Source organism: Phodopus roborovskii, unplaced genomic scaffold (assembly GCF_943737965.1).
Source record: "Phodopus roborovskii unplaced genomic scaffold, PHOROB, whole genome shotgun sequence".
NCBI lineage: Eukaryota > Metazoa > Chordata > Mammalia > Rodentia > Cricetidae > Phodopus > Phodopus roborovskii.
Window position 1 is genome coordinate 800,840 of NW_026126625.1, and position 72,089 is coordinate 872,928.

Below are 72,089 nucleotides of genomic sequence, written 5' to 3' on the forward strand. Positions count from 1 at the left end.
AGTGGGTGTGTTTGTTTTTGTTTTAAACTGGGCATAATGTAAAGTAGGTACTGTGTGAAGAGCTGGATGTTCAGGCAAAGTAACTTGCTCAAAATCCTACAGATAGAGACAGAGAAGGAGGTGCACTCAGTCTTCAGCCTGGCTTAAGATTTATAGCCTGGGAGGCTAAGGAAGACTAGGTTTCAACCTACTGATGCACATGGAGGTGCCCTCACCAGTAAAAGACAAACCCTGCCTAGTCCCTTTGCTCAGAGTGTTGAGATAAGCTTTGTAAGCTCCAGATTGCCCTGGATCTTTTTTAATTCCTGATACCTTCTGCCTAGTGCCCCTTTCCATCTGCTGTCACTACAACCTCTCTTAAGAAATGTCTTCCCTAAGTCCCTTTCTCTGGCTTCCAGAGTAAAACACCACTCCCTACTCATAACATTTTCTTAGAAGGTTTTCTGGGATGCCTGCTGTACTAGTTTTATGTCACAGTGACCACAATACCACACAGAAAGTCTTAAGAAAGATTTTGCTCACAGTTTCAGGGATTTCAGTCATTCATGTGCATTGGCACCACCCATGATGGTAGGAATAGGAGATAGAGGCTATTCCCATGCAAAGGACCAGGAAGCAAAGAGTGCCAGAACCAGTGGCACTCCCAGGCCCACCTCCCAGAGACTCTGCTGCTCCATGTTCATGCCATCCATTTGATGAACAAGCACACAAGACATAATCCTGAAGACTGGAGGGAACCCTAAGTTCCAGGAATTCCATTGCCTTTCTCTGGCCCCCAAGGGCACCAGACATGCATGTGGTATATACACATACAAAGAGACAAAAGCACTCACACTCATAAAAAGTTAAAAAATAAAATAAAATATGACCCTGTAGGGGACATTATATATTTAAGCAAGGAACCTGACATGGCTACCTTGTACATCTGCAGAAATGCAAGACATTCTCTGGGTGATTCTGCCTTTTTCATGGTTTCCATGGTAGCAAACATATTGCTAACCAGGAGTATGTATCTGGACCATTCCTGTTGGGTGGGTGGATACAGGATCTATGATACAGGATCCACTTTGCCAAGGGCTTCGTTGTTGATTTTCTTAAACTGCTGACTTAAAGTTTTTACTTTTTGGGCCAATACCTTGTTTTCCTCAAACAGGAAATTAATTGCTCCAAGTGATTCTCCCCATGGAGACTTTGAGAGATAAAGGTGTGAAATATATTGCAAGCAGATATGCATCTAGAATAGCAAGGGGCCATAGCGAATGCAGTAGGGGAGCCACTGGAAATGTTTCATCATTTCTCTAGCTGTCCTCCTTTAGGACACATTGCCCACTTATTTGAATGATGAAGAGGTGGTTAGGTTATTGTTAAGCATGTACTGATGAATATTTAATTAGTAAAACCACCTTCAGGTCTCTAATCCTCTATGTACTAAATAGTTCTAAAATAATAGACTACTCTTAAATGCACCCTGGGTTACCCAAACAAAGAAAGCATAACTTCTGTGCAAAACCTACAAAGCTATTTTCTACATTAGGCAACTTGGTTCTCCCATCTTATGTTGAGTAAATCTTTAAGTACTGTATGTTTTTCTAATTACTTTTAAGTGCACTTTGTTTTTCCTTGTTGAAAATGTAATGACTGCTCATTGTGGGAAGGGTAGAGAAATATGAATCGGGGCAGGGGGAGGAAACATGCCTGTGGGACCATTTTCTTCTGTAGAATTCTCACATGCTTTAACCAAGGTCTCTGAGTGCATTGATAGAGAATTGCTAATTTCCTTCTCCCAGTATGTCTCTGTGTGTGCCCCTACTGAGACCTTAAAATGCTATTTTAGAACAATTGGAGAGGAAAACTATCACTTCGCCCACCCATAGAAAAAGTCTTACCAATCTGTTAATGAAAATGATTTAGATGAAACTAGCAGACTCGAGAAGTAGGTGTACATATGTCAAGGAAGAAAAATCTAAGCCCCGTGGGCCAGAGCTGCAGGCGACCTGATTTGCATACAGACTGTAGCTACATTTCAATTTCCAAGAGCAGATTATTCTCTAAAAACATCTATTGTTAGAACAGCTTCTGAAAATTTTGTTATCATTGTTAATTTCTTCCAATCAGAGTGGCTTGTATAAGACTCCTGAATTTCTGGAGTACAATATGAAAAAAAAAAAAAAGTTGTTGCACCAGAAACAGGTGTGAGAAGGCCAGATGTGGTGGTGACCCTTGACCTGATAGGTAGTTGTTGGTGAGGTCGATGGTGGAGTTGGGATTTGGAAGCTAGGGGGAACATTTACCACTGACTAGTTGTTTGGTCTTGGAAATCTGACATTTAACAACCCTGTGTGGTTGTCATCCAAAATCTAGACTAACCCTTGCCAGCATCAGCCTGGATTGTAACCATATTCTTCCAATTTACTGTGACTTGTCTCCTACTAACATACCACCCATATCCTAAAAGCTCAGTCCATATTAGTCATTAGAAACTTTGTGAAAAACTGTTTATTTAGTTATTTAAAACTACTTTGTTGAGAAATGATTGGCAAGTGATAAGCTATGCATGGTTAATGCATACATCTTAATGACTTTGGGGAAAGTATGCAGCTATGGAATATTGCACCTCAGGATTACATAAAAACACCATCTCTAATAGTTCACCTTCACACATTCCCTTTACTACTATTACTATTGTTATTTTTTGTGAATTTTATCCACAACACAGTTTTAATAACTATAGGTATTTCAAGAATTTAAATATTTATATACATGTATATGCATATGTATATAGCCCTCAAAACTTATTTATCTTGCATAAAAATATATATATAAGGTATAATATCATTATGTATACAAACACACACACATATATATATACATATATATCATACATACATATATCTAACAGAGTATATTATACATAATCAGAGTTGGGATTCAGACTCCCATGATTGCAAGGCAAATATTTTACCAATTGAACAACTACTCCACCCCTAAAAATTTATTTTTGTAACCATTACCTCCCCATTTTTTTCAGGACCAAGTAACACTATTCAACTCCCTCTTCTGTGAATTTGGCTCTTCTAGATTTCATATATACATGAAAAGACATGCCTTTCTGAGTCTGTCTTATTTTACTCAGTATAAAGCCCTCCAGGGTATGTATAGATCCATCCATGCAGGCTCAACACATGTAGGTCATTTTAGGAACTCCGTCATTTACCTTCTATTGCAACATATAAAAGAAGTGTTTTGATCTTCAGTGTTCCAGGCAGGGCAACATGGAGTAGATTAAAAGCTGAGACTAAATAAACTGCTAACAGCCATGTCACCCAAAAACACAGTTTTGTGCTTCTCATTGGCATTGTTCCTAGGTTAACATTTTGAGCCTGTTTTTTGAATAAAGGTATGAACAAATCAACCTTCTGATCCTTATATTACCTTATAGTTATTATCAGTGTTGTTCACTAAATATTATCCCACTCGCTGAGAAGGCATAATCCTTTTGAACCTCTTGAGCCTCTAGTGTTTGACTGAGCCATGAACTGTGAATTAAGGTGAAGCTGAGAGATGTGTAAAGATGCTTAACATACAAGTGTTTGGGGGGGGGAGTAGAAGGAAGAGAGGACAGTGATATATAGCACTTTGCAGTTTCTACATTGTGACCATTCCCACCATGGCTGATTTCTAACTACCACCACACCATCAAAAGATGTGGAGTTGCACACATTTAACTGTTTTCAGCCGGTATAAGCTATCTCCAGAACAGTACTGTGTGAGTCACTGTGGCGCCAAAGTACTTAGCTGCAGCCCTGCTCCACCAGAGCTTTCTTTCCCTATGCCATGGCAAATGTTAAAATGTAAGATAGTCTCACTTCCACCAGGCTGGATATCAGTTCAAAGAGCAAGAGTTGCCAGGTTTCCAGTAGTGAGCAGGTCATATGAGTGAGGGATAAATAGTTGTTCAACTTTTTAAAGTCATGAGTATAACACAGGCCAAGCTGACTGACATGTCCAAACTAACATGATTGGAGGCACTGGCAAACTGACTTCTATGATCATGTCTTCTTCATGACTAATGCTAACAAAAATATTTAATTATTCACTCTGCCGCTTACTCTGTGACCAAAATATGGTCTCAACTTTTTAGCACAGCACTTTTTCTTATTGCTGGATTTTTTTTTGTACCACCTCACTATCTCACAACAATCCTTTTTGCTTTTCCACATCTCACCATGCCTCTACCAGAAGCTTGCATAGTAACTAGAATATGGGAAGTTGTGGTGAGACCTTTTGGGTTGTCTCTACTTACCTCAATCAAACAACTCTCATTTCAAATGTAATACTAAACACAAATACACGAATGGGAATCCGGGCAGAAGATGTTCTGGTTACCTCCAGATAAAGATGTGGGATCTACTAATAAGAGAATATGGCTTTTGTCTTTTGAGGTCTGGGTTACCACACTCAGTGTATTTCTCAGTTCCATCCATTTACCTGAGATTATCAATATTTCATTTTTCTTCACAACAGAATAGAATTTCACCATACCTGTACATGTTGATGCATGCCTTTAACTCCGGCACTCAGGAGGCAGAAGCAGGTGAATCTCTCTGGGTTTGAGACCAGACTTGTCTACATACTGAGTTCTGAGATAACCAGGGCTACAGAGAGAAATCTGATCTTCAAACAAACAAAAGTCAGCAACAAAAATTCCATTGTGTATTATATCATGTTTTCATTATTCACTCATATGTTGAAAGGCTCTTAGGTTGTTTACATTTCTGAGCTATTATGAATAGAGCCATGATGAACCTGACCAAATAAGTGTCTGTGGGGTGGATATTGAGTCCTTTGGGCATATAGCAAGGAGTGGTATGCCTGGACAGAAGGGTAGATTTACTTTAGCTTTTTGGAGTGCTACATACTGATTTCCAGAGTGGCTACAACAGTTTGCAATACTAACAACAGTGAATAAATATTCCATTTTCCACACATCCTCACCCACACTTGTTGGCAGTTATTATTATTTGATTTTAATCTGTCTTGATCATTCTTACTGGAGTAAGAAGAAATCACAAAATATTTTTAACTAGTTGTTCCCTGAGTACTAAGACTGTTGAACACTTTAACATATATTTATTAGCTATATATAATTCCTCTTTGGTGAAGTCTCTGTTCAATCAATGACCCAATAATTGGGTCATTTGTCTTCTTAACTATTTGTTTTTGAGATCTTTGTATATTCTGGATATAAATCCTCTACTGAATGTACAACTTACAAAGATTCTCTTCTATTATGTGGGCTTCCTTTTCACTAAGTTGGTTGTTACCTTTCCCTTTTTAACTTTCATGAGGCCCCATTTGTTAATTGCTGTCCTCAATTCATAAGGGAATGGGATCCTATTCAGAAAGCTTTTCCTTGCATGCAACCTCACAGTGTACTGCATATATACATACATACATACATACATACATACATACATACATACATATATATATATATTTGCAGTTTCAATGTTTCATCCTTCACATTGAAGTAATTGACTAATTTCTAGTTTATTTTTGTTTAGGGTGATAGATATGGATCTAAATACCTTCTCCTATATGTGGACATCCAATGTTTTCTCCAGTGTATATTTTTGCCATCTATGTCAACTATGAGATGGTTGTCATTATGTGCACTCATATTGGAGTCTTCTATTTGGTCCCACCAATGTTTGGTTTTGTGCTGGTACCATGCCATTTTGTTACTATTGTTCTTATACAGGAAAGAAGACTGGGATATTGGTGAATGGCAGGGAGAAGGAGCCCTAGAGAGGTGGATTCTATGAAGGAATGAGGAAAACCTGGGGGGAACGATGCTAACTAGAATGGAAGGAGGAGAGAAGAGAAGGCAATGCAGAAGGAGAAGAAGGAAACATGAGTAACATTAAAGATGTTTTATAAAGTGATAGGAAAAATTTTTAAGGTTACTTACACACACACACATATATATATATATATAATTAAATGGAGCTCATCCCAAGAGCCATACACTAACAAAACCCCCAAATGCCAGAGATGCGGGGAGTCTCCCTTGAGTTGTTTGTCAGGGGAATCCAAAAGAATTTCAAAATAGTATAGGGTATTGCTATTTCCCTTGGTTGCCTCTCAGAAATTGAAGGTAAGACCCTACTACACATTTAGGACACAGAACGTGGAGAAATCAAACTGGAACTGACCTTGATGTCTCCTCTCTGAGAAATAGCTTTCACAGTATCTGAAGGTGCCATGCAAGCTGCCAAGGGAGAACAATTGTGTTTCATTAGAGTTTGTATTTCTGTGATAAAATGCCAAGACCAAAGGCAGCTGGAGAGGAGAGGGGTTGTTTCAACTTACACTTCTACATTACAGTCCATCAAGCAGGTAGGAATTCAAGGCAGAAACTTGTACATGTCATGGGGTATTTCTGTGAAAGACCTGACCACATGTTTTGGGGAGAATTATGGTGGCGTTTGAACCATGTGGTATGTGTTATACATGTGTGTTATCTATTTGTGTGTTATACATATATGTATGTGCAATACACATGCATGTGTCCGTGTGTGTGTGTGTGTGGTATGCATGTCTGGTAGGTACGTGTGTGTATTTTAAAGTGTGTGTTATTCAATGTGTGTGGTACCTCTGTGTGTGTGCTATGCATGAGTGTGCAAATACATTTCTCCATGCATGTATGTGTGTAGGCCAGAATTTGACATTAAGTGTATTACTCTGTCTCTCTTCACATTATTGCTTTGAGGCAAGGTTTCTTACTGTACCTGGAGTTCACCAATTGGCTACACTGGTTGGCCAGCAAGTCCACAGGATACACTTTTCTCTGTCCTATGGTATTGGGTTACAAATGAGTAATGTTGCACCCTGGCTTTTATGTGTTCATACGGATACAAACTTGACTCCTTATGCTAATGCAGCAAGCATTTCATCCACTGATTCATCTCTCCACAGTTCAATATGAAACAGTAATCTTGTCTAGGGCTCTTAAATTGTAGACTTTATGTAAAATGTAAACCCCTAAATTATCCTAAATGATAAAGCACAAATTAAATCTGTACACTCTGGCTCCAATGTTCATTCTCTTTAAAAGTCTACATATCTTGACTAATGTGAACACCTACCTGATGTTCATGAAAATTACTCTATCTTATAATGGCCAAGGTACATTTTCTCATATGACATTCCATTTTCCTAGGCAAAGAAATATGTCAGATATTTTAAAATGGATTTTTTTAAAAGGGAAAGCTTCTCATAACTTAAAAATGTTGCCTTGATTTTCTTATGCTTCCATAAGAAACCAATTCTTCACTCTTTAAGATCCTCATTCACTATTGAATACGTCCAACTCAAAAGTGAGCACTCTTTGAAGCCTTTACCATGGCCTCTATATACTGGGTGCTGGAAAATTGTTATGTACCCAGAACACTCTGTAAGGTGTGTGGGCTCCATGAAAGACAAATGTGATGTGAGGTCAGAGTGATATCATACATCAAATTGAACAACCTATTACAATGGTTATAATTTATTATTTTCAATGCCTCATCTATGAAAATAAATCAGGTGGCAAATGTACAGTGTAGCTTGCATAATATACACTATCAAGTGCTTCATTTGATATGTGTCAAAGTGCTTAATAGCTTCCCAAGTGTCTCACACCTGTAATTCCAGCTCTGGGATGCTGCTGCAAGAGGATTGCTATGAGGTTAGGGAAAGGCTGGACTACAGAGTGAAACCCTGTATCACAAAACAGGCAGTAAGGGCCATTCAGGGTTATATAGTAAGACTTTGTGTCAAAAAACAAAACAAAACAAAAACCAGAAATCTAAAAACCACAAAGGAGAAGAGGGAGGGGGAGGAAACATGCAAGGTCTCTCTCTCTCTCTCTCTCTCTCTCTCTCTCTCTCTCTCTCTCTCTCACACACACACACACACACACACACACACACACACGGGGGGGGGGGGGACAAAGGGGCAGAGAGAGAGTTTGAGAGTTTATAGGTATGAGCAAAATAATGAATATAGTAATAATATGAATTTATAATTGTGTCAGAGCTCTAAATTATAAATGTAACATAAAAAGGATACAAAAGGAAAAACCATAGAATCCACATTTAAAAGGAGCCAGTCTCTTTAGACAACTTTGTCTCTATTCTTACTTTTGAACTCTGGAGATTCACTTGGTGAAAAATGTGACCATACTATAGGGAATAAGCAGTAATAACAAGTACAAATTTATTTCTTAAAATAAATATACAACTAAAGACATTGATGATACACACAGAATAGGACTGGGACCATAAAAGACCATGAAATTGAGTGATGCTTTGGCAGCATTACAAATGAGTTCCGATGGCAGATGGGTCTGCTGGTCCATCATAACTCGTGACTTGTACAGATGGCTTTCTAGAAGCAACAAGGTTACTGAAGTGATCTCAGAAGTAACTCACATGGACTCATAAGAGAAGGGAGGGAGAACACATTTTCAGGTAGGTTAGCACAGTAAGAAAAGATGACGATCATACGTATTGATAAGGTTTCGTGAAGCTGCTACTGGAGACAATATTCCAGGACAAACGGAAGAAAGAGGCTGGTGAGATATTGATGAGATATAGTGAAATGTCCTGGGGGGGTTGGGGTTGTAGGAATAAGACTTTCAAAGTAAAATGTCATACAAACTTTTACCTAGAAGAAAGGTAAAACGGGAGAAATCTCTGGAATTAGGATCTGGAGACATAAGGTTGACATTTAGAGCTATTGTATCTTCTGCTGAAAGCTTACATTTATATAATTCTGACAGGGATACCATTTACCTTATCTTGCTGCTAGGCAAGTTAAGTGGGTGGCAATACATAGAAATACCAAGTACTTGCTTGGCAGAGAGAGGCCTCTGTGAGTGTTTCCTCTTGCAGGCCCTCCAAAATTAAAGCACAAGTCCACAGTAATTACTTCAGACTTGTTTCTTGTTGGGATGGTATAAAGGTCAAAAATTCATTAGAAAATCAGTGTGTCAGTATAGACTTATTGAGTAGCTAGAAACACTGTCCCACATCCTGGTGAATGCTTTCCCTCTTAAGCAAGTTACTTGTATCAGATAAGTAAATTTCAAGCATCCTAGAGTGAGGAAATCCTGCAATGACCTGGCCCATGTCAACACCAGGTTAATCACAGGTCCTCCCTTCAATCTTGTTTTGCTGTGTCCCTGAACATTGCCTTTTCTAGATGATCTAGAAAAGGATTTTCTGTGGCAAGGCCCTTTATCCCCAAAGTTTGGACTGAACACTATCCAGCACTGTAATGACCCTGCCAGCAAAATTTCTCTCCCGCCCAACCACTGTAACTCCTCTCCCTGTCCACACAGTGCTGTGGCCCAATTTCTTTCAAAGATCTCAGGAAATGCTTTGTGAGCAAATTAAAAGGAAGTCAAGAATTACAGATCATTATCTATGTACCAAACAGCATATTGCTAATTTCTACTCTGCCTGCAAAGAAAAAGCCCTGGAAAATGATAGCCCAACACTACAGCAGTTGCCAGAGGCATGTGACAATGTGGAGCAAGGAATATGACACAGGTATCAAATGATGGCAATGTGCTAGCAGCCTGGAAAGAAGCTCCTGCCCTGCTGCTGTGACAAACACCATGATCAAAAGCAGCTTATGGGAGGAAAGGTTTCTTTGTCCAGCACTTCCTTGTCTTTATCCATTACTGAGGGAATTCAAAGTGTCTGAAGTGAAGCCATGAAGGAATGTTGCTTGCTTTTTTTGCTAGAAGTTCATGATCAGCTAGCTTCATTATATAAACCTGGACCACCTATCAGGGAGTGGTGTTGGTGTTTTATCTTCCTCACAGTGGCTGTACTTTAAGATACTAGCAGCCCAGGCAGCTACTAGGAGTAGCTTTGGGGGAGAGGGGGATGGCTGGAGAGGGGGGAGCGTTCTATTCCCCCAGACAATGGTTCTGTTGCAGCACCTAGAGGTAACTTTAACTAAATCTCTATTGTTCCAATAAAAATCAAAATTCAAAGGCTAGAGTGAAAACCTGAGAGCTCATAGAGTTAGAGTAGCAACTGGCTAACCTTCTCTCTTAGAAGCCCTTTTCCTTCCCATTGCCCCAAGGCTGTGCTCCTCCTGGCTACTTCCTGTGAACTAGGTGCTAACCCAGCCTCCCTGAGCCCAGGTTAATTTTATTTAATTAATACAAATGTAAAACATCTTTACACAGTTAAACCTATGGAGCATAAGCAAATGTAACACATCTTTGCCTAATTAAACAAATATTCCACAACATGGTGTCACCAGCAGAGGGGTGGAGCCACCAATGTCAATTGTCAACCATGATATCCCACCATAGGCATGTCTAAGGGTCAATATGATCTGTGCAATCCCTCAAATAAGACCTTTCTCAAGTAACACTGGACTATGTCAAGGCTACAGTAAACTAACTAGGACAGCTATCTATCCTCAATTTTTTCATCCATGGAAGGAACACAATTGCCTATCTTACATTTCTAAAAATAAATTAATAAATAATTAAAGGGCACCTTTTAAAGTTTAGAGCAACACTATATAGAATTTTCTGTCACATTGAAATGTTTCCTGTATCTAAATATCCATCATAGTAGCCATTGGTTACACGTGGCTATTGAACATATGGAATGTAGCTGAGACCTTAATTTTAAATGAGATCAGCTAGTATGTTACTAGTGAGCATGGAGAGTGACTTAATCCAATTCCACCTCTTGGTCACAGACTTCCTAAGAGTATCCAGTCTTGTGACCCAGTGTCTGCCTGTCTACCTCTCAGGGATCAAAACACGATAAGCTCCCAAGACTCTATTCCTAGGATAAAGGACTTCTCATTGTCTCAAAATCAGCATTTTCCATTGGAATCCCCTGGTCCCAGTCCTTTCTTCTCAAGTACCCCATAGATTCCACTCCTCAGTTTAATGGGGAGCTTTTCAGAACTTGAAACATTCACTGTCATTGACTGGTCTCCACTCCTGAAAACACATTTTGAAAAAGACATATAGTGGTAAGTCACTGTTTGACATCCAACTTCCAGGTTTTAAATCTCAGTTTTAGCATTCACTAAATACTCAAGGGAGGACAAGCTATTAATCAAAACCTTCCATTATGGTTAGCATCAACTGTGAGACATAAGGGGAGTTGAAGGAATTATATCCACTGGTAGAGCACACAGTCCACTGTAAGCAGCCCAGATATGGATGTACCACTTCTCATGGGTTTCCTCTGGATGCTCTCCCATTTATCAGTGTCCTCTTAAATTACAAGATCTGGAACTGTGAGCAGGTACACACAAGTGCTTCGTAAACTAAAGGGATATAAACCTTTCGCTGTAGAGTTTGGCCCTGTTGCAATGGCCACAGGGCTGCCCCAATGACATCTTTCCTTCTTTATTTTAGACAACTTGGTATTTTGAACTTTTTTGATACCTTGAAAATATTTTGTTTAAGCCTAACATGAAAAGAAGTTTTTACAACCATTTTTAAAGTCAAACTATGGCCATATTTCTCTATCTCTGTTTATGGTCGTTTGTTCCTATTCATTGGGAAAGATAAAGGGAAGGAGACTGCCACAAGACTACATCTTTTGTGTGGAAGAATCTATGCTCGTCCACCAGCCAGGAAGCATTTTACTTACATTTTACATATTAGCATAACTGGGTAAAAATCATCATAGACAATCAAAAATTAAACAATGCAACAAAACCAATAACTTTATGTAGTAAGTAATGATCAAAACCAAGTGCTATATATCATGAGACTTGCTCCTGGGATCTCAAATGATTACTCACTGGACTCACTGTGCAAGCAGCACCCTATAAAACCCATAAAACATTAAAGCATTAAGTTTTCCTTTGGTAAGTTTACCCTACTCCCAGGATTGAGAGACTTAATCATTTCATGATCATCATTATCAAAAGGAGAGTTCACTTAGTGCTTGCAGAGATGTTTACCTTACACTGGATGCTTTCCTTAGTGTTGGCTTTTGCTTCTTCACTATTGATAAGAAATTAGACTCAGGATTACCAAGGTGTCTGAAGGACCAGAAAGACATCAGAGAGATAATTTAGATCAAGGAAAAAAAGTTAGAGGATCTAGAGTTCCTACTTCTAGTTGGTAGGTAAGTTGATTTAAGCCAAGAGTCACTGAAGTACTTTAGCATTTTTAAAAGATTTATTTATTTATTATATATACAGCATTCTGTCTGCATGTATCCCTGCAGGGTAGAAGACGGAACCAGATCTCATTATGGATGGTTGTGAGCCACCATGTGGTTGCTGGGAATTGAACTCAGGACCTCTGGAAGAGTATCCAGTGCTCTTAAACTCTGAGCCATCTCTCCAGCTTCACTTTAACATTTTTGTAAGCAAGTTAAAATACATTTTTACGTTGAATGCTTGACTGTGTGGATCATGAATAAAACTGTATTTGATAACACTTAGCAAGTGCTGTACTTGCTATGGGAACTTTGAAAGCCAGTAATTTCATAGTAACTGTGGTATTATGTAGGATAAGATGTCTGTCAGTGCAACTTTTTTTTTCCATTTAACATTGCCTTGTGTCTAAGGAGGACAGCTGTGTGGTGTATGTTAAGCAGAGTCTGCTCTTCGTGTCTCAAAAATTCTGGTTTGCATTTCTGTGAACTGCTAGCACAAAGTATAATGTTTTCAAGCTCCCATTAATCAGTCCTTAATCTCTTCCAGGACCTCTCCTGGGTTATATGAACTCTACCTCCCCTTTCTGATGTTTGCAAAATGATGGCAATATTAATTTTTCAAAATAAAGATCACCCTAATATCTAAACACTAATACAACTTTTTCAGATTGGGATATACTTTCCTAGTGTATTCATCAATCCAGATTTATTATGGCAGCAAAATTTAGTTCAAAATTTAATATTTTTAAGCAGGTGTTGTCTCATACAAATGCCTATTTCTAATGTAGTGCTAGAATGTACATTTAATATTTTATTCTGTCTGAACACAAATGCTAATATCATCCATCTACCATTGAATAGTTTTTAGTTTCTCTATTACAATGAATGTAAAATGAAGACTTCTGTGGAAGGATATTTATTTAGATATCATCACAAGGTTAATAGGTAATAGGCACTAATAGTAGGTAATATTAAGAAGTTGATGTGTGAAAGGTTCTTTCAATCCCTTCTGGTGAGCTGCTTTTGTTGTTTTTGTTTTATGAAGCAGGGTCTCACTATGTATCCCTGGCTGGCTTAGAACTCACATGTGCCACTCTGTTGGAAGCTTTATTTACCCTGAAAACAACAGATGATTTTTTTATTTAAAAATTTATTTTTATTTTACATACCAACCTCCCCACCTCACACCCTTCCTACCCACCCCTGTCCACTCCTGAGAGGGGGTAAGGCCTTCCTTGGGAAGACAACAAAGTCTGACATATCAAGCTGAGGCAGGACCAAGCCCCTCCTCCTTGTATCAAGGCTGAACAAGATATCCAACCATAGGGAATGGGCTCCACAAAGCCAGTTCATGCACCTGGGATATATCCTGGTGCCACTGCCAGCCCTCCCCAACAGATCACATCACATAACTCACCCACATTCAGAGGACCTTATTCAGTCCTATGAAAGTTCTCCAGTCGCCAGTCCAGAGTCAGTGAGCTCCCACCAGCTCAGGTCAGCTATCTCTGGTTTTTCCCATCATGCTCTTGACCCCCATTCATATGATCCCTCCTCCTTCTTTCAAGTAAATTCCAGGAACTCTCGGTGCTTGGCTGTGGGTCACTGCATCTGCTTCCATCAGTTACTAGATGTAGGTTCTATGTTGGCAATTAGGGTAGTCACTAATCTGATTAAAGGGACAGGTCCTCTCTTCTAGGTGTCTTAGCTGGGGTCACCCTTGTAAATAAATGTGCTATATTTACACAATGGAGTATTACTCAGCTGTAAAAAAAAATTAAAACCAAATAACATAAAAAGAAACTTCTTGAAATTTGCAAGCAAATGGATGGATGGATGGAACAAGAAAAAAATAAAAAACATAAAAACAAAAACAAAAAACATCCTCAGTAAGGTAACCCAGACTCAGAAAGTCAAACACTGTATGTGTTCACTAATAAGTGGATATTAGATGTAAAGTAAAGTAAAACCAGACTACAATCTAGAGAAGCTAGGTGAAAAGGGGGACCATGAGAGGCATACACATGGAGGGCCCCAGGAAGGGAAAAGAATTAAGATCTCTTGGGTAAACTGGGAGGGGGTGGTAAAAGGAAGGGGATAATGGATGGGAACTGAGGGATGAAGAAGTCCCAGATGGGAGAAGAACAGAGGGGGAGAGCAATGGAAGAGATATCTTGATAGAGAGAGCCATTATGGGGTTAGGAAGAAACTTGTGCTAGAGAAATTCTCAGATGAATTTTGCAAGCGCTGAAATGCAGAGCCCAACAGCCCTGGAAAGCCCAGGTCATACTGCATTGATAGCACAGAGCTGGGATTCCTTGCTCATTTCTCTCTCTCTCTCTCTCTCTCTCTCTCTCTCTCTCTCTCTCTCTCTCTCTCTCTGTCTGTCTGTCTGTCTCTGTCTTACTTAAAAGTGTTTTTAAAAACCAATTACAGTTCCCCCTCGCTCTCCTTCTCCCCACCTTCCCCCAACCCAACCCCCCATCCATTCCTCAGTCTCAGCAAAGTGTATCTTCACACATGCACTTATGAAAAGTGGGAAAACACAAAAGTACCATTAGAGAACGAACATATTTATATAGAAAAGAAATTCATACCAAGGCACCTAGTATGAAAGCCACCAGGCTGCTCTTTCTTAGAAATGCTGCAGGAGAGTAATAGCCTGCAGGATTTACTTCCTAATGTATAATCAAATTTCCTCTCTACATGAGCATCTTATACAATTTATTTGTTATCAAAACTTGAATAAGAAAGGGAATTGAGTCAATGGAGATAATTTTTCTTTGTACTTTTGGGTTCCAGCCTGGAAATGCAACACAAATTCTTTCATAAATAGCAAGAGTAAAGGTATTTGCATACCTGTAACAGAACAGCTATACAATCCAGATATCACAAGCAATTGTGCTTGGATCTGGCAGAGCTTATGTATGGCAGAGTGACCTTTCTTTTTCTATCCTTAGCACTACAGTTTGTGCAGGGTTTGTCTCACTCTTCCTATCTTTATTACTGGATGAACAAAGCTCAAGGCACTTAAACTTATCACTCGCCAAACATGTTTCCACCAGCCTGAGCTACTGGTTCCAAATGCTGATTATCATGTTACCAGTCCAGCTGTCAAGAAGTTCAAATCAACAAAAACCCACAGGGAGAAGTAATGAATGCATTAAAATGTTTTCATGTCTTCCAATGGGATAATTATGAAGGAGAGAGGAGTGGAGAGGAAAGGGGAAGGAGGAGAGAGACAGAGAATGGGGAGAGGGAGTAAAGGGATAGAAGGAGAAGGGAGGGAAGAAGGGAGGAGGGAAGGAGACCAAGGGAAGGGAAAGGAAAACTGTTCATTTGCCTTGATTGCCTGAAGTAAACACTGCAGACAGATGGCTTAACCAAAATTAATGTATTCCCTCACATGTTTGGAGGCTGCAAGTTCAAGATCCTGGGGTCAACAGACCTGGTCCATCTGAGGCAGGCAAAGGTCTGATTTCTGGCATCTGTCCCTTGTCTGACTGTGGCTGTGCTGAGTTCCCTCTCTAGGTATCACAGATTTCTTTCCTGTGACCAGAACCCACTTTAAGGAACCATTTCCCCCTATTTAGAGGCTTGGCTCTATGCACATGTATATGATGAGGTCCTTGGGCTTAGGATCTGGGCACAGGAGTCTGAAGGAGATAAGCTCAATAAAGCCCTCCCTCCTGCTCTCATTAAATCACAGAGATGGTTAGGGAACTTTCAAATAATAAATAAAAATCATCAAATCCAATCCAGAGTGAATCACTGTCGATATTTTGACATGATTTTCTTCTCTTTCATTCTTCTGGTAATGTATAGTTTTGTTTCCCTTACATGATTGAAATCATACCATGTATATAATCTTGATCTGGCTTTTGGGACATATGTCAGCTTGGACTCTTTATTTCATGTGTGTTATATTCACATTTAATTTTTTAAAGAGCATAGAGTCATTTTTATTTTCTAATTTAATAGCATTCATTAATATAGCAGACACAATTATTTTATATTGAGTAATTACTCTTCCATAGCTTAAAATAGTTCATTTGTTCAAGTTTCACTATTATATTTTTCAACACAAATTTTGATAGTTTTCAAAGATGAAATTGTGATATTCACCATTTGTACTGTTTTACATTTTCCTAAATTTGTTTCTTTAGTTTTAATTAAATTCTTTTGATTTTCCTTGAAGTAATTATCAATTTGAAATTCTAACAATTTACAAAATAGTAATTTTCTTTCTTTTAAAACATTTTTTTAAAGATGTATGTGTTTGTCTGAGAATGTGTGTATTACATGTATACAGGAGCCCATGGAAGCCAGAAAAGTATGTTGAATACCCTGGAGCTGGAGTTACAAGTGGTTGTGAGCAGCCCTGTGGGTGCTGGGAATTGAGCCCTAAGCTGTTCGCAAGAGTAGCAAGTGCCCTTACCCACGGAACAATTATCTCCAGCCCACAAGTTATTATGCTCCTAAAGAAATTTATTTTTGGTTCTACATTGTCAACTACTGATACATTTTCTACTGAAATTCAGTTATATTTTATTAAAATGTTAGAGATATTGTTTCTCTGTTACTTGTGCTCCTTTCTACCTCATCCTCTTGAGATGCTGGGCTAGAGAGGGATGTCATTATGTCCTACTTTGAAGTGTTTCATTGTTACTAAATAGTTTGTCCATATGAGCTTAACAATAAAGTCCTGAAGCAATGGGATTGTCCCTTCTACCTTTGAGATCCTCTGAGCTAGATTTTAGAAAAGAATCCAGTGACAGACTCATGTATTAGGTGACCCTACACAGTTGTGCAAGTTGTAACCCACGACAGGAAACTCTATGTGGACGAGGTTTTATGGATAGAATCCCCCACTTGCCAGAAACTTTGGAAGCCTTAAAAAATAGGGTTCATGCTTCTTTGTTTTAGTAATCTCGGTCCCAGAATTTATCTGAAGAAAAATGGCTCAATTGAAAAAAGAAAATAATATATTTTAATGTTGGCAGTCATAGGCAGAAATTATGCTAAGTTTCATAAACTTAAATATTTTATACATTAGATAGATGAATTTTCTACCCTTGCTAATAACAATGCTTGTTTGTGTAGTGATCGTGTGTGTGTGTGTGCGTGTGTGTGTGTGTGTGAGAGAGAGAGAGAGACAGAGCCAGAGACAGAGACAGAGAGGGGGAAGGGGAAAGAGATCATGTTCTTGTAGGTACTAGTGCACATGTGTGTATGCATGGGTACATGCAGTCCTATGTGTGCACGTACCTGTAGAGGTGATGGGAGATGTCATTCTGTATATGTTTCTCATACTGGTTTAATGAATAAAGCACTTTTGGCCAATAGGAAAGCAAGATAGGCGGGACTAGGAGACAAGGAGGAAAGAAGAAGTAGGAAGGAGGAGTCAGCATGGAGAGACTGGAGAGAACAGAACGCCATTCCTCTGCTCTCGGTAAAACCACGTGGAAATACATGGAAATGGGTTAATACTTAAGACAGAGCTAGCCGATAAGAAACAAGTAACTGGCCAACAGCATAATATCAAACACAGAGTCTCTGTGCATTATTTGGGGCTGGCACAGTGGCCGGACAAGACTGGCAGCGGGAAGAAAAAACCATACTCCTTACATATGGTGCCCACGTGGCTAATAAGAACTTCCACTTAAAATTTAACAAAAGCTTAAAAAAGAGTTTAAAAACAAAAGAACAGAGACAAGCAAGGTTTCTTGGTAGCAGCATTTTTCTCGGTTGGACTCTGACTTGCAAGACAAGCAGATTGCTCTGCTCCTTTAAGGGAAGATTCCTGACTCAGCATAAGCTGCAAAAAACTGCAAGGCTTTTAAGAAGCACTGCTAACAATTTCTTGGTGTGTACGAGAGCTTGTAATGGCAGTAACCACATCTCCAAGCAGGCAGCATGCAGACCAAGGCAGTGACCACAGCTCTCAGTGCTGGCTGTACAATAGCCTCTGCCATCTTTGATAAACTGCGGCTGACACAGCTATGACTTTTATTTTAGAAATGTTGTTGTTTAACAGATAAAGACTCGTGGCCAGACAAAGATAAACATTTATAGTAAAGACAGATTCATATTAAGAAAACCTCTAAAGGTTTACAGTGTGTTCTAAAATATATGTAGGCTTGAGAGAGAAAAAGAAAATGGTTTAAAAAAGACAAAGAGGAACTGGGTGTGGTGGCACACGCCTTTAATCCCAGCACTCAGGAGACAGAGGCAAGCAGATCTCTGTGATTTCCAAGTAAACCTGGTATGCAGAGTGAATTCCAGAACAGATAAAAGTTACACAGTGAAACCCTGTCTCAAAAAAATAAAAAAAATACGAGTAAAAGAAACAGTAATAAAAAGGCCACATAAAGATGGAGAGAATCTGCATACTGTACGGCATTATATTGTCTTTGTATTGTTTGACTGCTGAGAAAATAACTGTTAAAACAAATGCTACTGGATTAATTATATATATATATATATAAAATTATATTATATATATAAAATTATATATATATATATACATATATATATATATATATATGTATATATATATATATAATGATTTGACTCCAAAAATTAAGTCTAAGGACAAGTTACTGGGGAAAAGGATTTCTATTTTTGTTTCCACAGAAAATAAAAAGCTGTGGATTCCTTCCAGACTAATGTGGTTTGATCAAGCCAGACTCCCTGAAACAGAGTCGCTGGTGATCCAACATTCAAAACATCTTGGACAAAGCAGCCTTGCAGACTACAGCCAGGATTTCTGCATCTTCTTAGAATCCCCCATGACAGCACCCCCTATCAGCAGGAAGTAGTTTAGAAAGAACTACGCCCAAATTCCCAAATATTGTTTATAAATGTTTGTTTTCATTTAAATTGACTTGGTTTTAAATGGTTAATGATCACAGCCAATTCTTTTTAAAGGTAAAAAGGAGATTATGGTATAGATATGAATATTTTGTTTTGGAATGGATTTTCATTTATTGATACAATTTAAGGTCAATCTTATGATGTGTATATTTCTCCTTTTGTTTAGGTATTGTGTTTATATAGCTCATTTAGAAATGTAATGTATAATTCAATACAGATTATAGATAGTACCTATGATAGTCATATATTATAGTTAAGTTAGTTAAGATTTCTATATATACAGACATGTATTTGAGATGGATAGGAATTCTTCAAACCTTTCAAAGACCTACAGAATATGGCATTTAAAATGGCTTAGGGTTTTTCTTGACAGTAAGACGTAATTGCTCCTAGCAACACCACCTGTGTCAGAAAGGAAGATGGACATTGAAGAAACTTGTTATGGAGTTTACTTCCAATATGGCAAGACTAGCCATTTGGACAAGATACTGCTCTTGTTTGGACTGTTTGACGTTATGCTGTATAAACTGGACATTCAGGACCCACAGAAAAGTGACTGCTGATTCAAGATGGACATTGCTACAGAGTTCCTGCTTCATGGAAGACTCTGCCAGACAGTCTGCAGGACATAGAGAAAAATGACTGATAAACTGCCAATACAAGAAGACAGTTTAAAGTTTCCTACTTTGCTGAAGAGTCTGCTAGACACTATGGCCTATGGGCTGAAAATGGAAGATTACAGAACTTCCACTGACTTGCCAGGCAGTGAGTTGTCTCTGTCATTTCTAGAGTTTATATATTATCCTTCTGTGGTCTTTGAGGGAGTTGAAGACAGATAGTTATGGTTATAGTTTTCCTTACTATTAAAGATAAGTTACTTAGACTTTAGACACAAAGATAGGATAGATGATGGAATATTTTCTTCAAATCTTGCTAAATGTTAATGGACTAAATAGTGTTAACTGCGATTCTTATTTGATAACTGTTATGTGATATATTTTGCTATGTTAAGGTTAAAACCCTTTTTTTTTTATTTAGACAGAAAAGAGGAGATTATGGGAGATGTCATTCTGTATATGTTTCTCATACTGGTTAATGAATAAAGCACTTTTGGCCAATAGGAAAGCAAGATAGGCGGGACTAGGAGACAAGAAGGAAAGAGAAAGTAGGAAGGAGGAGTCAAGATGGAGAGTCTGGAGAGAACAGAACCGCCATTCCTCTGCTCTCGGTAAGACCACATGAAAATACATAGAAATGGGTTAATACTTAAGACAGAGCTAGCCGATAAGAAACAAGTAACTGGCCAACAGCATAATATCAAACACAGAGTCTCTGTGCATTATTTGGGGTTGGTGCAGCAGGACAAGACTGGCAGCGGGAGGAAAAAACCTTACTCCTTACATAGAGGTTTGAGGAAAGTCAGGAGTCTTTCCTCAGATGACTTCTACTTTTTATTTCAGACAGTCTCTCATGTGTTTGGAAAGTCACCAAATGGATTAGGTTTGCTGGTAACTGAGCTCCAGGAATCTTATCTTTCTGTTACTGCTCCCAAACTCAACATTGCTGGGATCACAAGCATCTGGGATTTTTAGGTGAGTTATGGGATTCTCAGTTCAAAACTGGTGTTGTATGCTCTGGTAGCTCAGTCTGTAAATGACACCTGTTTTTGAAAAAAAAAAACAGAGCAATTGTATGTGGTATATTCTTAAACCAAGAAATACAAATCATTCTATCCACCTGATTCTAGCTTTGTGTATCAATATTTACTCACATGGGGAAAAAACTGGAAACAGAAATTACAACAAATTCTTTTGTAAAAATCATTCTCAAATTTTGTGGTTACATATGATATTTTTTTCTTGATACAACCAAAAGAAACGAATTAGGGCTCTAAGAAAATTGGCAGTTGGTGCTTTTAAAAGTCAGAACATTATTGTTTTTGAATGAAAGGTACTTCTTAAAAAGGGCACTGAAAGCCTTAAGTTCCCTACCCAGACTTGCTATGGAGTGATTGATTGTGTTCTTTTTCACACTTTGATGCAGTCGCTGCCTGTAACTCTGCACCCTTTCACCATTAGAATTTTCCACACCCACTCCCAGAGGGCTGCTGAACCATTTGACCATAATCAGCCAGCGCATGCCAAGCAGTTTCTTCCCTTGCAGACAATGGGGATTCTCCAGAAGGCTGATTTCCATACAGGGAGATGGAAATTGGTAGCAGGTGGTTTTCAGTCACTCAGACAGCCACCTCAATTGAGCTGACTCCACGTTCTAAAGCTCACAGGGCTGCGGGTGGGGGATGACTCAGTTTTCTTCCCTATATGAGGACTTGCCCTTTTGAAGAACTTCCCTCTAAAGCTCACCTAATGTGTGATAAAGCCATTGGCTGCCTCAGACAGCAGATAGAGCGTTAGAAAGTGTAATTGGATTATTCAGTCTCACCTGGAAGTTGTTTGCAGCTGTGCTTATCCCAGGAAGCCAGGTTATAGGGATGCTATGTGTGGATCTAATAAAATACAGGATTTTCCCGGTAATATCAGGGGAGATTGCCCCTTTCTGATCCCAAGACTGGCATTTATAAATGCCAGGCTCTTGAAAAGAAAAGAGAACATAGTATAAACAGAGAATGTAAAAAGGAAAACATGCAATTCCTTATTATGACGTTGACCTTGAACAACCGCTTCTAGTAGTGACAGGGAACAGGTGAGCCCTCCATCAAGGACTTGTCTGACTGAAGAAGCACAAGCATTTGATCCTAGGCTAACATCTCCAGAACATCAGCACGCAACACATGATAAAAGATAGACACGATTTCTCAGCTTCAGACAAATCTCAAAGCCTGTTATTTAGAACTGACTGGCTGCTCTATAGATATGGCTTTCAGAGTGAATTCAAAAAGCAAGCATTTGAAGGAATAATTAGGTTTTACAATAATTAGATTTACAAGTTTGAGATAGTCTGGTGCCTCACGTGACCTTTGAGTTCTCTTTTATGGTTTTCATTAATTTTATACTTTATTACCAAAATGGAGACATTTAACCAAATACAATCTAAAGGCTAGGGATTGCTTTTTATGGTTAAAAAGTTTCACTAAATCTATGTGAATACTATATTCAGAAATTTCTGGAAGCTTTGACTCCTGTGTCTTTCTTACATTTCACAGTCCTGCATCTAGTCTTACTCCTTTCCAGGGAAAGCCAGAGACACCTCAGAATGAGAGGGGACCGGTAATGACAGAGCTGCTCTTTGGACTATAATACCTGGATCTGAGGACCCATTGGGCAGAGGGGTAGGGGAGAGGCGGGGGAGGGGTGAGGAGGGGTGAGGAGGGGTGAGGGGGATGTTACAGTCAAGAGTTTAGACTCACAGAAATACACACACACACACACACCTTGAATGGTCGAAGAAAATGCAAGGTAGCTGTAGGAAAGATCTGAAGACCAAGTCTGGGGAGAAGATTCACAAGCAAAACTGCCATGCCCCGAGAAACTACACCATGGGTCCTATTGCAGCTTGCCTGTGCCAGAGAAAGTTCAAAGCGTGAACAGCAAGAAAAGACCTTTTGGGCGCATGCAGGAGGGGGCGGATGGGGAAGCCATGGCTGCAAGCTCCCAGAGGCAAGGCTCGTGAGCCTGCCCCCGCCAGGGCCCTGGCCCCAGCACCCACCCTGTCTGCCTGGCCCAGCCATGATCAAGGCCATCCTCATCTTCAACAACCACAGGAAGCCGCAGCTCTCCAAGTTCTACCAGCACTATAGTGAAGATACACAACAGGAAATCATTAGGGAGAATGTTTGTAATTTCCTAGAAGGAGGACTATTAATCAGAGGATCTGAAAACAAACTGATTTATAGACATTATGCAACACTATATTTTGTCTTCTGTGTGGATTCCTCAGAAAGTGAACTTGGCATTTTTAGATCTAATTCAAGTATTTGTGGAAACATTAGATAAATGTTTTGAAAACGACAAGTAGACAAGGTTCATAATATTCTTGCAGAAATGGTGATGGGGGAATGGTATTAGAGACCAACATGAATGAGATTGTTATACAAATTGATGCATAAAATAAACTGGAGATATCCGAGGCTAGCTTAGCAGGTGCTCCAGCCCATGCTGTATCAGCTGTAAAGAATATGAATCTTCTTGGATCCCAAGAAATATTAACATTGGTGACATCAGTATAAAAGTACCAAACCTGCCCTTTTAAGTAAAATGGTAAAAAGGCCACTCCCAGGTAAAATCCAGAGGGAAAGTCATCTAAGTTTACCATTCAGTGTTTACCAAAAAGAGAGGAGGAACGTCTTAACTTTGCTCTTGGATTTAAATCAAGGTACTGTATAGAAGCTGCATCAAATCAGTATGGAAGTTCAATGTTGCTTTTCTCAGTGATTTTAAAGATATTGAGTAGTTCCAGTGTATTTTTCTTTTCTTTTCTTTTTCTTTTTCTAAATTGCATTCCTATGCATGCCTATATATATTGGCTATCACAATATTTCCTTTTTAAATTTATTTTATTTTATTATTTTTTTATTTTACATGTCGATCCCACTTCCTTCTCCCTCCCTTCCTCCCTCTTACCTTCTTTCCCCCCTCACATGCACCCTGACCACCCTCCCCTCCCATCCCCCCACCCCAATTCCACATGTAGGGCAATGCCATCCAGGCTGGGTCATGTAAATCTGTCAAGTCACTTGAAGTAGGGACTAGGACTTCTCTCCTGTCTCTAGGTTAAGGGAATGTCCCTCCATGGGGGATATGTCTGCAAAGTCCTTTTGTGTACCAGGAATACATTCAGCTTCCCCTGTCTGAGGTTCCTTAGACTTCTCTGTCCTTCTAGTTGAGACCCATATACAGGGAGGCCTGAGTCAGTCCCATGCTGGATTCCCAGTTATCAGTTTGGTGAACCCATTAGCTCCTCCTTGTTCAGGTAAGCTGTCTCTATGTGTTTCTGAAACCTGGTCTTGTCCTCTCTCTCTCTGCATCTGGATTCTAGTTAGATTCAGTATTTAGGTATGGGTGTTTGCTTCTGTTTCCAACTAGATGAGGGCTCCATGATGGTGGATAAGTTAGTTGTTGATCTCACTATCAGGGAAGGGCATTTATGGTAGCCTTTCCACGGTTGCTCAAATTGTTCGTTGGCAGCAGTCTTGTAGGTCTCTAGACCTTTCTTTAGGTTCAGTTTTCTCTTCAAACCAATAATGACTCCCTCTTTTATGTCTCTCTCTCTCTCTCTCTCTCTCTCTCTCTCTCTCTCTCTCTCTCCTCTCTCTCTCTCCTGTCTTCTATTCCTACCCTGACTCAATCTTCCTAGTTGCACGTGCTTTCTTCTCTTCTTCTTCTCTTTCTCCTAGTTCTCTCTCCATTCACTGCCCCCCCACTTCCCCTGTGCTCTGTCCCTTCCCCCCCTTTTGTGAGGGACCTTATATGAATCTCTTAGAATACACTTTGTATCCTAGTTCCTCTGGTGGTGTGAATTATAGGCTGGTGATCCTTTGCTCTAGGTCTAAAATCTGTATATGAGTGAGTACTTACCATGTTCCTCTTTTTGTGACTGGGTTACATCATTCAGGATGGTTTCTTCAAGTTCCATCCACTTGCCTGTGAATTTCTAGATTCCATTATTTCTTTCTGCAGAGTAGTATTCCATTGTGTAGATTGCCACATCTTCTTTATCCACTCTTCAGTTGAGGGGCATCTAAGTTGCTTCCAGGTTCTTGCTATTACAAATAATGCTGCTATGAACATATTTGAGCACATGTCTTTGTTGCATGGATATGGATCATTTGGGTATATGCCTTAGAGGGAGATTGCCAGGTCCTGTGATAAACTAATTCCCATTTTCCTGAGGAACCGCCATACTGATCTCCAAAATGGTTGTATGAGTTTGCACTCCCACCAGCAGTGGAAGAGTGTTCTCCTTTCTCCATATCCTCTCCAGCATAAGTTGTCATTGGTGGTTCTAATTTTAGCCATTCGGGCAGGTGTAAGATGGTATCTCAAAGTTGTTTTGGTTTGCATTTCCCTGATAGCTAAGGATGTTGAGCACTTTAAGTGTTTTTCAGCCTTTTTGATTTCCTCTGAGAATTCTTTCTTCAGTTCTGTACCCCATTTTTTAATAGGGTAATTTGGTGTTTTGTTGGCTAGTTTCTTGAGTTCTTTGTATATTTTGGAGATCAGTCCTCTGTCAGATGTAGGATTGGTAAAAATCTTTTCCCAGTCTGTGGGCTGCCATTTGGTCTTGTCCACTGGGTCCTTTGCCTTACAGAAGCTTCTAAGTTTGAGGAGGTCCCATTTATTAATTGTTGATCTCAGTGTCTGTGCTTCTGGAGTTATGATCAGGAAGCAGTCTCCTATACCAATTTGTTCAAGGGTACCTCCTACTATCTCTTCTAAGAGGTTCAGTGAGGCTGGATCCATTTGGACTTGAGTTTTGTCACAATTGTTATTTAAAGAACCAACTATGTATTGATGAAAACATGACCTTTTACTTAGTTTAAAGAAACTCCAAGGTAACTGGACTTCTAAAGTACCTTTCTGTTTTGCTTGGTATCATATATATATTACAATCTTCTGACTCAACAAAGTAAATAAAAGTATATTTTATCACTGTTAAAAAAAAAGATCTTTTGGATTGTTGTAAAAAACTAATCTATGAATATGCAGATACTTATTCCCATAGCTTGTAAGTCATGGGTAACTAATGAAATACGGCAGAAATAATGACTCCTAAAGCCTGAGCAGAAGAAGACAGGGGACATAGCTCCTTCCCTGTTACTCAAGCATTAACCTGGTGTCTATGAATAGTCAATTTGACTTCTGGGAGCAGCCATAGTGTGAAGAAGCCAAGCAATGTCATGAATCCTGTATAAAAACTTGAGGCAACTGCCCCAGGCATCAGCCACCATACATGAGAGGAAATGTGTCTTAAAATAATTCTAGGGCCAGAATTTATGTTAGCACCTGCAAAAAAATGTCTTCAGCCAAGATTCCAGATTCCTAAACTCGAGATGATCTGTCCTCATTGGGTCCTGATTATAACAAAATAGTTCTCTTGCATCAGACAGTTTTGAAGTTCCATTTTAATTTATCAATAGTTACTTCCAAATAGAAGTTAATTTGGCTGTGATCTTACATACCTGCAATTCTAGGACTCAGGGCCTGAGGCAGGGAGATAATGAGTCTGAGGCTAGCATAGGCTGTGAAGTGAGTTCCAGGCCAGGCTAAGATGTCATATCAAAGATGCATATGGTCTAAAGATAATATTTTAAAAATAAGAAATATTGCAGTCAGCAACCTGCAGGTTCACTTTGCTTTTAAAACTTGGTTTTGGAACATCCCAAGTATGCCTACCTCTTTAAAGAGGGTGGCAAGCTTCCAGTGGAACCATTTAAGCTACAGGACAACATTCTGAATGGAAGAAATAGAGTAGGTTAATCTCACATTGTAAATTGAAATGCCAGTGAGAGTTTGGTGAAAAACATGAAAAAAAAAAAAAAAAGTCAAAGTGACTCCCCTATCTGTTAGGGTTTCGCTTGCATTTTAAGATTTATTTTTATTTTATGTGTGTTGGCATTTTGCCTGGTGAAGGACTATGCACCACTCACCATCCTGCAGAGGCAAGTAGAAAGCATCAGTTTTCCTGTTAGCCACCACGTGGGTGCTGGGATTGAGCATGGCTCCTCTGGAAGAACAGCTAGTACTCTTAGCCACCTAGCCATCTTTCCTGCCCCAGTGTTTGTTTTGTTTTTGTTCTGTCACTGGGACCCAATATATGAGACAACTGCTTCAGGGAGAAGGGGTTACTTGTGCTCAGACATTTCAGTCATGGTCCTGGGCTCCACTGACTCTGGGCCTGGCAGAGCAAAGCATCCTAGAAACAGGAGCACGAGGAGGCAGATGCTGTCATCTTGTGACAGATAGGATGCAGAGTGAGGAAGGGATTGGGGACCAGGTACAACCTTCAAAGCCTTGATCTCCAGTGACTACTTCTTCCAAAAAGCCCTACCTTCAAGAGTTTCACAAATGTCTCAAAAATAGCTGGGGAGGGAATAAGCATTTAACCCATGACTCTCCAGTGAATATTACTTACTCAAACCATAACAGTTTCCTCACACTATTCTATACTACTTTACTATAATATATATTATGTATATATTATGTATATATATATAATCATTATATAGTATATATATACATTATATATTAGACGGGCTAATTCTGTATCCCAGGATGGACTAGAACTCCTATGACTCAAGATGATATCAAGCTTGTAGCAATTGTCTTGCTTCAGTCTCCCTACCCTACAATACATCTTTAAAGTAGAAATGACAATGTGTGTTTGAATAGAACAGCATGGTGTGTGTGTGTGTGTGTGTGTGTGTGTCTGTCTGTCTGTCTGTCTGTCTGTGTCCATTAATTTTCCCACAAGCATGAATGCATGCCTCCCAGGAGCATCCACCTTGTTAGTGAATCCATGTTAAACTAAAACAAAGTAGAAGTTGAAGATAGAGCCAAGATAGAACCAAATGCATAAAATAGCATTACATGGTGGTTTCTGATATTTTACTTTTAGGAGCCACCCGCAATATGGTACCCTACTGAGTCAGCCAGACTTATGCTGGCATTCTGTAGTAACTTTCATTAGTATGTTCTTGCACTTCAGAGACAGTGAATTTAGCATGTAGTCAAAGGTGAATAGTCACACAAGTCATTGCACTGGAGATATAACTGACTATAATTTAAGTTACAGAGTTTGAAGTGATTAAAGACAGCTGCTCAGGATGCTTAACAATGAGTGAATTAGCTCTACTATAAAAGATGATAGCTATAAGCTGGTGAGATGGCTCTGCATATCAAAGTGCTTGCTGCCAAGCCTGTGTACCTGAGTTCAATTTTCAGGGCTTGCACAGTAGAAGCAAAGAACCAACTCCTGGAAGTTATCTTTTGATCTCCACATTCACACCATGGTGTTCTCCTCTTCTCTCAAAAATTAATTAAAAATGATAAAGAACAGAAGTTTCTGCCTCACCCTCACTACATGCAACACATACCAGGTTGTCTATGAACTAACTAGCAAAGGATGCTAAAGCAGGTGAGTTGAGACCATAGCATAGAATGATGAATGGCAGAAAAGGGTCCAGATGGAGTCCTCTCATTTTAGAATATACAACCAGAAATCTTCATGCTTGCCATTTAGGTTGTGAAGCTTTGTGCTTAGTATTTCATGATGAATTGTGCATCTCCTTTAACCCATATTTAGATCTTTGTTAAACCTCAGGGTAAAAGCTATAATAAATTTTAGGCATGTCTACAGAAAGGGCATCTAAGTCATTCAGATCACATGTGTCTAGATGGCAGTTTAATACAACAGGAACAGAGCTACTCATAGGAAGAGCAGGAAATAAGGTTTTAGAAAGTGAGCTAAAATTTACATTGGCAAGACCATAGCTCAAATGATGGGGTAGAACTGTTCCTGTTGGAACTGGACTGCTTATCTTGTACAATGGGTACCAGATACTACTTCAGTCATTGCTCAAACAAGCCCTGTCTTTACCCATTCTCCTCCCTCCCTCCCTATCTCTCTCCCCTCCCCCTCCCTCCCTCCCTTCCTTCCCTCCTTCTTTTCTCCCCTTCCTTCCTTCCTTTTTTTCCTTCCTTTCCATGACCTACTTCTGGCACACAGTCTCTGGCCAACTTCTGAGCAGATGCATCAGAAGTGTCATCATAGGGTAGCTACATCTGATTGGTTAAATGAGGGTGTTGTAGAGAAGTTTTCTTTGTAATTGAAACATTCTACCCTGCATGCAGGGAAACTCTCTGGGACAGAAAGTACACAACTCAAACTAGCTTCAGGAACTCCCTAAAACTAGATTTAGTGGGCCCCTCCCTCCCAAGAGTAAACACTAAAGGCCCTGAGAGTCACTCTAAGGGGAGCCAAGATGCAAAGAAGACTCTTAGAGGAGCCCAGATACCCAAAAGAAACAGAGGGTGGAAAAACTACCTCCAAGAGGTTTAGACCAACTGTTTGACCCAGAAAGGACACTCTCCAACCTGTTGAATGCCTGAAAGCTGTGCACTATGCTCCAGATTTTCAGTTTCTGTGAGCTGTCACTCATGCTAGGGAGGACTTTTGTGATGCGGCTGTCTTTAAGTCATTTTTGCTCATGTAAATAACCCTTCACTTATGTTATTGTCAATAACCCCAACGAAATCATTGCTTCACCAAGTTGGACTTCAGAGTATCTGTATTTTGGTCTGTCTTCCAGGGTGAGTAGATGTGTGTTTTATCTCCTCAGAAAATGATCTGTTACACAAACATGGATCAGGTAACTATGCCTAGCTTCAAGGGATGCTAAGGAAATGATAATTAGAATTTTCACTCTTTATCTCTGATCAAGATTCAACATTTAGGGAATTACTTACGGACAGGAATATAATATAATTGTAGTTTGGATGTGGTTTGAGTATGCCCCTCAATTGGCCATGTGCTGCAATCTCAATTCCCAGTGTGTCAGTGTTGGGATATATTGGAAATGTTCAGAGGTAGGACTTAGAAGGAGATAATCTGATCGTTGAGGCATCACTTGTATGAATGGACCAGTGTTGATTGATGGAATTGTAGCTCTTATGAGATCAGATTAATGGTAGAAGAGGAAGTTGTTACAAGGCCTGACTACCTGACCCACGTCTGCATGTGACCATTTTTATATTTTTATTCCCTCTTCTCTGTGATGTTGTAATGAAGCCCAGGGGACCCTCAACAGATGTGAACTTGGCCCCTGAAGGGGCTGGAATATGACTCTATCTTAGACATAGAGCAACTCTTTTATAGAAAATAACCTAAGCTTGGGTCCATGAAGTACCCCAGCCAAGTTTAGCCAATCAGCTAAACAGTTTAAAATCTAGCCTTATAGGGCTCGGGGGCCCTGAAGTTACAGGATATGGCTATTACTAACAATATATTGCTAAAAAGCCTGCAATGGGTAGAACTGTTACTGGCCCCCATCCAATCAACAAATGTCCCATGTAACTGCTCCTTGACTGACCAATTATAACAAAGATTAGTTCACTGTGCTTAGAATCCCCAAGTTTCTTGTTTAAAGGGTCTTCATGACTTTGTCTCTGGTCATCATCACCATTTTTGTGTAGATGATCGACCCCTGCATGCTGGCGATATCTGCAGAATAAGTTCTCTGTGTTTGCATACTATTTGAATCTGGGATCTCTCTTCAGTGATTCTTAAGACTCTCACACCTTCAAAACCATGAAAGCAAGACTTTTTACTGATGACCCATTGCCCAGTATTCTGTTACAGAAACATAAATTATATACCAAATGAGCAAAGGACAAAAATATAACTGAGTGCCAATGGTGACATAATTTTTAACTTATTACTTTATTTACTTATTAATGTGTGGCCTTGTGTGAGTGTGCACAGACATGTGTGAGTAGATGTGCATGTGTGGAGGACAGAAGGCAACTTCCAGGAGTCAGTTCTTTCCTCCAGCCACGTAAATCCTGGGGATTTAACTTAACAGAGTTGTCCACAATTTCCTTTGCCCATTGGGCATCTCACCAGCTATTGAATACACATTTTATCAAATATGTCATATTCATTTCCCTATTAATTCTTATAACAATATCTATAGAATTATTGATTTTTTTTTACCACCAACATATAGGTAAAAATTTGTTATTTAAAGAGCTTACATGATTTTTTTAAACTTATAGACCTAAAATGAAAACAAAAACCTAGGTATTTCAAGAACAAAGTATGATTAGAAATGAGGCATCTGCACAGCAAGGCTCCCTTTTCAGTGGGTGCAAGAGGCTGGCAAATTTATTCAAAGCCTAGTTAAGCCTAAAGTTTATGGGATTTAATTTTATGGATGGAGAATCATAGGAATGGATTTTTTAGTAGCAAATTTATTTTATCTCCAATATTTTTAATTGATGAATTATGTAAATTATGAGAATTATGGGTAGCACATGGTTCTGGAAACTGACTGAAGTGATTGATAACAGTTTAGATGTGCTGGAGAAACATGGTCAAGGAAACTAGGTCAGGCTTCTCAAATGATTGGAACCAAAACCACCTTCTTTTGGGGTAGTTCATTTATTACAGGATTTCAGTCTTGCTACCAAATAGTGGACAGGTCACATATGCTTTAAAGTACTATAAGCCTGGCTAACTATGTTAACAATTGTTGAGACTCAAAGTATTGCAGCCTGAGCCATGGCAGTAGGAGGACCTTCTATGCCCTTCTGGAGATCTAAGTATCGATAAGGTAACTTAAGAACTGGCTAATATAGAAGTTTAAAAACACTGTTATTCAAGTTTAAAAGAAAACTCCAAGAGTAGACAAGCTAAAGTCTTGGCAGCTACCTGGAGGAAGAAGACAGAAATAGAGAGGGTAGAAAACCATTCTGCTAAAGATAAGCCAGTAGGGAGATCTGCTACATGGTGGACTAGTATTGCGGTAAATAAGGCTAGATGTTTATCCTGATCCTTATTTACCGCAATAGACTAGGGCATAGGAGATGAGGGGACACTAGCACCCTTGAACGTGTGGCTCTGGCAGGCCTTGCCTTTCTAACCTCATTCCCTCTGCCTTGCTAAAAACCATTAGATCACACTTCTAAAGCCAACCACAAAGGTCTGTTCCTTTATTTGGCTACTTCCTCCTGAGGCTGACTAACAAAGTCCAGCAATCAGAAGCCCCTTTTGGCTCACCTAATTAACATGCCCAATTAAAATTAAACACCCCATCCTAACATGGGGTTTCCCCTTTATACTTTATAAACAATCATTTTCCTATGTGCCTCATCTGTCTCCTCTCTATCCAGAGACAGCCCTTTGTCCCTCCAGGAAAAATATCCCTGCCCACTATTCTTTGTCCCCTTCCCCTTTCCCTTGTGTCCTGACTCCTTTACTGCTGTATCCTAGCCCATTCTAACCCAGACCTCCCTTCTTCTCATCTTAATAATGACAACTGCAAGGTCATTTGCTGCTGTTTTTCTGCCCGAGTCAAAAAGCAGCCACTTTAACATTTCTTCCCCTCTTAATAAAGGATCTCTGTGAAAACAGGTGTTTGGGTGTGGTTTGTGCATAATCTGGGGTCTGGCAGGGAGCTCCCACCTTATGGAGTTTCCTTCAGGAAAGACCTTTAGAGAAGGAGTAAGGAGCCCCAAAGTAACATACTTAGGTGCTGACTAGCATATGAAAGAAAAGTACGAAGAGAAGAAAAATCAATAATTAACACCGTTTTTATTCAGGACTCAGAAAAGTGGGCAGATCCAGCCAAATCTTGTGCCAGCTCCTACAGGCTGTCAGGAACTGTGGGAAGAAAAGTACATGATATCACTAAATGATTAATTATTACTCCTGCTTCTTTCAGCATATCTTAAGGTAGAACCGCCTTCCTGAAGGGTAATCCCTTGGTTAAGCGATTGACCTGCCCAGATTGATTTAGGCTTATCAAAGGAAACAAGGGAATGATTCCACATGGAGATAGATTCTATTCTTTTCTATAATACTCCACTTGAGGAGTATTATATTATTTCATATTGCAACTGCCACCTTCATTCACCAGGCACCTATAAGCCTTGGAGTGTCTTCCTTCAAAAAATGCTATTACACCTTATATAAATGAACATAAAATTCCTGTATCTCTGAGCTTGAGAGGGCCTCAAGGACACTTGTCTCGCTGTCATACAATGCATTGTGACAATTATTGTGCACCCTGGGCTTGAGCTGAGTGGTTCTATGTCAAAAGAAGGTAGTTTTATGCAATTCTTTTGTACTAAAGGAGGGAGAATGGGGAAATAAAGAGATGTATCATTGTTTTCTGGTGAAAAGAATCTAAGAAACACCTGACATATCAGCACAGGAGCCCTATCAAGTGTCTCTTCTCCCCTAATACATTTCCATTTTCATAGGTTGCCTCCAGTGAAACCCCATAGGGGTCACAGTGTCTGTTGACCTTAGTGGTGCATTCTCTAGTTTATCCTCTCCAAAAGCAAAGCTGAGTGATGGATGCATTTTAGTATAGGTTGTTCATTTGGAGGTTACTCCGGGAAGGTGGCAGAAGTGGGCCAGGAAGCAGAGGAAAATGAACAAAGGGCCTACTACAGATCAGATTGTCTCTGTAGGAATGCTGGACACTCACAGGGTATTGATGTAGACAGTAGGCTGCCTTAATACATGCAGGCTGCTGTCACAGAACACCCAAGCCTGGGTATAAACAGCAGGAACGTATTTCCTAACATTCTCAAGGCTGGAGGTACATAATCAGGTGACTACAAACTCAGTTTGGATTAAGGGCCGGATTCCAAGTTATCTTCTGCCTTGTCCTCACATGGCCTCTTCTCAGTGCATGCTCATTGAAAGGCAGGACTCTCAAATGTCACTTCTTAGAACACTTATCCTATTAGTTCAGGGTCATTGCTTCATGACTGCAGTCAACTTTACTTGCTCCTTTAGGGGCTCCCTTTCATAACATAGCCACTCTGGAAATTAGTGTTTCAGCCTATGAATTTAGGGGGACCAAAGCATTTATCTTATTAACTATGGACACCTGGGAGATTTCCCCAGTAAATTCCAAGTCTTGAGGGTCGAAGAAACCTGAATGATGAGTGTATGCTGAATATACCAGGCCACCAAGGAACACTCTTGAGCACAGATATGAGAAGCCAGGTAGCTTTGGCAGATGAGGGCCACAGTAGGGCTGGGTGGTATGGCATAATCATGGCAGTGTCTGCTGGTGGCTGTGATAAAGCTGTCTGGCCATATGCTTGCTTCATGGTGCATTAACCTTAGTGATCAGTCTTGGATCCTGAGGCTCAGGCATAGTCCCCTCTAAGACTATGCATTTCCCTCTGGCCTTTCAGGAGTGGAGGGGCCTGCATTGCATAATGTATGGCTGTCTAGCAGCAGGTCACAGAGTGTGGATGAGGAGACTTTAAATGAACTGGAGCTTTATATATCCAAGTGAAATACCTTATAGGCTTGGCATTTTCAGGACCTTTTAAGAATTCATTAGTTGAGTTTACTGTGTGACTCACTATGTCACGCTATAGTTCCCATAATAAGATACCCACCACCCCCTTTTTTTTTTCTCTTACATTTTATTGGGGAGGGCTGCAAGGGCAGAGGGCTGATATGCAGGGATGGGAAGTGAATGGGATCAACATGCATGATGTGAAAGACATGAAGAACAAACAAAAGGGAAGGTTTTTTTTTTTTTTTTTTTTTTTTTAAGAATTCATTAGTTGGAAGAGTAGTACAGAAAACTCTTTGTCACACTTCTTGTCAATGGCCATTCACTCTCAGTGTTTCTCCAAACACCCAATACCATGGACTTCTCGGGTAAGATTCTTGACTAGCAATCAGACACTTCATTTCACAGTCTCAAGAACTCACATAAATGCATGCCCCAAATGCCCTCGTAACTGGCATAAATCATCTGGGTCTTCTACGTTAAAATGACTTATGGCTATTAATCAACAGTTGGGCTAGTGGACACACATAGAAATTTCAATTTACACAGGTCAGCCTTCTGTGAACAAGAGGGTAGCTTCATTTTACACATAAAATTTATAAAAGGAAGAAAATTAAAGGATGCATATATGTTTGGTGCTTTATTCTCCTCATTGTAGGTAATACTTTTATGGTACTCACCAAGACCCAGACACAGGCTAACAGTTTTGCATATATAAATTCATGAAGTCTGTGTAAGCACCATGTAATAGGTTTTATATTTTCCATCCTTACAGATAAAGAAGCTGAAGTACAGGGAGATTAAGTAGCTATTCTACAATTGCAGAGCCAAGAGAGAGCAGAATGAAGACAAGCAGCCTTGTTCCCTGAACCAGTCTTAAGCATGGCTAGCTCTCCTCCTCCACATGTAATTGCATCCTAAGACCAGTCAGAAACCTGTCAAAAAATAATAAATGGTGGTTTGCTTTCATCCCAGCCATTTCCATTGTGTACTTTGAAGTCAGAACTGGGCAACTCTTCATGTTGAACAAGCTTACTTCTGCCAGCCTTTTCTTGGTATTTTCCCTGACAGATTTTCATGAGAATCTTTTTGATGGAAAAATTCTACATATTCAATTTTTATTTATTTCTATATCCGGAATGTAGCTTACTTTATAGAGAATTTGACATGGCTAATTTTCAATCTATTTTATTTCTCAATCTGGATTTGAAGATTTGTTAAATTTAGTCTCAAAGAGAAGGGCTGGTAGATTAGTCAAAGTAGCTCATGAGAGATACATTTAGGACAAATAAATATAAGGACAATATGGAGCTTGCTGTCCCAAGATAGGAAAATATAAATAGGTTCAAAGACGGCTGAGATAAATTTGTAAATGACAGCCCATAAAGATGTTATTAAGAGAAATTGTACATACATGAAATATGTCCTGCCTATTTATGGAGTTTTGTGTAGCTTCATATTTTCTCCTGACATTTTTGGAATCATAACAGGTTTTCAATGAGAGGAGGCTTCTGGGGCCTCCTGGCTTACTCTGTTGCTATTAGGATTCTGAAAACCAGAGAACTAATCTTAGAGAAATTGCCTTACATTTTAGCAGAGTGGACCCTGTGTTGATTGTATGCTCTCTTCTTCTGGCCACACATCCCTGTTCTACAGTAAGCCCTTGGTGCTCACACAGCAATTCAAAAGTGAATTTATCACTACATGTTTAATGTTAACAGGAATGGTGACATCATACCACACAAATTTATCTATCAGTCTTTTAAGAAAGACTGAAGGGATTGTTATAAAGACCCTTGCAGGTGCAAGAAGGCTAATCCTTTTATTTGATAGGTGAGAATAGTGAGATCCAGTGCTCCAATAATGTATCATTGAGTAATAAACTATCTTCACATTTAGATGTTCAAACAGTAGCAAAGATTGGATTTCACAATTTTGGAGGTATGAATTTGGACAAGGCTCTTCTGGGTAAATTCTTTGCCCACCCCTTGTTCTGTGGCTGATGGAGGACTCTTACATTTCCCTAGATTTCAGATCAGGCCATTCAATTTCGTCATGGGTCATCTTCCCAAAGGTGGGGAGATCATTTAAAGAATTCTAAATTGCTTTATAAAGATATTTATTTTTCAGTGATCAAGGGCTAGGAGATTACATCATGTGTTTGTTATATCAAGGTGTTGAATAACATACTTCTTGTTTTCGGTTCTTTCATCAAACCATCTTTGTCCCCCTTCTCTTCCCCATTCACCTACTCCTCTCCCTCCTCCACACCCTCCAGAACCTCCTTCTAAGAGCTGATTTTTTCAGAGAGTTCTGCTGTGTAGCCCACGCTGATCTCCAACCCAAGGTCTTCTTCCTGAGTCTGTCTCCTGAGCACTGGGATTCTAAGCATGTGCCAGTCTGAGCCTTAAGTTCCTCTCTTTAAAAGGGGCCAGTATCTTTTAACTACTAGCTGCTCTCTTTCCTTATTTCCACCTTCCCACACCTCCTTTGGGCTCATACCTTCATACCTAATCTCCCTCTTGGCAATGAGCATTTGCCTCTTCCAGTAGGTGACTGTATCAGAAGGAAGCCAGGAGCTGAGCGAACCCAACGAGTGCCACTAAGCCAGTGGTTCTGACTTGCTAGTCTCATAGCTTCTATTTCTGCGACTTGGTGACAAATAGAAAGCAGGTGTTGAGGGAATGCAGCAGTCTATACTGTCATTATTTCTGGAGAAGCCAGCTGTTCTGAACAATGATACCTAAAATGAATCTGGGACCAGGTGCCTGGGGACCTTGGAATTTTCTCTCACTTCCTCTCAGTGATAAAATATGATAGCACATACACAAAGAAACCATGCTGATGAGTGATAGTTGATTTCTTAGATGCAGGTGACTGTGGGCACTGGGGGCTGAGACACAAGCTCCAAAGTGTCTTTATTGATGCAATTTGAATGCTAGAAAAAATACTAATACCAGTTAATCACAAATGTGTTTAAAATGCTAACAGCACCTACTGGAATTGTTTGTTTGGCATTATAATGGGCTTGGAGGGTGTACAGAGGCAAATTCTTTTATTTGACAAGTTGGAATATTAGAGATTAGTCTCTTCATTTTCTGTATCCCATGTCTTCCTTTGCCATGCTTCCTACCCTCAGATCTCTCAAGGACCACCAGGATGCATCTATGAGGACCATCTGTTGAGGTGATACTGATTCAATGGGGATGTTTATTCTACTTTTTGAAATAAAATAGTTGAGAGGAACAGAGGACTTCCAAGCTTGATAGAAATAGTCAGGCTTTGGCATTAGAAAGGTCTAATCAACCTTTGCATTGTCCTTTGCCATTATGTTTCAACCAGTTTATCACCTATGTGATTGCCAGTGTGCTCATCTATCAAGTGGGTATAGCTATCTATTCCCATATAGTGACACTAAAGTTTGAACAGGGTAGTAGTTTGGTAGTGTCTGCATTCAGTAAATGCTAATGTTCCTTTCTCATGGAAGTGCTGTGAGCAAACAAGGCATACAGGCATTAAGGGAGGTGTGCTTTTATATAGAGTAGCCCAGAATTATGAGATCAAGGTAAATTATTCTCAGCATTCAACACTTAGACACCATGCCAGGATCTTTGGATACAACATAAAACCACAGGATTGCAGTTCTCAAGTAGAGGAAATGGAGGTCTGTGAAGGAAACCCACATGAAAATTATAACTTTTAGAGGGCATCTAGACTTAGTGAGGGGGCTTTAGGCTATGTTTTAGTTCAATGGGATCCTTCTACAAGAACAGGCAAGTGGAACCATGGCATGGCATGTGGAGTTCATCTTAAACACTGTGCCATTTCATTTCTCTTTGATTTTGGGAATCTGTGGTTGTGATGATTTGCTTTTGTCAACTTGATACAGCCTACAATCTCCTGAGAAGAGTTTCAGTACAGTGTCCAGTTCAGTTTGGTCTGTGGAAGACTGTCTTTCCTACCTTTACTGATGGGAAGTCCGATTCTAAAAGTGAGTGGCAACATTCCCAGGTTTGGGGCCCTGAACTATGCAAGAATAGAGAAAGCTAACTAACCACTCAACATTGCATGTGTTAATTTCTGCTCTTGGCTATGGATGTGAAGTAACTAATTGCTTTAAGTTCTCTTTACCTTGACTCACCTGCTGTGATGTAATGATTTTATGAAAAAATTTTAGAATTTGTGCTATTAAGCTATTATTTAAAACTTGGATATTATAGGAATATATAATTGTACACATATTATATCAAAAGGTTACCCCATTTTAAAACTTTTATTGAAGATAAATTATACTCTCATACAAGATATCCTGACAACAGTTTCTCCTCCCTCCCAGAAACCCCCACTTCCCCTTTCTCCCTGTGACTCCTTTCAGGAAAGAGTGTGCCTCCAGGAGGCAACAACCAAACACAACAAAGCCAAATACAGTAAGACAAAGGCAAAAGCTTTCATACCTAGGCTGGACAAGGCAGCCCAACAGGAGGGAAAGAGTCCCAAGAGCAGGCAAAAGAGTCAGAGACATACCTGCTTCCACAGACAGGAGTCCCACGAAAACACCAAGAGAACTGACATAACGTAATCACAGGACCTAGTACAGACCCCTGTAGGCCCCATGCTTGACACTCCTGTCTCTGAGTCAATATGTGCCCTGCCTAGTTGAGTCAGTGGGCCATGTTCTCCTGATGTCCTACATCCATTCTGACTCCTACAATCTTTCTGCCTTCTCTTTCTCAGGATTCCTTTAGGAATCCCAATGGAAACCTCTAATTTATACTCTGTATCTGCATAGTGTCTAGTTGTGAGTCTCTATCTTCTGCCATGAGAAGCTTCTCTGATTACAACTGGACAATGAATGAATCTATGAATATAGAAGACTACATTAGGAATCATTTCATTGAATTTTTTTTAAGACTAGTTGTGTTTGGTTCTACCTTAGGTCTCTTGGTTATCCAGTCTGGTTACTGGCCAAGCCTGGCAGTGTCAGGCTTGGGCTTCCTCTCATAGAGTGGACCTCAAATATAATCAGACATCAATTGATCACTCCCACAAGTTCTGTGCCACCATTGCTCCAGCATTGATTGTAGGTCATAATTTTGTGAATGGGTTGATGTCCACATTTCTCTTTCAGTAACTACAGAGTACATCTACACACAAAAGAGACTGCAATGTGTGAGTGAAGGCTTTATGCATTCATCAACCCCACCTCTCTACCTTCCATGAGCTGTGTGGAATTGTCCTCAGCAATGCCCTCCCAAATTTAAGTTTGCTGAGAGTGACCCTTTGTCCTACCACCAGCCTGGGTTGTTTGGGGATCACCATGGGGCCCACTCAACCAATAATCCAACTGAATGCAACCCAGTTCCACCATTGGGAGCCTTGCCTGACTGCAGTAGATGTCCAATTCAGACTCCTTATCCCCCATTACTAGGAGTCCTCAATAGGGTTACCCTCATAGATTCCAGGAAGTTTCCACTGCATTAGGTTTTCACACCACTCTCCAAGTTCACCCAATTCCAGATGGTTCCCCTGTACTCTCTCTAAATTCAGATTTAGAGAAAAGTAGCAAAAATAGTATTTGAAATTGCTATGTAAATGTTACTGTCATACCTTAAAAGTTGATTTCAAGGCAACTAGTCTTTGCCTTATATTCTTATAATCTCTCTCTGTGTCTCATCAGTGTATTTACTTACTGATCATCTATCATCCATTTTTCCTCTATTTCTTTGAACTGTTTAAGTGAATAATATTCCTATAGCTCGATGTATTTGTATATGTTCCTTCAAATATGAATGCCATATAAGCATAGTGTGTTTATCAAAACCAGAAACTTAACTTTGATCCAGCAATGTTGAATATTGAATTCCATTCATTGTCACACTAAATGTGCTATATATCAAAGAAAACCTTTTATAGCTCAGGATCCTATTCTAAATCACACACTACAGTTATGTGCAATGTACCAATAGGATTATCTAATCTAAAACAGTCTTTTGTGATTGGCATTTTAGAATAACACACATGTCTTCTTCTGTGGAATCTTCCTCATTTTGGCTTTGCCTGAAGTTTCCTTGAATATAGAATCATGATCAGCCTGAGTGTTCACCCCAGCATGCCATATCATGATGATATCTCTCATTCTTGAGGGTATAGATTAAGTATCTGTGACTTTCAGTTCATGTGTTAAAATACTGACCATCACTGTGGTAGCATCAGGGGTTGGGGCCTTTGGAAATTGATGTGTCATGAAGATAGAGGATCTCAGTGCACTTAGTGCCTCATAGAGGAAGACTCATGAGAGCCCCATTACCCACCAAGAGAGGACACCATAAGGAGACAGACATTTGTAAATATGAAGTGGACAGAAACCCTGCTGTTCCTGAGACCATGGAAGGTTAGCTTTTAGACTCTAAGGTATAAATTCACTTGGTAAGACATCTGGTCTGTGATATACTGCTGTGGTAGCTCAGTGACAAGATCACACATAAAAAGTTCAACTAATAGGTTAAAGAGGCATCTGCAACATGTTTCCACTGTGACACTATGGTTTTCTTGTAATTTTCAGGTACACACACCAATTTTCATCATATTCTTCCCCACTAATTGTGGCCTCCTTGGTTCTTCCCCGGAATGATTATTGCTGTAGTGGTTGCCAATGCACAGTGGCAATTTATTTTCTGCCATTTCTTGTGTTTGTAGTTAGAAGAATCCCTCTGTGAGGATTTGTTTTCTTTCTGCAATGCCCCTCAGATTTTTACTTTGTTTTGGGGGTAAACTGTGTTTATAAACTTTGTTGCTCAAAATGTTCTGCTTGTTCCTTTAAGTTTAGTTTGTGTCCTTTTAATGGGATCCTCAATTTGTGTGAATTTTTACCCCTAACCTGGAATCAGCTTTTTGTTCTAGGATCTTTGATCCTTTTATTTATGAGTGCATATTATACTATTTCAAAGTGATGCTCATTCTTTCCCCCTTATTCTTTCCTCTGGGAATAATTGATCATTTGTTATATTGGAGGCCTGGAGGCTTGTGCTCTAGAGGCTAAAGAATGCAGTTATTTGCCCCAGAGTCTTGAGATCCATGCAGAACACACACATAGGTGAGCATACTGGAGTGAGGCAGTGCAGGGAGGCTGGACCTGGGATGCCATGGCTCAGAGCAGAGGGGGAGCAGCTCAATCTGTGAACACTGAAAAGGCATCAGCCGAGAGATGCGCTATGAGCTGTGAAGTAGGATCTGATTAGCTGAAAATGTGGAGAAATGGGAAAGGTGATCAAGCAAGGCAATAATCAAAGCAACAGCCACACACTTTCCAAATAAATTTGTGAGCAACTATCTTTAGGAAAAAATAAGCTAGAAATTGCTAAGCATTAAGAAATTAAGCATGCCACCTTTCATTATTTGACAACAATCAGACAAAATTTTGAGGATAAGAAAAATCAAGAGTACGGTTCAGCTAATCATGCTCTCTGGATCTCAAATTCATGTTTCGTGTTTTCTACATAATAAGCAAGAAGAAAGAAGGAAAAAAAATTTCCTTGAGGGTAGATGATGTGGAGTAAGGGTGAGCAGAGACATTGGCTAGTTTAATAAGTAATCAGCCCTGTGGGATTTTATTTAAACAGCTTTGCATTTAGCTTAGCACTGCCTGCAGTTTCTGCTTCTGGAGTGGCTTCTAACTGTCCTCCTCCCACAAGTTTAATAGTGCTTACTAGTGTGAAATCACTACATTAGAGATAGTTCCTCTACTTTCCACCACAGGCCTTTCTCTGGCCATCCAGCAAGTGTCCCCACACATGGACTGCATTTCTAGGGTGTAGGCACTGAACTCAGTTGGGAAGTAGGGATCATCAACAGCCTGGTGCCATCACCAAGGAAGAAGTGTTCCAGACTCCTGCTGTGAGTGACAAATATCACCTCTGCAAGCTGCTGAATGAAAGCAGGAGGTTAGGACCACAGGTTCTGAGCACCTGTGTACTTCAACTCTTAGGGGTGTTACCCCTGCAGTATTTTACTATGGATGCAGGTGTTCCTAGCCATCTATCCAGGGTAGATTTGTCCTAGAATCCCCAGAGATACCAAGATCGATGGTCCAGGATCAATTGATATAGCTCAGTTAATAGAGAGCATTTTTGAGGTTCTGGGTTTGAACCTGGGTAACACATGAATCAGGATGGGCCTGGACTGTTCCAGCCTGTTTAGAGTGTCAGAGAAAGGCAAAATGACCTGAACCTGCTTCTCTATCGAGCTCTTAGCTCTTCTGAGGAGATAGGGTTGGGTGCCAAATGCAAAATTTGCATGTGTCTTTGTGGTAATGGCCACACCATCCTCTTGGAGATATTGTTTATTTCCTAATCTCCTGCTTTGGTTCATAGGTTTGTTAAAAGGACAAAAGAAAAGCATTTGGTAAAATACAACTGTGCTTTTCATTTTGTGCCTCACAAATTAATTTTGACAAATATGTAGTAGAAAATTATTCTTAATCTGAAACTCCAATTTAATGGGACAGCCTGAGTTTTATCTAGCAACTACTATCTTGGACAGAAATCAGTGCAGACTTCTGATCCTATGATTTCTCCCTCTTGAGCACATCAGGAGATGGTACCTCTTCTAAATGGCCTCTAGATCATGCCCTGTACCCCCTGTAGTTCTGCAAAGTGAGGCTGGTGGCTAAATTGGATGTTGTAGGAATTTTTAATCAGATAGTATATATGTACACCACAAGCTAAATTGCCCATATAAGTTTGTATTTAAACTATAATTGAATTTGTGAATAGAAAATTAATATAATGCATTGATGCCATCTGGGCCTCTAATTTTGTGCTGGTTTTTCCATCTGTCTTCATTTAAATGAGATTGAATTCCCACCTATATTCATTTCTGTTTCATTAATTACTTTGTTTTCACTGAGATACTACCATGTTGAGCATGAGCTGAAGTGGATTTAATAATTAGTAAACAACAGAACAGGGGTGATATCTTCAATAAACTAATGCTCTTGCTAGTGTTACAGCTACTGGAAATCCACACTTTACCTGCATGCCAAGAGTGAGTGCCTTCCAAAATAAGCTTACACCTCTTCAAGAATCTATTTCAATGGAGTCCAAGGTATTCACTCATGTATACTTTCTATGTCTGTCTATTAATCATTTAGTGTATGACAGAGACTTACTGAGAACCAAAGAGAGAAAAAGATATAAAACATAGTCCTAATATTTTAATCTGGTAAGAGAATCAGACCTATAAACATAATAACTGTGTGATCCAATGAGACACAATTTAAGTGCTCTGGAGACATGGTGAAAGGAGTTCTGATCTGGTAATGAGAATAGAAATGAGAGAGGGAGAGATAAAGCCAAGGAAATGAGCAACCAGGCAGCAAGGAACGGTAGTCACACCATTCCATTTTCTAGCCCTATTGTTGCTTATGAAACACACTCAGATTTACACACACACACACACACACACACACACACACACACACACACACACTCACTCACACTGGGAAGGAGCAGTTTGAAATTGCCTTTTAACTGCAAAGGAGTACAGAGAAGAATAAGTCAAAAGACAGATGAGGTTCATATTTTGGGTACTTTTCAAAGAGAATAAGGAAGTAGAACATGGTCAACCTATTGACTCTGGGGTCTTGGCTTATGTAGACTTTGTCTTGTTCATTTGTCTATATTTTCTAAATTTCTAAATTTTCTACCTTTAACTTGAACTGTTGTTGTGAAAATATTTGGGCAGTCTTTTATTAATTAATTGGTTTTCCAAGCCCAATCATAGTTTCCCTTCTGTCCCTCCTTTCCTCCAAGTCCTACCCCCAACCTCTCCTCCCATCACCCCATTTCCCTCCTCCTTCTCTCTCTTCAGTAAAGGACTGGGCTCCCATGTATATCAGCTAGCCACAGTATAGAAAGTTGTAGTAAGACTAGACATGTCCTCTCTCATTGAGGCTGGACGAGATAACCCAGTAGGAGGAAAGGGTCTCAAAAGAAGATAATGGAATCAGAGACAGGCCCTGCTCTTACTATTAGGGGACCCACAAGAAAATGGAGCAACACAACTATAACATGTGTCCAGAAAGCTTAGGTCTGTCTCATGCAAGCTTTTTTTGGTTGCCGATTCAGTCTCTGTGAGCCCAGGTTAGTTGATTCTGTGGGTTTTCTTGACCCTTCTGGCTCCCAAAACCCTTCCTCCCCCTCTTTTGCAGGATTCCCTGAGCTCTGCCTAATGTTTGGCTGCGGGTCTCTGCATCTGTTCCATCAGTTGCTGGATAAAGCCTCTCTGATGACAGTTGTTCTAGATACCAAATATGAATATAGCAGAATATCATTAGGAATCATTTTATTGGCCTCTTCCCAGTTATATCTGGTTTTATCCTAAGTCTCTGGGTTGTCCATCCTCTGGGACCTAGCTTTCCAGGCAGTGTTAGCAATGGCCTCCTTCTCATGTTACAGGTGTCAAGTTGAACCAATCATTGGTTGTCTACAATCATAGTTTCTGCACCACCTTGACCTCAGCACATCTTGTAGGCAGGGCAAATTGTAGGTTGAAGGTATGTACCTGGGTTGGGGTCCCAGCCCCTCCACTGGAAATCTTGCCTGGTTATAGGCACTGGCCAGTTCAGGCTCCATATCCTCCATTGCTAGGAGTGTAGCTAGGGTCACCCTCACAGGTTCCTGGAATTTCTATTGCATTAGATTGCTAACTTATCCCAAAGATGCCCCCTTCCTTATTCCAGTTTTCTCTGTCTCCATCTTCTCCCCATATCCCATGTTGTGAATAATTATAAGGGAATGTTTATGAGACAAAGAAAAGCAGTGGCAATATTCCAGATTCAAAGACGCTAGAGAAGTATGTTTTAGAGCAAGCTCTAGGCAGGATACATACTGGAAATAAATCCAATGTGAGTTCAGATTGAGTCCATTGATAAAGTTGCAGTGTGAGTTTTAAATGTACAAGAAGGTGGAAGCAATAAATGATGAAGCAGATAAAACAAAGTATTGACAATTGGTAAATGTGTGGCAAGGCATACCTGTGTGATTTCTGCTCTGCTACTTTTACTCCTATAACTTAAAATTATTGTTTAAAATTATTAGCAAATGAATCTTTTAAAAAGCACTTTTATAAACATCTTTTAAATCCTCATAAAAAGCCAAGCAATAAAGTTCTCATTATATAGATGAATAAATCAAACTCAAGTGCCCAGGGACATAGACCTAGGACCAGAACTTTTCAATGAGAGCTGCTACTGTCATCACTCTACTTGGGGACCTCACAGCACACCTCCTAAGGGGATATGGGAAAGAGTGATTCTTTCCCAGGACAGCTTGTCCTTGGTGGTAACACTGTTTCACGACACCCTGGATTAAGTGACACCTTGCCCTTTCCTACAGCAGACACCACAGAATGTGTTCCGTCCAGCTGAGTTGATATTCCTGGGCTCATCTCTGAACTTCACTTCAAGGAACTTTGTGTCATGGTGTAAAGAGTTTCCTGTATCTTTCTTCCCAATCATATTCACTCTCTTTGAGTTCTTTTCAGTAGCTGAAACCCATTTCTGTCAGGAGAACATGACTCTCTGACATCTTCCCAAATGGCAGACATTGTGTCAGACTCTCCTTCTGAATGTTATTTCTCTCTGGTGCCTGATTCATTTCCTAATATCTCTCTGCGCTACATAAAATTTATGATAGCTTTTGATGAGATTATGTTTTCCTTACCCCACCCCATTCTCCACACTGTAGGCAAATGATCTGTTCTCATTTTCTAAAGAGTTTTATGTCTATTTTACCATATTCCTCACTCTAAATTTCTTCCAACGTTCTGAGTTGTAGTTCTGGGTTCTTTCTAGATCACCTTCTCTGTAATGACATACCTCTTTACCACATGTCCCCCTCCCACTTCCAGGTTGTATCTCAGACCCTCTCATTCTGCAAATCAACTTTTTGGTATGGAGGGATATCAGTTGTAAACAAGAGACAATGAGTCTGAACTATTGCAGTTCAAGAGGGAGTCACTGGGAAGAACCATGCTAGTGGGTAGACTGACAAAAAACTGTAATTGTGAGTCAGAAAACAGCCAGGGAAAAGAACATGGCTTGATCACTGATGATGGGGCCTACGTTGATGCAGTGCACTGTCATTGCAGACAGCATTGTGGATTCTTGGTGGCCAGAGTCATTGTAGGGTATCAGCTGCCTCATCACATCCACAGTAAACAATCACAAACTGCCTTGCTTTCTCATCCATGTTTGTTTAATATTAGAACTCTCAGGGCATGTTGATGAACAACAGCTTAATATAATCCATGTGAACACCACTTCCTATCTCTAGAGAACTTGATATAGGACTATTGCATTCATTTCAGCCTCTCCAGTGGAGCTGGGGCTGTCCTTCCCTTTTGCTTGTTTGTTGTTTTCCGTAATTTACGTATTGATCCCAGTTCCCTATCCATCCTTCCTTCCCTCCTTACCCCCTCCCTCCCATGCCCCTGACTACCTTCCCATCCCATCTCCCAACACTCCATACGGAGGGTGGTGTCATCCAGGAGGGGACATCTCAATCTGTCAAGTCATTTGGAGAAGGGAATAGGACTTCTCTCCTGTTTCTAGGTTAAGGCAGTATCCCTCCATGGGGAATGTGCCCCCAAAGTCCTTTTGTGCACCAGGGATACATCCTGGTTCCACAGTCAGAGGTCCCTTAGATTGCCCAGGCCTTCCAAATGAGATGCATGTTCAGGGGGTTTGAGTCTGTCCAATGCTGGTTTCCCAGCTATCAGTCTGGGGGCCCATTAGCTCCTCTTTATTCAGGTCAGCTGTCTCTGTGGGTTTCTGTAGCCTGGTCTTGTCCTCTCTCTCTGCATCTGGATTCCAGTTCAGCTCAGTGTTTAGCTGTGGGTGTCTGCTTCTGTTTCCATCAGCTATTAGGTGAGGGCTCTATGATGGTGGATAAGTTAGTCATCAAGTTCATTATCAGGGAAGGGTATTTATGGTAGCCTTTCCACTGTTGCTCATTTGTCAGTTGGGGTCAGTCTTGCATGTCTCTGGACATTTCTCTAGAGTCAGTTTTCTTTTGAAACCTATAATGACTCCCTCTTTTATGGTATCTATCTATCTATCTATCTATCTATCTATCTATCTATCTATCTATCTATCTATACTCTCATCTATTCCTCCCCTGACTCAATCTTCCTAGTCCCATGTGCCCTCCTCTCCTCCCCTTCTCTTTCTCTCATCTCCCTCTCCACTCCCTGCCCTCTCCCACTCCCAATATGCACAAGAGATCTTGTTCCCTTCCCCTTCTGTGAGGGACTTTGTATGAATCTCTTAGAATCCTCCTTGTATCCCAGTTTCTCTGGCAGTGTGAATAATAGGCTAGTGATCCTTTGCTCTATGTCTAAAATCCATATATGAGCGAGTACATACCACGTTCCTCTTTTTGTGACTGGGTTACCTCATTCAGGATGGTTTCTTCAAGTTCCATCCATTTACCTTCCAATTTCAAGATTCCATTGTTTGTTTGTTTTTTGCACAGAATAGTATTCCATTGTGTAAATGTGCCACATCTTCTTTATCCATTCTTCAATTGAGGGGCATCTAGGTTGCTTCCAGGTTCTTGCTATTACAAATAATGCTGCTACGAACATAGTGAACAGATAGATGTCTTTGTTGACCATTTGGGTATATACCTAAGAGTGGGATTGCCGGGTCCTGTGGTAGACTGATTCCCATTTTCCTGAGGAACCGCCATACTGATCTCCAAAATGGCTGTACAAGTTTGCCCTTCCCCCAGCAGTGGAGGAGTGTTCCCCTTTCTCCACATCCTCTTCAGTATAAGTTGTCATTGGTGTTTCTAATTTTAGCAACTCTGGTAGGAGTAACATGGTATCTCAGAGTTGTTTTTATTTGCATTTTCCTGATAGCTAAAGATGTTGAGCACTTTCTTAAGTGTCTTTCAGCCTTTTTGATTTCCTCTATTGAGAATTCTTTCTTCAGTTCTGTACCCCAATTTTTAATAGGGATTTTTGGTGTTTTGGTGAGTAGTTTCTTGAGTTCTTTGTATATTTTGGAGATCAGCCCTCTGTCCTATTCTGTGGGCTCCCATTTGGTCTTGTCAACTGTGTCATTTGACTTTCAGAAGCTTCTCAGTTTGAGGAGGTCCCATTTGTTAATTGTTGATCTCAATGTCTGTGCTACTGGAGTTATGATCAGGAAGCAGTCTCCTGTACCAATTTGTTCAAGGGTACCTCCCACTTTCTCTTCTAAGAGGTTCAGTGTGCCTGGATTTATGTTGAGGTCTTTGATCCATTTGGACTTGAGTTTTGTGCATGACAATAGACATGGGTCTATCTGCAATCTTCTACACACCATCATCCAGTTGTGCCAACACCATTTGTTGAAGATGCTTCCCTCCTTCCATTGTATATATTTAGCTTTTTTTGACAAAAATCAGGTGTTCTTAGGTTTGTGGGTTAATATCAGGATTTTCAATTTGATTCCAATGATCTACCTGTCTATTTTTGCAATAATAACAAGCTGTTTTCAGGACAATAGCTCTACAGTAGAGCTTGAAGTTGGGGATGGTGATGCCTCCTGAAGTTCCTTTATTGTACAGAGTTGTTTTGGTTATCCTGGGTCTTTTGTTTTTCCATATAAAATTGATTACTATCCTTTCAAGTTCAGTGAAGAATTGTGGTGGGATTTTGATGGGGATTGCATTGAATCTGTAGATTGCTTTTGGCAAGATTGTCATTTTTACTTTGTTTATCCTACCTGTCTAAGAGCATGGGAGATCTTTCCATTTTCTGGTATCTTCTTTAATTTCTTTCTTTAAAGGCACAAAGTTCTTGCTATATAGGTCTTTCACTTGTTTGGTAAGTGTTATCCCAAGATACTTTATGTTGCTTGTGGCTAATGTAAAGGGTGATGTTTCTTTGATTTCTTTTTCAGCCCCTTTGTCATCTGTATATAGTAGAACTACCAATATTTTTAGTTTATCTTGTATTCTGCTAGTTTGCTGAAGGTGTTTATCACCTGTAGGCATTCCCTGGTAGAGTTTTTTTTTTTTTTGTTTGTTTGTTTTGGTTTTTTTTTGGAGTCGCTTATGTAAACTATCATATCCTCTGCAAATAGTGAAAGTTTGACTTCTTCCTTTCCAATTTGTATCCTCTTGATCTCCTTTTCTTGTTTTATTGCTTCAGCTAGAACTTCAAGTACAATATTGAAGAGATATGCAGAGAGAGGGCAGTCTTTTCTTGTTTCTGATTTGGTGCAGAACATTGTTAAATGCTGAAACCTTGTCCACACCCTGGCCCACTTGTAGCTCAGCTGAAGAGATGTCAAAATCTCTCAACTTAATACTTCTAACTTTGAGGCCATGGTTTCACCATGAAATCTGCTCTGCTCTTCTGTCTCTCTTGATCTCACTTCATATTTTGACATTTTGAATCAATAAAACCATTATAAAAAATTCATACCTGGATGGCCATGTCCCTTGTGCCATAACCTGTTTCAAGGTTATGCCTGATACATAGTATTTGACACTAAGTTTGTTCTCCATGACATTAGCCAGCACCCACAGTGATCTCAAATGTTTGTCTAGAGAGGCTACTCAAACCTTGCTGCCCACAGATGTTGAACCTTTTGTGGTCCTGTGTACTTGCATTTTGTGTTCAGTATGGCTGCACTGAAAGGTAACCAGGGGAGCACCCAGGCTACCTTTATTATTATTCACAGTCTGCTGATGAATTAAACATTGCTTTTTCTTTGTAGTGTTAAGTACCCCAACCAATGATCTAACACCTTTTTTGATGGTTGACTGAATATCACAAGGATCACTCAGTGACCAGATGGCATTCTGAGTGTCCAAATTCTATGTCAATACTGGTGTATTCATGGGTGAGGGTGATTTTCTAACTAGGTCCTAAGGCTTCTAATCTAATACACACAGTGGTTCTAGAAAGAAAAGTCAAAAGGTTACCGGTGATTCATTAGCTTTAATTATATGAGATGCAGCCAGTTATCATCCCTGTTATGTACTATGTTTGAAATTTTTGACTTGTGATCATGAGAATCATTGAATGATATGCTAAATGGTGTATGAGAAGCTCACCTAACAAAACTTCATCCTTTTCAAGAAAGGTGTTATCTGCCACTAGGTTTCCGCAGTGGTGTGACTGACAAGGAAATGAGCCTCAAATTCAGAACTGAACATTTAAAAGGGATGGTTTAACATAATGGAGAGGACATCTCAAACCTTCTACCTGCTAGGTACCTACTTGTTTCTCCAAATACTATGATATGAATTTGTGATTAGCTGAAAATGTAGGGAAGTTAGTTGGCTTCTAAATAGTGGATAGCCAGATATGGTTGGCAAAGAGGTATCTAGTTTCTGGGCACTCTGTTCCTGCTACCAGCCATCTGCCTATTGGAAGGACACTGGGAGCCTGAGGGAAATAGGATGATGGGGATTCCCAGATGGGGAAGATTTTTTTCCTGACTTTCCCAAGTAGTAGAAGTACAGACACTCTTAGCTCTGGAAGCTATTCCAGAAGTTCCACAAGATCTTCTCCAAAAGTCTTTGATCACCAATGCTCTTATTTCTTCCAAGCTCCTGACCATGTGGCCAAGTTTCAGCCACTGCCCTTGTATCAGTATAAATACTCAGCAAGCTATTTGTCCTTCTAAATCAAATGCTCAATGGCATGGGCTGCTGGAACTTACTCAATGAGCCAATTCTCTGTCTCTTCACAATTGTAAAATTATATTTAAATATGTCAGTTTACTTTAACAATTGTCAGGCTACCTTAAACTATCACTTAATTTTTTTCCTCTTTATTGACTTGTAACCTTTGAGGACATAAATGTGGGTTGAAGGAGAATAACACAAATGCTAATATTCCTTAAGCCTTTATTATCTATGAAGCCCAAAAGCCATCAGGATTCTTATAGTTTTATTTATGTTTGCATAAATAAGCATATAAACATACACATATATTTATGTTTATATATTCAAGTATATGTATATGTGTGTACATATATAATATTTTTATACAATATATTCTGATCACTGCTTCCCCCTCATGCATCCTCCCTGATCCTCCCCATCTCCCTATTCATATAACTTCATTCGATTTATTTCTTTCTCTCATTCAAAAACAAACAGGCAAACAAACCAATTGACCAGAATATTTAAAAAGAAAAGGAAAAGCACAAGAAATGCATACAGACACACAGTCAATAGACACCCATTAAAAACAAAACCAAAAACTATATTATATAAGCAAAAGCCAGAAAGACAAAAGAAAAAGCCCAGACAGAGCAATTGGACACCCAAATAGCCCACAAAAATACCACTGAGTTCATTTTTTGCTCTATACAACACACAATTATTATTTATGCTCATACATGTAAATCTTGAAAAGTTGAATATATATAAAATTTTAAAATTTGGAGAGGATTTAGGGAGACAACTCAGTGGTGAAGAGTGTTTGCTGTTCTTGCAGAGACTCCAAGTTCATTTTCCAGCACCCAAATCTTGTCCTTCACAACTGTTTGTAACTCCAGCAATAGGGAATCACACCCCCTTCTTTGCAGGACTAATACACATGCACTTACATACACACACACACACACACACACACACACACACACACACACACACTATGAAATATAGACATGATAAAAAAAAGAAATCTCCATAAAAAAGAAAAGTATTTTTAAGAGAACTTACCAGGCTCCAGTGGATAGCTCCAAACTTTGGTCACACAGAAGGTAGAGGTTAAATTAGTGAGATACAAATAAAAACAAAAAGACATAAGTGTGAGTAAAGCACCTGCAAGGAGCAGAACGTATCATAGGGATTGAAGGAAAATAGGAGATAGAAGATGGTGGGATTGTGGGTAAACAGGATGCATTGCATATATCTATGAAATTATTAAACATGAAGAACAAAGATCACCTATCATTCTTAACTACTGTGCCTTCGGTATCAAACCCAATGCCTGTAGTAATAGTGTTACTAGACACATCACATAAAAACAGCATAGGTAGCTGCATTTTAATAATTATATCAAATAAATTGTGCTATAAATATATCCCGTGCAATATTCAGGACATATTTGTACTGGTTGGGTTTTATTAACTTGACACAAATCTAGGCTTACCTGGGAAAAGGAAATCTTACTTGAGAAAATATTTCTATTAGATTACCAATTGGAAGGTTTGTAGTGCATTTTCTTGATTAATGATTTATTTGCATGGGTCCATCTCAAGGGTGGGAAAACTACCCCTGGGGTGGTAGTTTGGGGTGATGCAATAAAGTAGTCTGAGCAAACCATGAGGAGCAAGCTAGTAAGCAGCATCTCTCTATAACTTCTGCCTCCAGATCCCTGCTATGAGTTCCTGGTCTGACTTCCTTTTATGATGGACTGTGATATTGAAGTCTAAGTGAAACCAACCCTCCCCCCTCTAAGTTATTTTTGTTCATGGCATTTATTAGAACAATAGAAACAATAAATAACACTTATTAGGGTGAAAATTGTTTTCCTCCTGAAATTCATATTTAAGTGACTATCTTATATTATTATGTCAGGTAACCTGGCTGTAGGTTCTGGATAAGCAAAAGAAATAATTCACACCCTGGATTCACTTAGTTTTTATTCTAACTTGTTGACATCCTCTGGGTGTATTAGCTCATGCTTGGTAGAACTGGCTAGCTTTGCCCCAATTGATAAGCTGTGCTGGAGAAGCCTGAGGACATAAAATGTTCAGGCTTCAATGTAAGATTGGAAAATTGCAGAATAACCTCAACACCAGTATTTTCTTCATGTGTGTGCCTTAGACACAAGCAAAGTGAGGTAGACTGAGTCAGAATTATTCCTGAAATGATGGCTGCTCTGTGTATGCCAACTAGCTGAATGACTGAAAGAACATTAATAGAATTTCAAGAAAGATTAATGGATCTAAAGATTGAGGTGATCTTTCTCTGCTCTGTTCTCAGGAAGCTGGGGTAGCAACTTTAATATACAGACAAGTATAGAGTCTTGGGGCCTCTAGCACTAGGTATCTATTTTTGCTCAAAGGTGTGTGATGGCTACTAGTCATACTCTGTTTCAGGCTGAGAGTCTCCTCCATGCTCCCTTCAGGGACTGAGATTCAAGAGGCAGTGACCCTGGCAAAGGTAGCACTCTAGCATAGTGACAGTGGCTCTTGTGGACTAGACTCTGTCACTTCTACTTACATGCTATTGGTCAAAATGAGTTCAAGACCAAGTTCAACATCAGTGAAGTCAGAAGATCATATTTCACTTACAGAAATGAAGAATCAAAGAGGTTAAAAATAGCCAAATAATAACTGGATCTGTGACAGACAGTAAACACTTGCAAAGGGAGGTAAAGCAGAAGGGCTGAGTCACTCTCATTGAGACTTTGACTCTCCTCTTTGGAGAGAGGGGGCAGAGAACAACTCCCCTCTGTAGCCTGGAATGCATGCAAGTGAGGTAGCATGGTGCCTGAGTTATGTAAATACTCATACACATTTGCACTGTTTGAAAACTCTGCCTTAGCTGTGGTTTCAGCCATCACCAATTTGGCCAATACACGTTGGCCATGCTAGCGCCATTTGCTGAAAGAAGGTGCCATTTTTATTTTAACCAGTTTTTCAACTCAACTTATAAAGTATCCAAAATATGTCTATTTCATGTGGGAGAAGACACCAAGACTGGGAAATTTGGGTGGTTAGTTTGGAGACTATGGTAAGAGTTAGAAGATCTGGTGGCAGAACCCGTGTGGCCTGCGGCTTGCTTCTCACAGCCTCACCACTCCCTGTGTGGTGTGATTCCAGGTCACCTCCCTTTGAAGGTTGTTCTCATCTGTCTTCCCCCCAAAGCTTCAGAAGTCCTCTCAGATGTCAGCTCCCAGTCACTGATGAGTAGGTTTATGAAGTGAACCGAGCCCCTCTCTCAGTAGGAGTTTGATAAAAAAGACTGGCAACCAAGATCACCAGAGCCCAGAAAAGCATCTCTTCCACCAAGCTTTGGGAAAGCAGAGCTTGCTTGCCTCCAACCAGCCTGAGGAGTCTTCCCGCAGGCAAGGGAGACAAGGCTGCTATTGGCATGCACAGTGGCAGGCTGTACCATGGGGCTTGGCAGGCTCTACCAGCTGCCCTGAAGTTTCACTACCTCTAGTAACACTCTATTTATTGAGCTCCTGGCTGTGCCAGTGGCCTTGTCAGCTGCTGCTGAGTCAGTAGGGTAGGTAGTTAATTAAAGTCATGGTGGCAATGTAGAAATGGAAGCCTGGGAAGGCAGCCAGTCTCAGCAGCCCTTGTTGCTGGTTCCACTGCCAGGCCCCTGCGAACAACACAACCAGTCCCCATGGGAGATCCTGTCCCACCTGGAATGTTCTGCTCCAACAGTGTGGAATTGAACTTTATGAAGCTGTGCTCTTGAATGGAGGGGATGCAAGTTTTAGATAATGAAAACAGAAATTACGCAGCAAAGCCTGAAGCCATGGCTGGAAGTTGAGTTATGATATTACAGAATTGCATCAAGGACCAAACTCTACTTTTGGAGTGACACACATGCAAGGAATAGTAGGACATGGAGAAGCTGCATACCTCTAGTTGCAATTGTTAAAATGGTCTTGGCCTTGCAAAAAACTCATAAGTTCTCATGCCATTTGGGCCAGGGTAAGTGGCCCAGGCTAAGGTGGAAAGGCACCTCTTACCTCCTAAATCAAACAAGAACATAAGATGTGATCATTCCCTGGCAGCAGGCTGGGAGGCACCTTAAGTGCTGAGCTCATGTGCCCAGGAGTTGAGGCACAGGTGGGGAGGAACACCAGGCCGCCTGGGTTGTTCCAGCTAGTTAAGGTAGCCAGCTTGCTGTTAGACGGAGGAGAGGTACATCTAAGGAGAGATGCCACCAGAGCCTCACTGGTTCACCTACAAGCATATGAACCAGCAGAGCATCAACTCTTCCTGCCCAACACAGACCTCAGAAGTTTGATCCTGTGAGAGATAAGGAATCCGTGCCAGATCCCAACAGGTCAGAAACCAGGATTTAAGTAACATGTAGCACTTGCTTTCAAATGACTGACTTTTTATAGAAGGTAGAGCATTTGAAAAGTTTGGATGATGCATGAGAATGTGTTTCTGCTCTCTGGAAACTTCTTGGACCTCCTCTCCTTCCAGGTCCCTTTCCTCCTGCCTTTAGCTGAGAATTATGGGGAGCACATGTCTCTGTGTTTTAGTTTCTATTCATGAACAGCGGTTACACTACTCCAGCCCTGAATTGTGATTACAAGGATCAAATGAAATGGTCTGCAATTTTTCATCAGTATCAGTGAGGAAATTACTCTAGGAGCCCCCCCCCCAAATCCCTACCAAAATCCTACAACTCTCTTTTTTTAATGAAATTGTCACAATTCTTAGGTTGTAGTTATTTTTTTCCTGATGTGACAAAATATGCTGACAAAAGTGATTTAAGGAAGAAGGTGTTTATTTTGCAAGGTAGATAAGAATGATCACCAGGGCAGAAGCTTAAAGGAGGTATCACATTGTATCCATAGTCAGAAAGGTAGGGCAATAATTGCACATGCTCATGTCCCTTTTTCCTTTGTATACAGTCCAGTCTGGGGTCCTATTCTAGGTAATGGTGCCATCCACAGTGAGTAGGTCTTTACACCTCAACCAACGTGACCAATATAATCACCACAGGGATGCCCAAAGGCCTGTCTCCCAGGTGATTCTGGATTCCATCAAGTTGACAATTGTGTTACCATCACACTCCTAGTATATTTTAAATCATCTCTATTACTTGTCATACCTAATGTAACAGATAGATGTTATATTGTATTATTTAGAGAATATTGACAAAGCCTTCCCATGTGTAAATCATTGGAATACATGTCAGCTTCAGTTTGTTGTACCCACAGACAGAATCCAGATGCTGTTGACTGGAATTGTTGCATCTTATTTCAGAGTCTGTACTCACATCTTCAGTCTTGGTATTCTTCATCCACCTATGCTCAGTGTGATTATTTTTCTCACCATGTCCTCCCTGAGTGATGTAAGTTTCCATCATTTCAGTGGTATTAAACAAAATTCTCAGCATGTCATCTAGTTAAGAAGTCAGGTGGCTAACCTATTTCATCCATTAGTGCCGCATTAAGAATCTAAAAAATGCAGCTCTTTCTGTCTGTTTTTTTTTTTTTTTTTTTTTTTTTTGTCCATTATCACAGGGGGAAAAATGATCCATAGTATTGTGAACTTAGCTACCCTATTTATCCAGAATTGAAATGAGTAAATAAAATAGCAAATTTGGAGCTTAACCACCAAGTAAAATGACAGCAATTGTCTCTCCACAGTCTGTGCTTAGACATATTGACGTTTTGTATAAGTCTTAACTGATTCGTCTCTTATGTGAAATCACAAATAAAGACCACACTTAAGAAGCTTAAAATCCACAGTTGCTCTCAGTCACTCAGTGCAACCAGAGTTCCCCAGGAGAAAATTAATGGCTGCCGAAAAGAAGAGAAACATGAGTGTACCACTCTGCACAGGCTGCAGTCTTTGGCTCCACAGTACTGAAGCTTTTCATTTCTTCTTTAACAGTGAAGGAAGCAAAGGGCAGTTAGCTACCCATTTTTCACAGTTTCAGTCCTTGAGATTTGGCAGAAGCTGAGTAACAGGGGGATGATATTCTGACTTCAGAAGCTGTTCATTTAAAGGACAGCTCTTGAGGGGAGCTGGGAAGTACTCAATTCTCATGGCTTTCTAATACCTTGATATTTCAATAGAGGGGAATGTTCTGCATGGAGTATAATATGCTAAAAGGCAGGGATGGCCCATTCCAGCAGTCAGCCTGGGCCAAGAGTTCTGTCAGCAATACACTTCAGGTAGCCAAAGATGTCTTTCACACACACACACACACACACACACACACACACACACACACACACACATACAAATATGTAATTATTAGCATGTATTAGTTATATAGAATAGTGGAATTCACTGATATTTTCACACACACATGCATTTTGTGAATTATTCATCTTCACTGATTCTTGTATCCTTGACTGTTGCCTTCCCAGTCCCTAGAAATCTCTCTTCCTTTCAGGGCTCTTTACTTTTTGTTTTCATATATGAGATTATCATGCATGGTCCTTGTCTTTCCATCTTTATTTTTGAGATATTACTGTTCTCTCAGGGATGCTTCAGACCTTCAAAAATATACTCTCATGTTAGAATTAAGCCACCTAGAGGGGCAAGGGACTAAAAATAGTGTTTTATCTTTTTGGGTTTTTTTGTATTGGGTATTTTTATTTTAGTTTGTCTTCTAGGATTTAAAAGTGTGATGTAAGTTTACCAAGATATTTCTAATTCTGTGGCTATTTACAGAGACAAATATAATTCCAAAAATAAAGCAAAGCAAAACAAACAACAACAAAGAAGCAGGCTCTGCAGAATTTGGAGCAGACTCTACCATCACCCCTCCTTTCAATGTATGGCATTTACCATCCCTTTATTTTATTTATTTATTTACTTACTTATTTTTGGTTTGTTTATTTTAGGCCTTGAGGTGTTTATATCTCCTATCCAATGTAAATGCTCTCATCAGAACATATAAGCTATAATTGAGTGGTCCAGAGAGCTGAGAAGTGTCTACAAGATGGATCCAAGCATCTCTCTACATAGCTACTCAAGACATTGCTGGGTGGGATGTCTTCACATATAAGAGTACATATAAATTATATGTCAGTATCACACAGCCCTCTCTGACAAGTATTCTGACTGTGGACTCTCAAGTGATTGAAGCACAGTTACTTAAAGAAGTTAAAAATGAGGACTTGAGGCCTGACAGGGGGATGACAAAAGCAATTAGTTATTCCTGGGATTGCATGGTGGCTTGCTTAGGGATTTCAAATGGAGCCTCCCAGGGGCTACTTGGTAATTCCTGGGGGAGGATGGATTGCACAATAGGGGACATCCTGTAATCTTTAAAGCAGTCTTGCAGGCATGCAAACTCACACACTTGCACACACATATTCATACATGCACACACAGGCACATACACGGGTAGGCATACGTGCATGCGCACGCGCATACACACACTCCCCCCCCCCACACACACACCACATACATCAGTAGTGCTGAGTTTGAGAGCTCATGGCTTTAGAGATGGTACTTAATTTCACAAAGATTTTCTTGGAAGAACAATGGGGAAGACTAAATTATTTCTACTTGGACTGAACACCAGCACACTAAAGAGGGTGTATATTTTGAAGGGGCTTGCTTAGATTCTAAATGAGTTCCCCTCGGGGCTTTATTGGAAAATGGAGCTGAGAGAACAGCACTTCCTCTTTGTAACAGGGTTATTAAGCCTCTGTAGCCTCTACCCCTAGCACTTTCTCTCTCCCTGTGAGCCCTTCTCTCTGAATAGAATTTGCTATTCTAATGAGATATCAGTACACACACTGAGAAAAAATGATAGTGCAAAACATATCTCCCTTGAGTAAAATTAATTTAGGTATATAAATTTTCAGATGAAATATATCTTTTTAAAAATGTGTTTTTTTTTTCTAGATTTTAAACTTGTAATAAATGTGGCTTCCATGGTATCCCTAGGAGAGAGTTGCCAAGGAAACCAAAAGCCCTCCTCACTGCTGATGCACTCCATCCCATGGATTACCATTATGGCCCATCAGTCATTTTGAGAGTTAGAGACACCACAGTGAACAAAATGATGACTTTATCTGTTTGTCCCAGGAGAGCAGTTTTGAGAAATAGATTTACCCAATGCCATCAGAAGATTATCGAATGACCTCTCCTGGTAATGAAACAGAAAATGGATGTTGCTCACAGTAATGCCACCTTAGAATACATTTCCAAGTCCTTAATACTGTTATTATAAAGATGCAAAGTATAGCTTCCTGTCTACTGAAAGACTACAACACAATACTGACTCTTGGTGAGGACAATTATATACTGGTTATCTGTGGTCATTGTTTAGAGCACAGTGCATTAACTAAAATATAACCTTTTATAGTTGTTACAAAAACTCACTAAAAACATCATGCAATTCTCCCATAGAGTGCCAGGCCCACAATAATTTTAGGAATTGTTTTTACTAGTGTGATTTATTTGGAAGAATACATCAAACAATGGCTAGAAAAAGGTTTTAGTCAACATGACCAGGATTTCAGTGTGATGGAAGGACCAGCTTTTAAGAATTGGACTAGACCCTGTCATAAGTGTTATTATAGGAAAGTAATAGGACCAGCAGGCTGACCCACTAGTGGGCTCATGGCATCACCTGAAACTACAGCTCAAACATGGAATGCTCTAAGCTCTTAAAGAGTGAAGGCTCCCCAGCTCCTGGCTGCAGTGATTTCAGGCTGATTGCTTTGTTCTCTGACTACCTACTCATCAGCTTAGTGGCATTTGTTTGCCCCACATCTAACTACCTAGGCCTTCTGTGTTCTACCCTTGTACTCAAGGCAATTTATCAACTCCCTTCCAGGGGAGTGGCCTTAGTTCTTCTGTGTCCTAAAATTTGTTTTCTGCCCTCCCCATGCGCATATAATATACCTCCTGCATGACCCTGACCCCCTATGCTCACCTGCTCCTGGCATAGGTACATGGCTTGTGTTTTGGCTTGCCCCAGGCCTATGAACCAATTCTGCTCCAAAGCCAGTGAGCCTCTCAGCCATTGATGGACTTAATCCACCTGTATCTTCTCAATGAGACAGTAGCCTGTCTTAGTCTATCTGTTTCTGAGATAAGCATCATGATGAAAAACAACCCAAGGGTGTGTGGGAGTCTGTATTCATCATCAAGGGAAGACAAGGCAGGAATTCAAGCAGGAACCAGGAGGCAGGAAGTGGAGCAAAGCCCATAGGAGCTGCTGCTTACTGGCTTGCTTTCCTTGGCTTGCCCAGCCTGCTTTCTTGGATCACCTTCCAAATGTGCATCTTCCATTGTAGCCTGTCCCCATTCAACCATTAATCAAGAAAATGTCCCATAGACATGGCCACAGGCCATGTTTGTATCTTTTTTTTCTGTCACGTTGACAATAACCAACCAGCAATTTGTTCTTACAGAAGTGGCCTCACACAGGTTGCTCTTCTGAGTTTTCTTCTCATCGTGACCACTATGTCCATGAAAAGCTGTACTTTTATGTGTATTGTGGCCCTCTTACTGATATTACTTCACAGGGTCTGCTTTCTGGTTGCATCCCGAATGATATATACCTTTCTCCCTGATCTTCCAGCACCCTGGAATTGATGTCAGATCATAAACATAAAATCTAGGTTATTTGTCTTGTTGTCATGGGCAAAACCTGTGAATGGATGCAGGCTGCAGACTCTCATGTTTCTCAGGGACTGGTCTTTAAGAGGATCACAGGTAGATTGCAGTACAGATACTTAAAGTAAAGCAAGCACAGCTTTTCTAGTCTCTGAGGAAATGCAAATGCTTTTCAGACAGGAAATCTTCTTTTCCAACAAAGCACAGTGATTTCTAAAATTGTATTACATCAGAGCCCTAGTTCTGTTCTTGGCAGAACAGCATCATTTTCTCCTCTCTGATACATAAATATCAGCTTCCTGGTCAAAATATACGTATTTCCTCTTCCATACGTGTGTACATTTGGGAGTACATGTACAGTTGCTATTGAATAATGCTTAGCAAGTGTATTATCTGTGTGTATTAATTCATTTAATCCTCACCACACCACCAGACAGATACAATTAACACTTCCCATTTGCAAATGCGAAAATCGAGGCCATAGGGGCACGGTTCAACTTGCTCTAGGCTGTGCAGTCACTTGGCATGCCTCAGTTCACCTGTGCCAATATTAGGGTTGACTCCACTTGTATCTAAAGTAAGATAATATAAGAAGTTAATGAGCTCATGGCCCTAGGGACCTGTCTCTTTGTTATACATGATTAAACATGGAAGCATGGAAATCACAAACATGATGAGTACCATTACCTCATTTGTGTTTAGCCTGCTGTGTTGGAGGATTGAAAATAAAAACCAAATCATCTTTTCCTGCCCTTCCCCCCTTTCCATGGCTTTACAGACATTGCACCTCTCACTCACAGAAAAGGCTGAAGAGAGCAATGGCCAGGGGGTGGTTATCCTGAGTTTCAAGTTCATAGTCAGTTAGGAGCATAGTAAATAGAACAAGGTGGGCAGAAAGGGACGACTTTATAATTATCAAAATTATAATATTTCTGAGAGTAAATTGGGCTCCTGAAAATACACATATTAGTGTAAATCACAGAAGCTAGAATGGACCTGTCAAACCTGTGCATTGAGCAGGCCTCTTCAAAGTAGAGGATAACACATGCATTTTTCTGCCCCCTTATAAAATCCCATAAAGTTAGTGGCTTCATTTACTCACAGATCTTCAGTGTGGCCATAGCTAGGTAGTTACTTTGTCTCCTATATCACTGGAACTGTGGAAGATCAGAGGTTGGTGTCAAGAGTCATCTAAAGGCTAAGTCACTCACATTTAAGGAGGATAATGCTGACATTTCAGTGACACAACACAAATGAGTGGTATTTAGCCCTAGTATGTGGCTATTCAGGCTCAACACAATTTGGGGCCAACATTACCAAAGGAGCCCAGTGGTATCTTCACTGCCTTTTCTGACTGGAGCCTGGAGATCCCAGCTCCTGGAGACCACTCCCAATACTAAAGGGAGGAAATGCAGACCTATTGTTTATGAGTGAATGTCAATCTCATCCTGCAGCACAATAGACACTAGACTCTAACACATTGGTGCATCTTTGGAAAATAAAAATTCCTCCCTTGTAGATGTGATTTGTGGATCAACTACCTTGAGAATGACAAAGCTCAGGAAGGCAATAGTAGGAATGGACCCTGGTCTGGTGACCCAAGCAACCTTCAAACAAGAAGCAAGTGACCCAACTAAGGCAGGAAGGATAAAAGCATCAGGAAATGAATTCAAGATTCCTGGTTTAGAATCAGACTATTTTAAAAAATACCAAATTACTCTGAAGTCAAAGAAAGAAGAGTAAGGATGCACAAAGGGACAGGTTCACCAGGCTGTAGAGATAGCTTCAGGTTAGGAGCACTTACTGCTCTTTAGAAGAACCCAGTTTGGTTCCTATCATCTATGTTTGGACAACTCGCTACTGCCTGTAACTCCAGGGGATCCCACACCCTCTTCTGATTGAAACAGGTGCCCTCACAAGATGTGGCATATAGACACAGACATGCACATGAAAGGAAGGGGCATTTTCACCTACAGATGAACAGTTGCCCTTAAGGGAACATGCTTCTATTTCTTCTGAGTACCCTTCAAGCCTTGGAGTCCCTACTGGGAGTATGTAAATGTGGAATTGCATATTTATTATTATTTGTTGGTATTTCAAATTGATGCCTGGGCAGAACAGGACTACCATGTGAAATAAGACCCTGTGATTGGCTAGCAGATATCACCTCACCTTGCTAAGAGATGAAAATCGTGCTTGGTTCCTCTGTTTCTGCAGAGAACAGGCAGGCAGCCTGCTTTAGACATAGGCTGGGGCCAACACAAGTTTTCTCTTGACACATACATCACTGCTTTCTTTTCTACAGCAACAGTGGGATGTATTCTTTAGTAAATAATATTGGGAAGCAATACTACCCCCATAGGCTATCACCTATCAGTGGGAACAGTCCACACCCATTATATTCATCTTCTTCCTTTTCATAAACATACATGAAAGGATGCTTGCTTTGAGATCATACAATTCTCAGTTCCATCTCTGCTGCTTTCCAGTTGTTTGGCCATTAGCAAGCTGTTACACCTTTCTGGGCCTTAGTTTTCTTCTCTGTAAAATGATAATAAGGGATATATCCTGGGTTTTGCTCTAAAAGATTAAACAACAAGATAGTAATACAGAGTCTGCCACATCTTAGGTGTTCAACGAATTGTCATGACAGTTATTATATATGAAAGGACTAAGATGCCACACTATTTAGCAGTCCTTTACTCCATTCCTAACAGCTGGCACTGGGCATCCGGCATGCTAGAGAACAACGCAACTGCCTGATAGCCATGGTCATGTTGTATCCTTTCATGGCTCGGTGACTGAACATTTAGAAGATGGAACATTCACAATGAAAGCGAGTTGAAACACAAGTAAAGCTCCAGAGAGTACTTAAGCACAAACCAACTTAGATGCAGGTGGAGTTCTCAGCTCCGCCTGCCAGCTGGATGGCTTTTGCATTCTGCCCAAGCAAAACGATTCTGTCCCTGAGGTTTTTGATAATTCACCAGTGCTGAATGCATGTCAGAAACTCGGGGAGAGATTAGCTTTGAAAAGCTGACATTTTGGTACATATCAAAAAAGCCTGGAGCAAATAAGGGTCTCAGAAACACTTTGAAGGTCTTCACAGGGTCAGTGAGCTCTGTCACCAGATTCAACCTTGCAAGTAGCAGGGGAAATGTAGAAGGTCATCTGGGTCATCCAGACACCAGCAAGCTTGCAGCCCTTGGAAACACCCAGATGATTGGAATTTTTTTTAACTCTTCTCTATATAGTCTTCTATCAGATAGCTCAGTCTAGTCTAACTTAATGCATTCCTACAGATATGTCACAATGTAATCTCTTCCTGGGAGCTTCCCCTGAAAAAGGAGGCTTTTCTTCCCACCATCAGCTGTGGCTGCTTCTCACTGAGCACCACAAAGGTGGCAGGCACTGTATCAGACTTTCCACCATGACCTCATTTCTTCCTCACATTTAATCATCTACAGGACAGGTGATAACTGACTGTCTTTGAGGTGTCAGTGACTAGGTACGATTTTATCACTGAGCCCCTCAAGTTTCAAATAAGGAGAGTGACCTGTGCCAAGTCCTTTGAGGGGTTGGCAGGAGAGTCAGAGCCTGTATGAACCCATTATTTCCGGGAAACTGTACTTCCCAAGGGAGCCAGGGGAGGGGGCTGATGATGGTGGTGTCCACACTATCAACTTGATGGGAGTTAGAATTACCATGGAAACAAAGCTCTGGACAGTTTTTGGGGAGGAGGAATTTCTAGAGCAGGTTAATAGAGGTTAGAAGGCCCTCCCTAAATGTGAGCAACAGCATTCAGTGAGCTGGAGCCCCAGACTGAGCAAGAAGGAGAAAGCAAGTTGAATGCTAGCATTTTATCTCTTTGTTTTCAGGATATGCAATGTGAGCAGCTAACTCGTGCTTCTGCCCAAATCAGTCATTACTACCATTCATATATTCTCAAAGTGTGAGCCAAAGAAAACCCTTCCTTCTTAAAGTTGCTTTTGTCTGGCAATTTGTGGCAGCAAGGCAAATAGCTAACACAGTGTGTTAATGCCATGAAAGGGATGGAACCTAGTTAAGGTCTAGAGATCCAGGGGTTCTGCTTGGCTAATTAATGTTCATGACCTTGGGGATGCCACTGAGTTTGTGCCCTTTTATGTATTTAGTTCCATAGCAAAATATTAAATGTTTTATACAACCAACTTTTGGTGATTTTGTGAGAATTAAAGGCCATAAAGTAACAGTATGCATGGCTATGACAGTATGTCAGACCTATAAAAGTTTGTACCAGGTGAGTTCACAGGGACTTAGACATAGGCCAAGGGAATACAAAGCAAAGACGTTGTTTTCTTCCAGGGGCATTGTAGGGCACTATAACTACAAAAGGCAGTTCTGAAAATGCCCTGTTTTCAGTAATAATATTTTAAGTATCATAATAATATATATGACTTTGAAAAGCACAGAGACTATTTTGTCTGGTTTTAGACCTCACCCTCTGCCCAGGTTCAGGTGTGGCTACCGTGTACTCTCCAGAGAAGGTCTAGGGAAAAGGTGGGTCTGAGGTCAGTGAATAGACTGAGCTTCCAAGGAACCTCAAATCTCTAGCAGGCTGTCTCTCTCCTCAGAAACATTGTTGGTGGAGCTGATTGGATCTCCTCAAATGAGGGCCATATCAGGGAACTCACTACTTTGCAAAACTATGATCCTGGAAGTCATATTTGCAACAACTTCCTTGCCTGCAGCTTTCACTCATTGACCTGGAATGACACCAAGCCTATTTCCTGGCTCTCTTCAAACTTGTAATTTTTCATTTATATACCATTATTTAATTCCATCACATAGTTACCCAACATTAAGATTACCCATCCAAAGATTAAATATGCACAATAAATAATACAACAATTTCTCTCTGATGTATGTGAATTTTCACTTACCAGATTTCAACATATAGTCCCTCTTTGGGCCTTTAACCATTAATAGGTAATTTTATTTCCATCCATTATTTGGTTTAAATGTACAAAGCAGGGATGGTGGAGAGATGGTTCAATATTTAAGAGTACTTACCGCTTTTCTAGGCAACCTGAATTCAGTCTCCAGCCCCAATTGTTCAGTGGTTTGCAAATTCATGTCAGTTCAATTCCAGTGGATATGACACCTTCTTCTCACCTCTGAGGGCACCTATACAATATGCCATATACTCCCACAGATACACATGTCTACACACAAAGCCAAAAAAGTCTTAAATATATATAATGGGGTTGAGGAGGTGGTCCACTAAAGTACGTGCTGCACAAAACTTGACTTCAGATCTCTACAGCATCATAAAAAAACAGGTGTGGTTATGAGCATATGTAAGGTCAGCCATGGGGAAACAGAAATGGGAATGTCATTGGAGCCTACAATCTACTGAGTCAGTGGGCTCTAGACTCAGAAAGACCTGCCTTAAAAAAGTGTGGATAGTGAGCAAATGTCAATCTTTGACCTTCATAGGCATGTGCATACACCACATAAACACACACACACACACACACACACACACACACACACACACGTACACACACACATGGCATGTGCATATACCACATAGACACACAAGTGCGCGTGCACACACGTGCACGCACGTACATACACACATCCAAATCATCCAAATGCATTTTAAAACCTACCTCTTCATAATATCTGTCTGAAATCATTCCAGCTTTTCTCCATCACTCTGCCTTCTAAGACCATCCAAGATCTATGTAACAACCGATGAATTCTCTACTCATAAGTTTGTATTATAACAACATAGACACACACATATTCTGTTTGCTTTCTGTGGACAATCAAACAAAGTGCCCTGTGAAAAAAAGAGAAGAGGATGATGTGGAGTGACAGAGACTTGGGAAATCTAGGCAGTTAGCCGAATCTAAAGCAATGACTCTGTAGCATTGTTTGTTACCTGTCATCATGAAGACTCCTCGTCTCTAAATCTGATTTGTCATGAGAAGTAAAAAACCCAGGTTCACATATGCCAACTATTGTTTTTCTTTTTTTTTAAAACATTGACAGCTAAGTCAGCTTTCTTAAGTAAAATACTAACTAGGCAGTGGGATGTCAATTTGAAATCTCCTTTATCAGCATTGGTCAGCTTCTTGTTGACTGTCATATAGATTATTTGACAGCTATTGTTCCAGGTCTGTACTCAAGTGGCTACATAGTATGCGACTGTACCTGTCTCCAGTTCCTTATTGTTGGGTAAGAGCTCCACAAATGGGAGCCAGAGAGACAGCTCAGTGGTAGTGAGTGCTTGCTGCTCTTGCAGACGGAGGATCTGAGTTTGGCTTCCAGCACTCATGTTAGGCAGCTCACAACCCCCTGGAACCCCAGCTCCAGAGGCTCTGATACCATCTTTTGACCTGTATAAGTATCTGCATACATATGTACATATCTCTCCTCCTTAAACATATCTATAAACAAAACAAATTAAAAAACTTTAAAAATGAAATAATTGTTCAAACATTTAAGTACAACAATTATGTTTCTTACTTTGATATGTTTCTTCAGCATTCAATATTTTTATTAATTTAAAAGTAATTTTCACAGCAATTTTCTTGTTATCCTTTCCCCAGATCACTATCAAGTGAACTTTTGCTAACATCATTGCTCTGCTCCTTCATTTGAAGTAGTGACAATAGAGACATGATCATATACTGGCACATTTTAATTCATAGCCATACGCAGCCTCCTTTTAATTTCCCAAGTGCCCACTGGGGAGACATACTGCATGAAGACTACCCACCATCAACATACAAATCTAAGAAACTTCCGTTCACATTTCAGCACAGTCTACTCTTCTCTTTCACCTCTTTGATCACATTCTACACATAAAACTATATTATAGTTAAGCTATAACCTAGATATTTTATGATATGATTTATATTATCTTATAGATACTTGGGTGGCTACTTTTGAATTTTCATTTGCCAAAAAGACACCCTGAATTTTGAAAACTTTATTTCCTATTATTAATATAAATGGCATTGTAAAATATGCCTTTAGGCAGAAAACTCCTGTCTTTATTTCCATTAATAGAATTCCAGAAATAGAATTTCCAAGGTAAGGGTTACAAATCTTCTCAAGACTCTTGAATTGCAAGAATTCAGCTTTTTGTCCTAGAGGCTAGGAGTGCTTGTTTAATATTCCCTCCAGCTGTGCCAAATGTGTCTCTGGAAGCACTCACCCTCCAAAATTAAACATTGTCTTTTTCTAGCAGCTCCATTTACCTGATAGGTTCAATGAGTGGGGTTGCAAACTGTTTAAATGTTTATTATGGTATGTCTCAGCTTTAGAATGCTTTTTTTCCTTCCCCTTTATTTTGTGTGAAATTATGCTTCCAACTTTTGAAATGAATTGCTTATGTATAAAAAATGTAAGAGCCAGACAAATGGTAAATCTTCTGTGAGAGTGTCTCCTAGAAATAACATGGAAACTTCACCTGCAATGTCGCAACAATATGGCTGCCAAGGAAGCCTGAACAAGGAAAATATTAATAGACACAACAATATGGAAGGAAAAAGTCTTAAGGAGCCCCACTCCTACACAAAGAACTCTAGGTGATGAAGGAATGCTGAGTGTAGGAGAAATAATCTCTCCCATGGGAGAGCATATTAACTGGTTATCCAGTTTCTTCCTTTTATCTTAAATCCTCTCAGTCCTATTTCTAGATTTTAACATTATTTTTATCTTTCTTTTAGTATTTTTTATAATTTCTGTAAAAAACAAGTCCACTCCTGGGTAAGGTCACATGATATATGACTGGCATTTACCAGGAACTTATCACTTACATTTTGCTTCATTATTTTTAGGAAATTCTATTGCTGCTATTGATTGTGCATTTTAGTATGGTGCCTTGGTTCCAAAGCAGTCATGAAAGGTACAACTAGAAACATAAATAATGAAGAACAAATTGTTTTCCTCTTACTTCATTTTTCAGATAAAAATGCTAATTATTGCTTAGGCATGAAGCATATCCTGGTTTTAGCTAAAGTAGTTTGATTTATAGATATTGGGGGCCATGCTAGAAATCAATTGAAGTGCTGAATTATTAAACTCTGCTGTTTTCCAAGTAGTTTTGTGTGGTCTCTGACATCTGCAAAATGAATTCTAACTCAAAGTATTTTTTGAGTGTTAACCAGAACTCAGTGACATAGACCAGCATAACTTTGCAATGCAAAAGAAAATGCCAGGCAAACTCCTGCAACCATGGACTATTTATCACAGTTTGTTGAAGTGGAGAAGTGCATAATTTTTTGATCCAGCTGACACATTCAATTATCTCTAAAAGTTTTTTTATCACAGTAGTCCTTTCAGCCATTTATTGGGAACAAAAATGCAATCCATAATTATAGATATTTCATGTGCCCTGTACCAAACATTCAACAATCCTGTCCCCAGGCTTTCTGTCTACCAGACAAACTGAGAAAAGAAAATAAATGCTTAGCAATCAAGATTTGCAAAGTGGCCATGAGGGGCCATCAAGACACTGACAGCTGAAAGCAAGGGGAAAAATATGTGTAACATAGCCTGGGGTCTGGGGTTGCAGACGAAGTGATTTGGTGTGTAATCACAGACTTACAGATGTCGGGGACTGGATGGAGCTTTGTGGCCATTAATTCAGGGCTTCTACTGAATAGTGTTTAGCTATAACTTGGCTGTAACAAAGAGAATTCTTCCAAACTGTGTTCTCATCTTGAAGATGTGAGGTGATCTGAAAATGAGAGATCAGGTTTAGCATTTCCTTCGTTACTAATGGGTCTTACCCAAATAATTGTGAATTCTTTCCTGAATGGATAGAAAGTAACTAATTTTGTCTGAATTCTTGTACATGTTAATGAGACACTATGTATGGTTAACAATATATGCCAATCATTTATACTCCTCCAACCCTTCCACTAAGAGACTTGAAAAGACAAACTGTCAACTAATCTTAAAACACCACACACACACACACACACACACACACACAATATATGTATTGATATGCTGACATGTGTTTAGGTATGTTTTAAGAAGTATGCACCAGGGTTTAAAGACCAGAGATTGACCTTGGGTATGTTCCTTAATTGCTCTCACCATTATTTTTTCAATACAGGGTCTCGCAATGAACCTGCCGCTCATTGGTTCAGCTATGTTGCCTGGCAAATGATCTCTAGGAATTTGTCTGTCTCTTCCCCTTTCCTCCCTGCCACTGGAGTTACATATACAAACTACAAAGCCTGGCACATATGTGGTGGTGGGGATCTGAACTCAGATCCTCATGCTTATCTGGTGGGCACTTTACAAAACAAGCCATCTCCATAGCTCTTAGCTTATATTTTAACTGTAGGAGCTTTAGCATGTTTCTTTTCATCTATTAATGGAGTCATAGAATAGGGATATTTACACCTGGTAAGAGAAGTTTTCCCTTGATGTTCGTTGTAGCTTTGATGGTGGCCATTAGCACATTAGCTCAGGGCCCTACTTTGCTCCCTGTAAGCATTCAGATGAATGAGAAATGGCAAGATTGTATTGCTGAACAACACCTGACAAATACCTTCCTTTTCCCTTCACCTGATAGCTCCCAGACTCCATCCATGTGCTCTGTACTTAGGATTCTAAGAAAGAATGCCTAAGATGTAGAACCTGCTTTGACTGTCTTCACGGTCTAGCCCATCACAAGCCAAGAAGACATATTGTGAAGTTCAGTACCAATAGCGATCAATTACGTTTTGGATGAAATTATCTTGATTCTAGCCTCCCCTCAAATGGGCATGGTTTATCCACTGCATCACATGCTGTTTTGCTCTATTGAAAATGCATGATGTTGACTGTTATGAAGCAAAAAAAAAAAAAAAAAAAAAAAAAAGATTCATTTGTGGAAAAGGTTTAATAAAATAAGGAGTACTTACAGAATGTCTTTTCCTATTCAGATTAGTCAAACTAAAGCCAGAGAGGTCTGGGAAGTGTCAAGAGGTTAAATGAGTTAGGCAATGTTAACTGAGGCATGAGCTGTATTTGGCCACTCATTTAGTTTCCGATTTTTCTACTCCAAAGCTGACAGCAAGAATTTGCACAACCCTGAAGTCACCATTTAAAAGAACTCATAAAAGTCACCAAGCAGTAGGAGAAAGCTTCATATTGCTTGATATAAAGAAAAAGACAGTAGTTCCTGCCACACAGTCAGCGATCAATCAAAATTAGAGAAAAGAATCAATATCTACCTATCAGTTATCGTGTGTGTGTGTGTGTGTGTGTGTGTGTGTGTGTGTGAGAGAGAGAGAGAGAGAGAGAGAGAGAGAGAGAGAGAGAGAGAGATTGTAACAGTGTGTTAGTTAAAATTATTGCCAAGCATATTGGTGCAGATCTATAATCCAAACTACCCAGGGGACTACAGGAGGATCATAATTTCAAAGCCCATTTGGGGTTCAGAACAAATTATAGGCCAGCCTCGGATGTGAGACTTTGTCTTATTTACTTATTTAAATAAACAGTAATAGAATAAAAACAAAAAAAAAAAGAGGGTGGGATTATACTCAGTGGTAAACTGCTTACCCAGCAAGTGTGGGGTCCTAAGTTTAAATGGCAGTAAAGAGAAGAGGGGGGACAATGATAGAAACAAAAAGAGACACAGAGACAGAAAGACAGAGACACATGGAGAGGAGGAGGAAGCAGAAAAGCAGGGAGAAAGTGGGGAAAGAAAGAGAAATAGTTACCTCTCATCCAGCATTGACTTCTTTTGTCAATCTGCTGTCAATTAAAATTTCCCTGCCCCACTGATGCTGAATTTGCCATGTGGTTTCCTTTGACCAATGGACTGCAAGTCTAGGTGACACTAGTAGCATCCTTCAATCTGCTAGTGTCTGGATTTTTCTGCTCTCCAGTGACCCAGTGTGTAAACAGAATGTCCAAGGCAGTTATGATTTCTTCTTGTTTATTGCATGTTCCTGAAATAAACACGTAGAAACAGACTCTTCTTCCCAACAGCAGTTTAAGCAGAACTGCCCAGTGAAATCCACAGTGACAATATCAACTGTAGAGATTTAAAATGAAAGGACACACATGTCTTTGAAAACCACTGAGTTCTGGGATGGTTTGTGAGACAGCCTCATTGTGTCCATAGCTGGACACTTTGATAAGTAACCTGTGACTATGAACTATATGACAGTCGCCGATGACAAGACCAGCAGGTAGGTGACATTCTAAACAAGTGAGATAAGAAGCTCCGTAGGATTGGTAAGCTTACCCAATAAAATCTAATAACAGCAGCTCATGCACATAACTTTAATCAGTCTTATTCATTTCAATATCTTCCTTCTGTCTCAACTCTGCTCACACCTGACATGGGGATTTTAAAGCCATGCATTCAGCATGAAACTAAACAACACTGACTCAGCCCTCCTATTTCATTTCCAACTGTTACCACACATAAATTCTTAAGTGTTGTATTTCAACCTCCGCCAAGAACAAGGCTGACTCAGCTCTTGGAAGTTCATCCCGAGAACTAATTGGTCCAAAATTCTCCTGTGGAGATGGACAACACAGCAATTTCTCAGGTGACTTCCAAAGTAAAATGACAAAATGGGACAGGTATGTCTTGGCCATGGAAACCTCGAGTGAGAACACAGCTCTGCTGTTTGTTGTTACTCCTTTAATTCTCTGAGACAGTGGAGAATATTACCTTATAAAAATCTCT

General features: G+C 40.0%; 1 pseudogene; it reads left to right on the plus strand.

The window, feature by feature from the left end:
* The first annotated feature begins 22,765 nt into the window (after positions 1-22,765).
* LOC127238114 (AP-3 complex subunit sigma-1-like) lies at positions 22,766-23,288 on the plus strand (annotated as a pseudogene).
* Positions 23,289-72,089: the final 48,801 nt, after the last annotated feature.